The following is a 72089-nucleotide window of genomic DNA, read 5'->3' on the forward strand; positions in this document are numbered from 1 at the left end:
CTCAGCAGTTTGTCACGAGTGTTTCACCTGTGACGTGATTCTTCTTAATTTATTTAGTTATGTAGCTATGTAGTTGGCTGTGTTGGGTCTTAGTTGTGTCACATAAGATAATCCTTGAGACAAGCCAACTCTAACCATGGCATGAAGTCTCTGGAGTGTGAGAACTTCAGTATTTGCAGCGGTGCAGGTTTAGTTACTGTGTATCATACGGGATGTAAGTTACCCAATCAGGGACTGAACATTCATCCCCTACACTATAAGGTGGATGCTTAACCACTGGACCACCAGGAAAGGCCCTGTGATATGCTTTAAGACCCTATATCAAAAAGACACATTGTTTGATGGGAATATATCACCATCCAGGGTTGCAAAGGTTTAACATGCTGCAAGAACTTCTTCATCCACACTGGTCAACTACAAGCAGGTTTTTATCACAATGTAGTGCCATTCCATGTGCTTCTTCATTGGTTACTCATTGAACGCATCCAATAGATTATCATCATCTACTGTTTCATTGAAGTGACACCTCAAGTTATTCTTCACACAGCCTGTGTCAAACACATCCAATTGTATGTCTCTATCCAGTGTTTCACTGCTGTGACATGCTTTCAGTATTTCTTCACCCACCCCAGGTCAAAAATGCTAAGTAGCATATCATTATCCACACTTCAGAGAGGAGGTTCAGCCACATCTTTGTCCACCTCAGCTAAAATAGTTTCAGCAGCTTATCACTTTCAGCTTTTCACTGCTGTCACAAGTTCAAGTGCATCTTTATCAAACACACCAGGAATTTATCACTATGCAGTATTTTCAAGCTGTGACACAAACTGCTTTATCATCCAGACTGGAAACATACATCCAGTAGTTATCAAAGTCAGTTTTTCATTGCTGTGACATGATTCAAATGCCTATTCATCCACTCTCTGGATAAACTCACTCTGTAGTTTATTATCATGCAGTGCTCAGTGTCTTGACACGTGATATGCTCCAAATGCTTCTTTGTCCACCTGGTCTCAAATACTCAATAGTTTATCAACATCTATATTTCAGTACTGTGAATCGCTGCATATGCTTCTTTGTCAATCCTGACACATCAATACTTGGAGTTTACCACCCTTCAGTGTTTCAGTGCTGTGATATTCTTCATGTGCTTCATCCTCTCCTGTAAAACATACTCATTTGTGTATCATCATCCAATATTCAGGACGGTGATATGCTTCAAGTGCTTAATAGTTCATATCAGTTGAAAATTCACAGCATTTTATCATTAAACAATGTTTCATGGCCATAACTTGTGGCATATATTAGGTGTTTGTTTGACCACCAGAGGTGAAACTCAACAAGTGTTTTATCACCATTCAGTCTATCAGTGCTGTGGCATACTACAGTGCTTCCTTATCTACTCTGGGTTAATACGCACATCCATTCTTTTAGTGCTGATTAATACAGAAGTGCTTCCTCAACTATCCTGTTCCAAATAAGTTAAATAAGTGGGGTGGCAACAAGACAGACTTGACACACTCCCTTACCAATTCTGAACAAGTCCATTGTTCCTGCCTGCTTCTGTTACTTCTTGACCTGCATACAAGTTACCCTGGAGCCAGGTAAAGTGGTCTAGTATACCCATGTCTTTAAGAATTTTCCACATTTTATGTGATCCACACGGTCAAAGGCTTTAGTGTAGTGAAAGAAGCTGGAAAGTAGATCATTTTCTGGAATTCCCTGCTTTTTCTATGATCCAATGAATGTTGGCAATTTGATCTCTGGTTCCTCTGCCTTTCCTAATCCAATTTCTACATTTGAAAGTTCTCAGTTCACATTTGTTGAAACCTAGATTGAGGCATTTTGAGCATTACCTTGCCAGCATATGAAATGAGCACGACTGTGCAGAAGTTTGAGCATTCCTTCACAATGCCCCTCTTTGGGATCAGAATGAAACTGACTTTTACCTGTCCTGTGGTCATTGATGATTCTTTCCAAATTTCCTGGCACACTGACTGCAACATTTTAACAGCATCATCTTTTAAAATTTGAAATAACTGAGCTTCAATTCTATCACCTTGTTTAGCATTGTTTGTGGTAATTCTTCCTAAGATCCACTTGACTTTACACCCCAGGTTGTATTCTCTATGTGAGTGATCACACCATATTGTTATCTAGGTGATTAAGTGGAGAAGGCGATGGCACCCCACTCCATTACTCTTGCCTGGAAAATCCCACGGATGGAGGAGCCTGGTAGGGTGCAGTCTATGTGGTCGCGAAGAGCTGGACACGACTGAAGTGAGTTAGCAGCAGCAGCAGCAGGTGATTAAGAACTTTCTTTGGTACAGCTCTTCTCTTATACTCTTGCCAACACTTCATCACATTTTTCAGCTTCTGCTAGGTTCATACCACTTCTGATTGTTCCCATGTTTGCCCATGTTTTCATGACATATTCCCTTGGTATCTCAAAGTTTCTTGGCAAGATTTCTAGCCTTTCCTATTCTATTGTTCCCTCTATTTTATTGGCATTAAACACACACACAGTATTATATCCCCACCCAGTGTTTAAGTTTAGATATGCTTCAAGTGTTTTTTAATCCACTCCAGAAAAAATTAATGTGACAGCTATCATCATCCATTTTATCTGTATTGTGACATGTTTTGAGCCTCCTCCATTCCCTCCAGGTAAAACACACGCTGTAAATTATCGTCATTCCTTGATGCTGTGCTATTACAGGCTTGAAGTGTCCCTTTGTCTCATTTAGTCAAACACTCCCTGTCGTTTACCACTATCCAGTGTCCCAGTACTGTGGCATGCCTCATGTACTTCTTTATCCTATCCAAATAAAATACGGTCAGTTACTTATTACAATTACTGTTTCATTTTTGTGATTAGTTTCAAGTCCTTCTTTAGTCCATTCTAGATAAAACACATTCAGAAGTTTACCATGGTTCATGTTTTACTCTGTGCCATGCTTCCAGTTTCTCTTCATTCAACATGTTTCAAACACATCATATAGTTTATTGCCTTCCTGTATTTCAGTGCTCTTTCCTGCTTAACTGCTTCTTCATTCTCTGCAGAAAATACACAACCAATATTTTATCACAATCCAGTGTGTTAATTCTGGTATATGTTTCAAAAGATCATTTGTCCACTCAAGATTGAGCACAATCTTAGTTTATTAGCTTCCATTGATCCAGTGCTACTAATACATCTATTGATTTTTCAGCTACCACAGGTCATCATACACAATGATTTATCACGATCCAGTTTCAGAGTTGTGACATGCTCCATGTGCTTCTTTCCCTATACAAGATCAAATACAGACCATCTGAAGGGTGAACATATAGTGTTTCAGTCATGAAACACATTTCAGGTGGTTCTTCACTCACTCCACACAAATACACCATATAGGTTATCAACATTCATTGTTTCAGTGCTTTGACACATTTCAATGGATGCTTCAATAACTCTAAGTCAAATACATTCAGTGTTTTACCACTAACTTGAGTTTTAGATCTGTGACATGCTTCAAGGGCTCCAGAAACTACTCAATGTCAAATGCACTCAGTAGATTCGTTGTTGCTGGCTATTTGTTTTTTAGTCACTCAGTCATCTCCAACTCTTTATAATCCCATGGACTGCAGCATATCACACCTTATTGCCCTTTACCATCTCCTGGAGCTTGTTCAAACTCAAATCCATTGGGTCGGTGATGTCGTCCAAGCATCTTATCCTCTATCATCCCCTTCTCCTGCTCCAATCTTTTTCCAGCTCATTGTGTTTTCTTATTGAGTTGGAGTTTCACATCAGATAGCCATAATATTTGATCTTCTGCCTCAGCATTAGCCCCTCCAGTGAATTTTCAGGATTGATTTCCTTTAGAATTGACTGGATTGATTTTCTCGCAGCCCAAGGGACTCACAAGTGTCTTCTCCGAGATTGCAGTTCAAAAGTATAAGTTTCTTAATGTTCAGCCTCCTTTATGGTATAACATACATTGGCACATGACTACTGAAAAAAACACAAACATAGCTCTGACTATACGGATCGTTGTTGGCAAAGGAATGCGTCTGCTCTTTAACATGCAGTATAGGTTTGTCACAGCTTTTCTTCCAAGAAATAAGTGCCATTTAATTTCATAGCTGCAATCATCTTCTGCCATGATTTTGGAGTCCAAGTAAACAGATGTCTGTCACTGTTTCCATTGTTTTCCCATCTATTTGCAATGAAATGTTAGGAACAGATGCCATGATCTTAGTTTTTTGAATGTTGAGTCTTAAGCCAGCTTTTTCACTCTCCTCTTTCATCTGCACCAAGAGGCTCTTTAGCTATTCTTTACTTTATGCCTTATGGGTGGTGTCATCTGCATATCTGAGGTTATTAATATTTCCATTGACTATGATAAAAATTACTGTGTGGATCACAACAAACTTCGGAAAATTCTTAAAGACATGGAAATACCAGACTACCTACCTGCCTCCTGATAGATCTGTATCCAGGTCAAGAAACAACAGTTAGAACCAGATGCAGAAGAACAGATGGTTTGAAGTTGGGGGAAAAAGCTCTACTTTGTTGTCACACTGTTTATTTAACTTATATGCAGAGCATATAATTTATATGCAAAGCATTCCTTTGCATTGTCCTTCTTTGGATTTCAAATGGAAAACTGATCTTTTTCAGTCCTGCAACAACTGAGTTTTCCAAGTTTTCTGGAATACAGACTGCAGCACTTCAACAGTATCATCTTTTAGAATTTGAAATAGCTCAGCTGGTGTTCCATCACCTCCACTATCTTTGTTGGTAGCAATGCTTTCTAAGAGCCACTTGATTTCACATTCCAAGATATCTGGCTGTAGGTGAGTGATCACACCATCATGGTCAGCTGGGTCATTATGATCTTTTTGGATAGTTGTTCTATGTATTCTCCCACCGCTCTTTAATATCTTCCACTTCTATTAGGTTCATACATTTTCTGTCCTTTATTGTGTCCATATGTGCATGAAATACTCCCTTGATACCTCTTATTTTCCTGAAGAGATCTCTAGTCTTTCCCAGTCTCTCATTCCCACTCAGTAGTTTACCAACATTTATTGTTTCATGGATGTGACATGCTTCCAGTGCTTCTTCTTCCACTTGAATTCCGACACTCCCAGTAGTGTATCACAATCCCATGTTTCAGAACTGGGACCTGCTTTTTCTGCTTCTTCTCAACCCCAGATCAAACACATTCAGTAGCTTATTACCATAGAGAATTCAGTGCATTAACATGTGGCAGTTTCCATTGTTTCCTTTTCACCTGGGACTAATCACCCAGTGATATAAGTGTCATCCTCTATTTTAGTGCTGTTACACGTTTCAAGTGCTTCATTTTCTGAAGATGAAACGCACTCATCATCCAGTGTCTTAGTGTGGAGACGTGCTTGAAGAGCTGCTTCATACAGTCAAACACTCCAAGGAGTTTTTCACCATCCAGTTTTCAAGTTGTGTGACATGCTTGAAGTGGTTATTTGTGTACACTGGGTCAAAGACACCCAGTAGTTGGTCATTATCCAATGTTTCAATTATGCAACATGCTTCTGGGTTTCTTCATTCCCTCAGGTCATCACACCAAGTAGTTTATCACTATCCAGTGTTTCAGGGTTACAGCATGCTTCCAGAGCTTCTTTTTCTCCCTGGGTCAAACATACCAAGTAGCTTGTCCCCGTTCACTTTGGAGTACTGTGAAATGGATCATGTGCTTCTTGTCCACCCTAAATCAAGCATACTCAATAGTTTGTCACCATCCAGTGTTTCATGTTGTTGACAAGGTTCAGATACTTCCCCATGCACTCTGAGTTATACACACCCTGTTGTTTATCACCTGTTTCAGTTTTTTACCATGCTTCAAGTGCTTCTTGTCCATCCTGGGTCAAACAAACCAGAAGTTTAGCAATGTTATTCAATGTTTCACTACTGTAACATATTTCAAGAATTTTGTCGTACAACACCATTCAGAAGTACTCAATAGTTTATCAGCATCCCATGCCTCAGTTGCCTCAAGTGCTTTTTCACAACGTTAAAACACACCCAGTAGATTATTACCATCCATTGTTTCAGTCCTGTGGCATGTTTCATGTGCTTCTTTATCCTCTCTATGTAAAGCACATGCAGTAGCTTATGACCATTTACTGTTTCCATTTTATGGCATGCTTCCAGGACTTTTCCATCCTCACCAGGTTAGACACATTCAGCAGTTAACACCATCCAATGTTTTACTGTATGAGATTCCTCAAGTCTTCTTCATTATCCCAAATCAAATACACACATAACATTCACCACCTACTGTTTCAATGCCAAGATCCACTTCAATGGTGTATTCATTCTCCCCATTTAAAGACATTCACTAGTGCTCATTTCGGCAGCACATATACTAAAATTGGAACGATACAGAGAAGATCAGCATGGCCCCTGCGCAAGGATGACACGCAAATTCGTGAAACGTTCCATATTAAAAAAAAAAAAAAAGACACTCACTAGTTCATCGCCATACAGTGCTGAAGATCAGTGAGATGCCTCAAGTGCTTCTCCATCCATTCAGTGTCAAACTCACCTGGTATTTATTAACCATTCAAAGTTTAATACGTAATATGCTTCAAGGGCTTCTCTATTCTCCCAGGTCAAATGTGCCCAAGACTATTAAAAGAAAGAAAGAAAAAAATAACTATTTAAGGGGTGTTCAGTTCAGCTCAGTCACTCATTCATGTCCAACATTTTGTTAGCCCATGAACCGCACCAAGCCAGGCCTCCCTGTCCATCAGCCACTCCCATAGGTAACCCAAACCCATGTCCATTGAGTTGGTGATAACATCCAAACATCTCAACCTCTGACGTTCCCTTTTCCTCTTGCCCTCAATCTTTCCCAGCATCAGGATGTTTTCAAATGAGTCAGCTCCTCACATCAGGTGGCCAAATTATTGCAGTTTAAGCTTCAACGTCAGTCTTTCCAAAGAACACTAAGGAGTGATTTCTTTTAGGAGGGACTGGTTTGGTTTCACAGCAGTACAAGGGACTCTCAAGAGTCTTCTTAAACATCACAGTTCAAAAGCATCAATTCTTCAGTGCCCATCCTTTTTTATAGTCCAACACTTACATCCATATATGACCACTGGAAAAACCATAGCATTGGTTAGATGGACCTTTGTTGACAAATAAAGTATGTGTTTTTTAACATGATTATTAATAATCATATAATCAATAATAAGCAATTATCAATGATAATTAATAGTAATCAATAATTAATAATCTAGGTTGGTCATAAGTTTCCTTCCAAGGAATAAGCCTCTTTTAATTTCATGGCTGCAGTGATTTTGGAGCCCAGAAATACAAAATCATCTTCTGTTTCCCCTGTTTCCCCATCTATTTGCAATGAAGTGATGGCATCGGGAGCCATGATCTTACGTTTTTTAATGTTGAACGTTAAGCCAACTTATTCACTCTTCCAATTCATTTTCATCAAGAGGCTCTTTAGTTCCTCATTTTCTCTCATAAGGGTGGTATCATCATCATATTTCAGGTTATTGATATTTCTCCATCAATCTTGTTTCCACTTTGTGATTCCTCCAGCCCAGCGTTCCTCGTTATGTAGTCTGTGTAGAAGTTAAATAAGCAGGGTAACAATTAAACAGCCTTGAGGTACTCCTTTTCCTTTTCGGAACCAGTCTGTTGTTCTATTTCCAGTTCTAACTGTTGCTTCCTGACCTGCATACAGATTTCTCAAGAGGCAGGTCAGGTGGTCTGGTATTCCCATCTCTTCCAGAATTTCCCAACGTTTATTGTAATCCACACAGTCAAAATCATAATAAAGCAGTAGATCTTCTGGAACTCTTCAGGTTCTTCAATGACCCAGCAGATGTTGGCAATTTGATTTGGGTCCCTCTGCTTTTTCGAAAACCAAACTGAATATCTGAAAGTTCATGGTCTATGTATTGCTGAAGCATGGCTTGGAGAATTTTGAGCATTAATTCAGGAGCGTGTGAAATTAGTGCAATTGTGCAATAGTTGGAGATTTCTTTGGCATTGCCTTTCTTTGAGATTGGAGTGAAAACTGAGCTTTTCCAGTCCTGTGTCCTGTGCTGAGTTTTCCACATTTGGTGGCATATTGAGTCCAGCCCTTTCATAGCATAGTCTTTCGGAATTTGAAATAACTCAACTGGAATTCTATCACCTCCACTAGCTTTCTTTGTAGTGATGCTTCCTAAGAACCACTTGAGTTCACATTCCAGGATGTCTGGCTTTAGGTGAATGATCACACCATCGTGATTATCTTTTTTGTAGTTTTTCTGTGTTTTTTTGCCACCTCTTAATATCCTCTGCTTCTGTTAGGCCCTTACCATTTCTGTTCTTTATTGAGCCCATCTTTCCATGAAATGTTTGCTTAGTATCTCGAATTTTTTTGAAGAGATCTCTGTCTTTGCCATCCTGTTGGTTTTATCTATTTCTTTGTTTCAATGTGTGCGGCACAATTCAAATGCTTCTCTTTACACTCTGGTCAGTCATAGCCAATAATTTGTACCAACCAGTGTCCAGTGCTGTGACATATGATCGATTTCAATTCTTCATTAATGAAGTGGGTAAAAAACACCCAGGAGTTTATCAACACACAGTGTTTCATGGCTGCCACTGGATTCAAGTACTTCTTCACCCACTTCAGGTTACAATAGTCATTGAAACCATAGTCATAACCATCCATTGTTTCAGTACACAGACATGCTTCAAAATGCTCCTACATTAATCCTGGGGCAAATTTTCTAGTACTTATAAACATCCAGTGTTTTAGTTTGGGAGCATGAACCAATGGCTTCCTCATTCTCACCAAACTCCATGTTTTGTCACCATCTAGTGTATACATACTGTGACATGCTTAAAGAGCTTCATCATCCACCCTAGATCTAGACAGTCAGTATTTTATCACTATAACAGCGTTTCATTGCTGTGACATGATTTGAAATTTTGTTTGTCCACACTGAGGCATACACAGCCAGTAGTTCATTATCCTTCAGTTTTTCAGGTCTTAGATAAAATGAAATGTGTTCTTGGTCCCAGTAACATCAATATATTCACCATTTATAACCATCTTGTTTCACTGCTGTGACATAATGTCAACCGCTTCTTCATCCATTCCTGTGTCAAACAAACCCAGTAGTTTTTTTCCCCATCTAGTGCTAGTGTTCAGTACTCTGAAATGATTCTGGAGCCTCTGTGTGCATCCCAGCTCAAACATAGTATTCTCAATCAACGCTTCAGTGATGTCACATGCTTCAAGTGCTTTCTTCATTCACTCCATATCAAGTACATTCAGTAGATTATAAACATGCAACGTTTCATTTGTGTGAGATGCTTCAAATATTTCTCTAATCCATTTGAGCTGAAACATATCCAGTACTTTATGACCATTGGTGTTTCAGTGCTGTGGCATGTTTCAAATGCTTCTTCTTCTACTCCATGGTAAACACAAGCAATAGTTTATCACCATCAATTGTTTCAGTTCTGTAACAGTCTTCAAGTCTTTTTTCATATACTCTGGTTCATATACACCTGGCAGTTGTTCACCATCAAGTTTTTAGTTCTGTGATATGTTTCAATAGCTTCTGTACATACCAGTTCATACACACTCATAAATTTATCACCAACCTGTGTTTAGGTCTGTCATATGATTAAATGAGTCCCCATTCTACCCCGGGTCAAACACACCCAGTATTGATGAACATCCTGTCTTTCAGCTATGTGATATACTTCAAGTACCTTATCATCCATTCTTGGAAGATGCATCCAATAATTTATAAAGTCCTGTGCTTCAGTGCTGTGAAGTTCTTAAGTGTTTCTGCATCCAAATAGCTCTGGCATGGTTAATAGATTATAACCACCACTGGTTCAGTTTTATGAGATGACTGAAGCATATATTCATTTACTTTAGGTGGAACACACTCAATAATTACCACCATCCTGTAAACCAGAAGTAAAACATTCTTGGGATGCTTCTTTATCTACTGTGTGTCAAACACACCTAGTAGTTTTTCACCATTCAGTGTTTCAGTGCTGTGACAACTTCCACTGCTTCTTCGTGTACTACAGGTCATCACACCAAGTGTCTTGCAACTACTAGCTTGCACTCTAGAGAACATATCTCTCTTCTACTGAGACTGAGTTGTAGAACACTCATCTCACCACTACTAAGACCCCATTCTAAGTACACATGCCACTTCTGCAGTGGCTAAACTCTGGAGGAAATGTGACAACACTATTTATCCTGTATTCTAGAACACACATCTTGCCATTACTGATCCAGTGTTCTACAGCAGGCTTACCACAACTACAGAGCTTGCATCCTGGAAGTATCATCCTACCTGTACTGAGTCAACATTATATGGCATACAGGATCCAGCTTCTGAGTTTGTACTATGGAATACACATTATGCCACTACTGAGAAAGCTCTAGAGTACACATGGCAAAGTACTGATCCCCACATCAAAGGGCAATGCTGAAAATTATCCAAAGTACTGCACAATTGTGCTCATTTCACATACTAAGCTAGATAATGCTCAATATTATTTGTGCTAGGCTTCAATGTCTGTGAGCCAAGAACTTCCAAATATATATGATGGATTTAGAAAAGGGAGAGGAATGGGGGCCAGCATGAGGAACTACGCCCATGGCAAAGGTCATGGGGAAGGAGGGTTGGCATACGCAAAGGCGTGATCAAGCCTCAGGAAACCCCTGTTCCTGAGAATTTAACCCTAAAACCAGAGTCTGTTTTATGCTCTCACTTACGGCTCTGACTTTATGGGGGGGCGGGGGGGGGGGGGGGGGCTCTCCCGCATAACCGTTTCTCTCAGAGAAGGAGTAAACGTGCAGCTCCGAGGCAATAAAAATTCCTGGGCATGATAAGAGTGTTTCAGCTTATGAACTCCTCTGAAGGTTATCTAGCCCACCTGTATAGGTTCGTCCGGCCACATGTGATTGTTTACAGCCTCCCAACCTGAGAGGCATGAGATGTTTTAGATTTACTAAAGGCAAATTCTTTTGGGGAGTTAGAAATTATCAGTATAGTGGGTTGTTTAGGAATTATATTGGTGAAGGGTTTTTCATTTGTTGTGTCAATAATTGCTGCTAATTCCCGGCTCTGGATGTGACAAGGGTGTCTCAGGTCAAACCTCTCTGCTGACAGACTAGCTTGTGTGACAGGATTATCCACACTCCTACCACTACATGATTATTTACTACCTCTCAACCATAAACAGCACAGAGAGTTTTGGAGTATTTTGAGAACCTTAATTAGCATAGGGCTTTTCTCATCGTTGAGTCAATGACTGCCGCCAGGCCTCCATATCCTTAGGCACCTGGGAATATATTAATCAATTTATTTGGAACATAGTAAAGGAAATGTAGTTTTTAAGGTTAGCAATACTAGACTTTTTGAGTTAATGGGTTTCTCTTTTGTAACAGGTCACTGTGCTTTGTTATAAATCACTGTGTTCTTGTTATGTAAAAACGTAACTTTATCACTATCTTAAGACTAAATAGATCTTAAGGGGAGCATTGGTGAAAGGATTTTCATTTGTTGGGCTGATGTTTGCTGCTAAATCTCCATGTTCCCTGCCCTTATAACGAATATAACTAACATATAGAAGCAATAAGCATTAACCTTTAAGCATATAGGAGAAATAAGTATTAACCTTTAAGATTAATCATGTTAACCTTGGGTTAAATAAATTCCTTTCTTGATTGTAACTCACTACACCCTCACCCTATAGGAATGTAACTTTATTTGGAGGGTGGTGCCTGGTTTAAGAAAAAACACCCTTGGAAAAAATAAGTTTTTGATTATCAGAAAGAAAGGATCATAAAATGTCAGCAGGTCTCACTCATGGCCAGATGATGTAATATTCCTAAGACCTGTTTTTTTTTTTTTTACATTTATGTGAAGCACCTGATTTTGATAAAGGTCAGGACTGCTGACCCCTGCATGACTCTTTACTCATCCCTATGTGTAACAAAAGGTATATAAGCAAACCTAAAAATAAAGAAAATGGGATCAGTTTCCGGAAAGACTGATTCCCCCATGTCGCTTCTTTCTTGCTCTCGTTTTTCTGGCTGAATTCCCATCTGGAGCACAGATGCTATTCCAAGTAATCTAAGTTATTCAGCCTCTTTTTCTCCGCTAATCTTCCTACTACACTATCCGTTTCTAATCTCTCTCTATATCTGTAATTAAATATGTATTTCTCCAAAGATGTCGACTCCGTCTACCCACCTTCGAATCACACTGGATCCACCAGGGCTGGACCCTGGCAAGGGCTTATACTGCCCATATCCATTGCCTACTAGAGAAAGTAGGAAGTCAAGAGATACCTGGAATAACAGGCAAGTTTGACCTCGTAGTACACATGAAGTACAGCAAAGCCTAACAAAGTTTCCTAAGAGAACTCACCATTTCTAGAAAACACCCTCTTCCAACAATACAAGAGAGGACACTAGAGATGGTCAATGCTGAAATCAGACTGATTATGTACTTTGCAGCCAAAGATGGAGAAGCTCTATATAGTTGGCAAAAATAAGACTAAGCAGTGACATGGCTCAGATCAGGAGTGCCTTAAAGCAAAATTCAGACTTAAATTGAAGAAAGTATGGAAAACCACTAAACCATTTGGTTTGATGAAAATCAGTCCCTTATGGTTACACAGTGGATGTGACAAATAGATTTGAGGGATTAGATCTTATAGACAGACTGCCTGGAGAACTGTGGACCAAGGGTCATGACATTCTGCCTGAGACAGTGATCAAGATCATACCCAAGAAAAACAAATGCAAAAAGGCAAAAGAGTTGTCTGAGGAGGCCTCACAAATAGCTTAGAAGAGAAGCTAAGGCATAGGAGAAAAAGAAAGATAATCCATTTGTATGCAGTTTTCCAAAGAGCAAGGACATATAAGAAAACCTTCCTCAGCAATCAATGCAAAGAAATAGAGAAAAACATTAGAATGGCAAAGAACAGAGATTGCCTCAAGAATGTTACAGATACCAAGGGAATATTTCATGCAAAGATGGACGCAATAAAGGAGAGAAACTATATGGACCTAACAGCAGCAGATATATTAAGAAGTGGTGGGAAGTATACACAGAAGAACTGTACCGAAAAACATAAAAATAAAAAACTTAATGACCCAAATAACCGTGATGGTGTCTTTCAGTTCAGTTCAGTCGCTCAGTCGTGTGCGACTCTTTGCAATCCCATGAATCACAGCATACCAGGCCTCCCTGTCCATCACCAACCCCACTAGAACCAGACATCCTGGAATGTGAAACCCTTAGTATATCACTATGAACAAAGTTACTAGAGGTGATGGGTTTCCAGTTGTGCAGTTTCAATCCTACAAGATTATGCCATTAAAATCCTGCACTCAATATACCAGCAAATTTGGAAAGTTCGGCATTGGCCACAGAATTGGAAGAGGTTAGTTTAAACTCCAATCCCAAAGAAAGGCTATGCCAAAGAATGTTCAAACTAACATATAATTGCACGCATCTCACATGAAAGCAAAGTAATGCTCAAAGTTCCTTAAGCCAGGCTTCAACAGTACATGAACCAAGAACTTCCAGATGTTAAAGCTGGATTTAGAAAAGTCAGAGAAACCAGAGATCAAATTGCCAACATCCATTGGATCAGAGAAAAAGCAAGGGAGTTCAAGAAAAATATCTACATCTGATTTGGACTATGCCAAAGGTTTTGACTGTGTGGATGACAACAAACTATAGAAAATTCTTGAAAAAGATGCAAATACAATATCTCTTTAGCTGCCTCTTGAGAAATCTCTAGGTATGTCAAGAAGCAACAGTTTGAACTGGACATGGAAAAATGCACTAGTTTCAAATTGGGAAAGAAATACATCAAGGCTGTATAATGTCATGTGGCTCATTTAACTTATATTCAGAGCAAATCATGTGAAATGCCAGGCTGGATGAAGCCCAAACTAGAATCAAGATTCCCTGGAGAAATATCAATAACTTCAGAAATGCAGTTGAAACCACATATACAACAGAAAGTGAAGAATAGCTAAAGAGCCCATTGATGAAAAGAAAAAAGAGAGTGAAAAAGCTGGCTTAAAACTCAACAGTGAAAAAAATGAAGATCATGGCATCTGGTCCCATCACTACACATCAAATCCAAAATCACTGCAGATGGTGACTGTGGCCATGAAATTAAAAGATGCTAGATCCTTGGAATAAAAGCTGTAACCATGTAAAGAGCATATTCAAAGCAGAGGCATTACTTTACAATTAATGGTCTATTAGGTCATACCTATGGAGTTTCCATTACTCATGCATAGATGGGAGATTTGAACTATACAGGAAGCTGAGCATGAAATAATTGATGCTTTTGCACTGTGGTGTTGGAGAAGACTCTTGAGAGTCCCTTGGACTGCAAGGAGATCAAAGCAGTCAATCTTGATGGAAATGAAACTCTGATACTTTGGCTACCTGATGCAAAGAACTGACTATAGGAAAAGACCCTAAGCTGGGAATGCTTGAGGGCAGGAGGAAAAGGGCCTAGCAGAGGATGAGAAGGTCAGATGGTAAAACTAATTTGATACACATGAGCTTGAGAAAACTCTGGGAGTTAGTGATGGACTGTGAGGCCTGGTGTGCTACAGTCTGTGGTGCTGAAGAGAGTTGCTAAGACTGAGCAACTGAGAAACAACAGAATGATCCATTTCAGTAAGAAGTGAAGACCCAACATTTGAGAAGATTCTCAGAGAAAAATAGAGAAAAAAAATATCAATCCACTTCTCATACAGCCATTTTTACTATTATTGAAATGTTTTTCCATATTTAAATATGACTTTCCTGAAGTATGTGAATTCTAATTTGTTTTTTCATTTCAAGAGGTGTATTGATGAAATCATGATGCACAGAGAAATTTCAGTTCTCTCAGATTTGCTTAATAAAATCATGAAGTACCTAAGGAGTTAGAAGTATTTTTTCCATGGGAATTAAATATTTTGATGAGTAGCTTTTTAATTCTTTAGAAACCATTAATTACTATAATCAAATTTGTTTGGAATATTTGTAGTTTTTCCTTCAGTATCAGAAGATACTACAGCCTTAACAATAATGCAGGGTTTTCCAACCAAAACCCTGAAACAGAACCGCTCACCATACTCTAAAAGCACATTAGAAAAGCGTTAATTTGCTATTAAAATCAGTGAGCATTACACCCAAATTAAAGAATGGCAAAAACAGCATGAAGAACATCACTAGAGCCTGCTAAAAGAAATGCAATATGGGGTTAGTGGCATGAAAGTTTAGGGTAGATGAAACTTAAAATATAGTAATGGAAAATATATTAAAAGTTTCCTAGTGTGTGGGCAGAATGAGAAGTCTACTCATAAACTAAAACAAACATAACAAATCTTGCACATTCTTTTAGAATATCCAAATGGTTTTTGCTCCAAGTCCAAGGTGCAGAAGAGAGAGCTAACAGCTTCAGTAGATATATGTATACTAGAATTACATGAGCAACATGATGTTTCATAGGCTTTTAGGCATTCAGACCACAAATCTGAACTCTGATGGTTGGGATACCCTTACCTCTCATCCTGGTGCATATCTACTGCATAGAATATTTTTATTTTCTGATAAATTTGTTCTAATCAGTATTGTTCTATCATGTTTTGAAAATGAAGTATTTTTGTGCTTTCAACATTCAAAGTCCATTTGTTTTTTGCTACATATATGTAACTATACTTCTATGTTAAACAAACTCACTGATTTTTCTTTAAAGTCTTATTTATTTTATTATTTTTAAAATTTTATTTATTGTTTTTGGAGGGGGAAAGTAGTCATGGATGTTCAAGGGCTTTCTCTAACTGAGGCAAGTGATACAGTGCACTTTGATATGGTGCATAGCCTTCCCATTGTGATGTTTTTTTTGTTGCAGAACACTGGCTCTAGTTTTAGCACATGAGCTCATGAGTTGTGGCCCGTGAGCTTAGTTACACTTCAGCATGTGGGGTCTTCCCAGACAAGGATCATTGGCAAGCTGACTACAAATCGATGGATCATCAGGGTAGTTCTGAACAAACACAGACTATACAGGCTAGAAGTTTGATACAACACATATTGAAGTACTTCTTAAGTAAACATTGTGTTGCATTGGGGGATTCTCCTGGTAGCTCAGTGGTAAAGAATCCACCTCCCAATGTAGATGACCCAGGGTTGAGAAATCCCTGAGTTAGAAAGACAGATCTTCTGGAAGAGAGAATGGAAACCAACCTCAGTATTCTTGCCTGAGAAACCCCACGGGCAGAGGAGCCTGGTGGTCTATGGTCCATGGAGATGAAAAAGAGACAGAAATGACTTAGCAACTAATCACAACCACCACCACCATGTTTTTTTGGCAGATAAAGAAGATAGTTTGTTTAAATGATCTTTGTCTGGAATGTCTGAAAAGTAGTCAGCGCTTTTGATTTTTAAAACTATGCATAAGTAAAAGGCATTTTACCAGGGTCCAGCTGGTTGGATCCAGGGTATCCTCAGGGGGAGAGCATCAGCAACCTAGACAAATGATTTATTTAGAGATATAGAAAGATATAAAGAAGAAATATAGCAGTTAGGAAAATATAGGAGAGAAACAGGCTTATATTCCTTGGTTTACCCAGAAAATCAAAAAAATCTCGAGACAAGAGACTTGCACAATTTACATAGGCTGCAGACACCCTCCTGATTTCCAGAGGGAGTGAGGATGCAGGATGCCTTCCCATTCAGGTCTTAGAAGCCCAGGCAAATAAGTAAACACAATGGACCTCTGTGCTCCAGATGGGAATTAGCCTGAAAATGGGAGTGAGAAAGAAAAGATGACACAGGGGAACCAGACTTTCATGGAACTGGTCCTGGTCCTGGTCCATCTCTTTATTTTTTAGTGGAACTTTTATACTTTAAGTTGTACATAGAGATAAATGTAAGAAGCAGAGTGGCTTCTGGCAACATTTTTATTTTATTGTGTGTAAAAATCATTTAAAATTTTGACTGTGAATTTTTCTAATGCATTTCCAGAGAATTTAGCCAGTCATTATATACATTTATTTAGTTCTCTTGAAGCCATTTCTTACAACAGCAACTGATTTCAATTATGTTCTTGATTTGGTATCCGTCTTGAATTAGATTTTTTTTTTTTGAAAGCAATATTTCAGTAGATTTAAATAATTTATTTAATCATTTAGTATTTTCTATTACAACAACTAGCCTCTAAAAAGGGGAATGACACTCCATTTCTTCTCTGATTTTATAGGGACAAGTGAGTAGTAAAGTTCATTGCTTTATATATTTTTTCACAGTTAAAATACTATTTCTAATACTCCACATTTCCAGCTTTTCAAGCATTTTTTAAAAAATCTATTTTTGTTTATGGTCTGCTTACTCTCACAGTCATGTCTGACTATGTGTTACCCTCTGGACTACAGCCTATCACGCTCCTCTGTCCATGGGGGTTCTCCAGGTAAGAATACTGGAGTGCGTTGTCAGGCCACTCTTCTAGTGGATATCTCATAGCAGATGTATTTTTTACCATCTGAATCACCAAGAAAGCCTAAAGAATACTGGAGTGAGAGTGTCCTATTGCTTCTCCAGAGAACCCTCCCAAACCAGAAATCAAACTGGGGTCTCCTGCATTGCATCAGATTTTTAAGCAGGTGACCTATCTGGGAAGCCCTGGATTCTGCTAAAAAGTACCTTATTATGTGGACACACTGATCATATGTCATGATTAAGTAGGGGACAAATTTCAGTACAAAGTTTCATACTTGAGTGAAAAACAATTTTTTTCTTTGAAGAAAATTATACCGTATTGATGAAAATATGCAATAAATAATATATACTAAAATTAGAAAAAAAAAAATCAAACAAATCCAAGGACCATAGCCTGGGAAATGGTCTATGTACAGTTTAAAGAGGAGTGTTCTGAAGCTGTAGAGGCAGAGCCAGTACACATACAAAGTTCTTTAAAGTGGAAAATATGTGAGTGAAACATATATCATGGTAAAAGTATCCTGTTAACCACAAAATATACGTGTGGCAACAGTGATGTTAGTGTTTTCCTAGGCAAGAATCTGGAATCATTAAATTTCTTAATTACATTAACTGACTAGGAACACACAACTCCAAAGCACAGAAATGCAAAATCTCATTTTTGTATCCTGATTTTCCCAGAGGGTACACTGATGATAGACAACGGCAGTAGATTTTTACTTCCCCATTCAAGTGGATACCCAGTGACTATTCTCCACAGTTAAAGCAGTTGTACAATATTTGTTTAACAGGTCAAAAATAGAGTGTCTAGCATAAAGTTCAGGGAAAATTATATCTAGCCAGAATGTTCACTTATACTTAAATAGGTGAAAAAGGACTTCCATCACTATGAAAAACAATTCTAAGCATTTTATTAAGTATTAATAAGAGAACATGTATTAATAAGTATTAAGTATTAAGAGAAAGTATTTTTTTTTTTTGGTTTGTTTGTTTACAGTAACTTTAAACTTTATTCCTTCACTCCAACATTGAATACACAGATCATGGGCTCTACCCCTACCACCAACAGTCCCTAGCTTAGTGGACCTAAATATTTCAAAGAGAGGGATCTGTAATGAACATCAGGAGGTTCCTGTCTCCCAAACCGAAGGTAGATAGACAACCTTTCTCTTTAATTCCTCCACCACTTTTATTACACTAGATTTCTAATAGAAGCACCCTGATGGGATTTGTTTCTCCAAGAAGGAAGACAATGGATATGATTGAAGTGAAGAAATGGTCAGGCAAGAGCACTTATTAACAGGTAGCAGAAGTCTATTCAGTAGTATGAGTTAGCTCAGGTAATTTCCAACTGGAGAAATGCTCGTGGTCTCTACTGTATTGACACATCTTTCAAGCTCAATGCCGCGTTCTCCAAAAATCTATCACTCTTTACTGGAATCTGACACAGCTTGCCTCACATTGTTGAGTACCAGGAAGTCAGTTGGTTTGGGCTATGCGTGCTCCACAGGGCAGAAGAGGCTCTGCTTGGGAGATAGGATGGTAGCGTCGTGCCCGAGGAAAGTGAAGTTAACCTCTTGACACCAGCCGGGTTGCCATTTTGCTGCTGCTAAGCCTGGCTGCGTGCCTATCTCTCCAGAATTCTCAATTCGGAGACCGTAACTTTGTTCTTTGGAAGCCTTGGAGGATTACCTGGTAGTGGCAGCAGCACAGGAAGCCGCTTGGAAACAGTGAGCCTGCCGCTACAGCTATGCCCAAGAATAAATGTAATGACTCAGTTTCCCGGAACCAGCGATTACTCAGCCGCCGTCAGTGGTAGTTCCTGCTTCTTATGGTTGGCTGATGTCTTTGAGCCGGACTGCACAGTCCACATAGGAGCAAGAAGCTGCTCGTGCCTCCTCCCACTCTGTTCCCATAGCGGTATAATTTCCTCTCCCTTTTGGTCAATTTTACCCTGAGGGTAAAATACTATTAGGTTGGATTCATACCAGTTTAACTGCAGGTGCCTTAATAAATTGGCAGAAGCCTACCTTTTTTTTTTTTTTTTTCGGTCAGCCGAGGCTTCGCCCCTGCAGCCTTCATCCCTTCCCAGGACTCTTTCTTAGCTTTGTTTGTAACACACTGATTCTTTCTTTTGGGGCTGTTAAATATTTGTCCATACTTTACTTTGTGGAGAGTTCACTTCTGGTGAAAATGCTGCTTCTTTGCAAGTGAAGTGAAGTTGCTCAGTCGTGTCTGACTCTTTGCGACCCCATCGACTGTAGCTTACATGGCTCCTAGGTCCATGGGATTTTCCAAGCAAGAATACTGGTGTGGGTTGCCATTTCCTTCTCCAGGGAATCTTTCTGACCAAGGGATGGAACCTGTGTCTCTCGCACTGTAGGCAGACGCTTTACCATCTGAGCTACCAGGACAGTGTAAATCCATGTTGCATGTTTAGGTTCATGTCTGCTGGTTTACTTTCCTCTACCTGTCACAAACCTTAACCTTCTTTTAGAAGGCACACATATCCCAATATGTTCAGCCTTCTTTTCTCATAAAATAGATGCTGGCACTATGTATTTCTATTTATCTTTATTCTGAGGCAGACAGTTCACAAATAACCAGATCTGACAATAACTGCACTTGTAACTTCCAAAACGGTACTTCTAAGCTAACTGAAGGAGGGCACTGGGACAGTCATTCCTTGAATTCTCCTTTTTACAGTCCTAACTTCTGCTTGCGTCATGTTTAATGTCCTTGAAATGCCTCCTGGACCACTAACTGCAAGGAATGAGAATACCTCCTTCAGAATCGCACCACTTTTCACATTCCACAACAAATCTCTCTTCATTATTCATTCCTGGCATTTCATTTTAGCTCTCAAGGCTTACTTAACCTTTGCCATATTCAGTCACACTTCTTTGCTTTTGAGTTCAGTGCTCTCTAGATTCCCCAAACCAACTGGCACAGCCTTTCTCTAGCAAATGGTTTGCTACTAACTATTCAGGGAAACTCTAGGAATGTCTTTTTCATAATGAGTTAGGTAAATTACAAACTTCTACTTTTTTTAAAATCTATTTAATTCACTTTTAACTTACAAATAAAAGTACATTTCCATACATTCCTTGTTTCTTCCTCTGTTTCTAGGAATGAAGTTTCAGATGCCCATGTTAGATTGTGTATTCTTAAGAGAATAGTAATTATTTTACGAATGCAGAATTACTGCAACTTGCTGCTTAATAGATGTTCAACACATTTTTGTTAATATTATCTTCCTAGGCTTCATTGGGTAACTCTCCTCTTCCTTCAGTGGGACTTTTAAACCAGCTACTTCCTCTCAGGCCAAACTGAAGACATTTTAACATACGATTTTTCAGTTTTCATTGCTTTATAAATATATGGACATTTTTGGTTTATTAATTTGCAAATGAATTGTGGAACGGAATGTATAGAACCTAGTTTTAATTGGAAAGCATGAGTAATAAAAAATACTAATGGTTATTTCTGGTAATGGGTTATGTGGTTGATAATATATTTATTTGCTAAGGGATTTAGAAGAAAGTCATCAACAATTTGTAAGTGGCTAATCAGTAAGCAGATTAGGTTAAACTGTAAATCTCTTTTGAGGTCTGTTAATATTTTGCTGCTATTTAAATGATAATCTGTTTGTTTCCCTGTTTATAAAATGTTTAGCAGCTTATGTTAGCTTGTTTGATGAATTTGTCAACTATTATACAGATGATTAGACTTCCATTTTTATTCACTTTTTAATTCACTTTTGAGGTAAAGGAGGCAAGGTAAGCTAAAGGACAAGGGAAGAAGTCTTTAGCTATTTATATGCTGGGCCTTCATAACTGTGCATGGGCTTTTCTCTAGTTGTGAGGAATGGGGTCTGCTCTGTAGTTGCCATGCATGGGTTTATCATTGGGGTGCCCTCTACACTTGTGGAGCATAGGCTCTAGGGAGATCAGATTTCAGTAGTTGCAGCATATGGGCTTAACAGTTGGAGCTTGCAGGCTGTAGAACATAGGCTCAATTAGCTGTGGCATAGGGGCTCAATTGTTCTGAGGCATGTGGGTTCATCCTGGACCAGGGATCAAACTGGTTGCTGCTGTATTGGCAGGTAGATTCCCTACCACTGAGCCACCACAGAATCCCCTCATAGCTCCAACGTTTCCCCATTTGCAATGCCATACATTTCTCTAGAATTTCTGTATTAAATAATTCACTTTACACTGTTTCTCATGGAGGCTTAATGTGGCTTTTCTGTAAACAAAGTGTTCTGTTTTTACTCTATGGAAAAACATGGTATAACTGAGAGTGAATTTTAGGGTTCAGACAGAGTAGGGCTGTCTTCCAACACTGAAAATTCCCTACTATTGTAATATTTTTCAGTAGAATATGAAAAATCCATGCCAAGACCTCAGACCATCAGTACTAAAATGTCATTAGCACATGATCATATTTAATAAAGTTACCGAATAACTGACTCTTATTTAAGTAAATGCAGACTAAAATGAATAAAATAATTGACGGAAGCACCTACTTTTTTCCCTTTAATGAAAATTTAAGCCCATGGAAACGTTGAAATGTGAGTCAAATCCCATGCTTTTCACTTAGACTCACTAATCTTTACTGATTTTTTTTTTTTTTTTGTACTTTCTTTCTATATGTGAACATTTTCCTTCTAACATTTTAAATTTTGTTATAGGCAGGTCTAGTTACATAGATATGGACTTGAGCCCTAAATGTTTCATCTCCTAAGAGTGAAGCCTTGTGAATGGTCACAAGGCATTTAAGCTTACCATTCTATTGTCACTTAGTAAACCATAACCTTGACTAGACAGAACTTGCATGGAAAATAATGTCTCTGCCTTTTAATATGCTATCTAGTTTGATCATAATATTCCTTCCAAGAGTAAGCATCTTTTAATTCCATGGCCACAGTCACCATCTGCAGTGATTTTGGAGCCCCCCAAAATAAAGTATGACACTGTTTCCACTGTTTTCCCATCTATTTTCCATGTAGTGATGGGACCAAATGCCATGATCTTCATTTTCTAAATGTTGAGCTTTAAGCCAACACTTTCACTCTCCTATTTCACTTTCATCAAGAAGCTTTTTATTTCCTCTTCACGTTCTGGCATAAGAGTAGTGTCATCTGCATATCTGGGGTTATTGATATTTCTCCTGGCAATCTTAATTCCAGCTTGTGCTTCTTCCAGCACAGCATTTATCACAATATACTCTGCTTAGAAGTCAAATAAGCAGGGTGACAATATACAGCCTTGAGGTACTCCTTTTCCTATTTGGAACCAATCTGTTGTTCCATGTCTAGTTCTAACTGTTCCTTCCTGACTGCATATAAGTTTCTCAAGAGGCAGGTGAGGTGGTCTGATATAACCACCTCATGACCAACCTAGATAGCATATTAAAAAGCAGAGACATTAGTTTGCCAACAAAGTTACGCCTAGTCAAGGCTATGTTGTTGTTGTTTTCCCCCAGTGGTCATGTATGGATGTTTGCAAAAGTAGTCTCTGAACATGTGGACTAAAAATATCTGATCTCCCATGGGTGCAACTCAGTAAGGAGAAGAAGGGCTTGCCTTCACACAATGGCTAATCTTCTGGTATGAGTGCTGGTTTCCAGGGGGTGGCAGAGAGCAACAGCACCACTTAAAGAGACAAGAAACACAGACAACAGCCCTTGGTACAGACATAGAAGGATTGCCCAAAATAGTGCTATGCCAGAAATAGAAGTAGAGAAACACAGAGCAAGCTCTGTACCCTAAGGCTCTGCTGTCCCTGAACAGTGGAGATCAACTATAGCTTGGGGAGTTTTTCCCTACTCCCCTGGCATCTGGACAGCAACAGGTTCTCTGTCCCATGGAGAAAAGTATCCATCCACGTGGTGCCCCTGCTTATCCTTTGGATACTCAGGTAAAGTCCCTAGTTATCAACATTCCTGTGGGACACAGGAGTGTGCAGTTCGGACTGTGGAGCAGGAAACCGTGGTTGGAATTTCCAGAGCCCTGTCAATGATAGCGCCTAGGGTATCAGCAGACACAAAAGCCACCTACTCCCTGGAGCAGAATATGTCAGGTGGGCACGCTGGAGCCCACTAACTGTGGAAGATGCCCTCCGTTTGAGGGACGTGTCCATAAGGGTTCCGCCCACCACGCTGTCCGCCATTGAACTAGATTTGGGCCAGCAGCCTGTGAGTGGCTCACAGTCTAGGGGCCTGCCTATTTCCTATTTGGCTGATCTCCCCAGGGCCTATTCACTCTGTCCTGCACTGTCTGCTACCCGTTTCTTCAGCCTCACGCCACCCCATGCACACCAGCCCCTGCTTCCTTACCATCACCCTCTCTCCCCACCCCCAAAAAGCTAGTGGGTTCCAGAGGATTACTGCAGTCTGAACTGCATTTGGACACCACTTGTTGTGCTATTATATCCTGTCTGTTTGCATCTGCTGCAGCCTGGGGTCATGACCCCGGGCAAGAGGAGTGTGACAGGCAGTCAGAGGAATGCAGGAGCATCCTGGGACCCTGGACTTTCCTAGTTTTGAGCACTGGTGCTCCGGGTGCTGGGGCTGGTGGCCTGCCATCCTGATGCTTTGTGTGGCTGGGACCTTGCAGCCACCAGTTATCATGCCAGGCAAAGAGGCCACCCTCTTCAGGGTGGAGGTGGTGCACGACAGTTAGCCCCTGGTGGATGGAGACGTGGTGGGGTTTGGGAGGCTGTTCAAGCTGCTTGCAGAAGATGTTATGGAGGAGGTGGAGGTTGTGGCAGATGAGCAGCAATGGGGTGCTCCCAGGACCTGAGGAGAATACGGTAGATGAGCAGGGCCAGGAAGGCCCGGGAACATGACTGAGCTTCTGGGTCAAGATGCACTGCAGGTACTGGCCAACCTGCATGGGGAACTAAGCTCTGAGCATGAAAAAAACTGCAGGGCCTACTTCCAGTTCATGTGCAAGAAACATTAGAGGAGGAAGCCTGACTTGGCTCAAAGGAACGCCATCATCCTGGGCATCCCTTGCTTCTGGGCCATAGCTGTATCCTTTCTGCTGCTTGTTGGGGTCCGGTGCTCAGGAGGAGGTGCAGGAAACTTTTCCCTCCTCCCTATCCTGGCAGGTGCTGTTGCGGAGCCATCTATTGTCCCACTGCAAGGTGATATTTTCCTTTTAGGACCACCCCTACGTCTTGAATATGGTGATCGCTAAGTAGAATTACCTTGACATCGCTTGTAAAACGTGTTTCCTGGGTGATGAGTGTGGGTGTGCAAGGGTGTGGAATGTCCACCTTTGGGATCCACATTTGTCTCCCCTGTCTCTCTGCAGGGTGTAGGGCACGTCATTCCACTCCTGTCCACTGGTTCTGGGACTTCAAACAGGGAGCATCCAGCCACAGGTTGGACATGAGGAGCCTTAAATTTCTCAGCTGTCTGTTAGGTCACAACTTTCCAGAATCAAATAGGATTGCTAAGGTGTGGTGGCTTTTGACCTGCACACAGTTAGCAATTGATTTTGGAATTCTTGGCTGATGGCTCACCTTGCACGTATTGTCAGCAGTTTGTCAGTGAAGATGTGTGGGATGATCCCCTGAGGTAGTACCCTGGGGAGGAAGGGTATTCCATGGATATAACTGACAGAAAGATATGTGGAGAGAGGGTCTGGAGGTGGGCCCTGAAGCGACAGTCGTGTAGTATCCGGGACACTGTCTTTTCCCAAATGGGGATGCTCAGACTCGTGTAAGCTGGCTGTGAAGCCTGAATTTGGGTCATGCATGTAGCAGGTGACCTCCTGAGACTGTGTATTTGGGGACTTGGTGTGTCCTTGAGTGAAGCAAGTCTCCCTCAAATCAGCTGTGGTTGCAGCACCTGAGTCCAGGTGATACTACTAGAGACAGTGTGAATTAAGTATCTTTGGCAGAATCATCCTTTGTGGGTCCTGAAATAACTTGGCCTCCTGCTGCTCACTGAGTTTGAGATTGCTTGGGCACTTCACACCTGCCCCTTACCCTGGGAAGGCCTATCATTGAAAGGGTGTCCTCTCCAGGGTCCCAGGGCACCTGTGTGCTGACTTTGGGATATTCTGTGAATTTCCACATTCACCATTCAGCATATCACAACCACCAAACATGCTACGCTGGAAGAAGCTTCAGGCTTCCTCGAGAAAATATGGAAGAGTTCATGGAGAAGGTGGACAGGGAGCCCGAAGGGTAGGACATGGTGCCTACTGTCACCATCTCTGACATCGCTGGGCTCGGTGGTCTTCACCTCTTGAAACACCCATGTTACCTGTTTGTGTCTGTGTACCCATGCTGAGCATGTATGTGTATACACATGTGTGCTTGTGTCAGCTGTGTTTATGTGTGTGTGTGTGTGTCCAGTCCAGGGCAGATGCATAGATGAAGGTGACAAGAGAGGAGGTGCTGAGCAACCAAAGAGGAGGCATGAGGCGACCCCAGCCTGAAGATGGTTTGTCACTGTATCTCTGCATTGACCCTGTCCAGAATGGGGACTAGGAAAGGATGGCCAGTGATAACTCTGGACCATGGCTCCAGATATCTGCAATTAGACCAAATACAAAACACACTCACCATTTCTACCATGTTCTTGTGTCTTTGGACTGGGAAGAGGGGGTTCATGGCCTAAGGATTCACAAAGAGCAACTCAGATAGGGTAGGGCTTTGAAACCACTGCCTGTGGAGCCCAGTCTTGCGGGCTATGGGCCCACCTGTGGAAATGGTGGCCGTAGCTATGGCAAGACCCAGGATAATGTGGAGGCTAAGGTCCTGGAGAGATGGGGAGAGACCCGAAGGAGAAAGAGGCACAGATTGCCGGCTTCACTGGAGACTTGTTCCACACACGTGAGAAGGAGAACTGGGAAGGTCCTGGGCCAGTGCTACCCAGGATCAGCCCATCGGCCAGCACACTCACTGCCTGAGGGTGGCGTACACTGGCATGATGTGACACAAAATGTGAGACATACTAAAGTAAGCTGTGCCTGCATAACCACAGATATCCTAGGAGAGAAAGGGTATGAGTGTGGCATGCCTCCATGCACTTCCAGCCTGCCTCCGTGGCAGTGAAGAAAGGCAAGGAAAGCACAGGTGTGGTATACATGTGTGACCCTCTGCCTGGATATGCCTGTGAGGGTGGGAACAGAGAACAAGCAAGTACGTGGGTTAATTGCATGTCCGAAGGGACCTCAGGAGAGTGGGAGACAGGGAAGCCACTGTGGGTAGTTTGGGGCCTGCTGGTTTTCAGGGTCCAGACAATAGTGGTCTTGCCAAAGATATCCCTTGGTCTGTGCTGAAAATCCTGACATTCCTTCTTTTCACTGGGGTCTTTCTCCTGGCTTTGGGGGCCTGAGCAGCAAAGGTGTGGGTCTGCACCTGAGGGAGGATTCTGGCAGCCTCACTGGGGCAAAATCTCTGATTTTGTCTTAGGGGATCTGCACCAGGTGACACTCAGAGGGATGCTGCATTCCAGGTGACAGTCTTGGATGTCCCTGTGCCCAACTGAGCACTGGCTTCCTTGGCACATGGGCTGGGTAGGAAAACAGGGATGCATGACTGTGGGGAGTCCTACCTGGGCCTAATGAGAGTAACTGAAAGGGAGCCTTGACATTTAGCAAATCACTGAGGCATGGGTGGTTCAAGCCCTCTTGGTGCATTTGAGATAGAAAAGCTGCTCTCTGCCCAAGGGAGGCATTAGCTGTGGGCCCAGAAAGTGCAAGTTTCCCAGGGCATCATCTGTTCAGGGACTCCATGTGCATGGGTAGTGTTAAACAGAAGGCACGACATATAGGGATGCCACCTTACTTTTATGGCCTCAGATTCCATTCTTTGTATAGGAAGAGACCCTGTATCCATGTTCATCTTCTTCACAACAATGGATGAAACCCAGGCCTATCACAGTCTCTGGGGGCTTTTGGAGCCTCAGGCATCTCTTCGACCTTTTTATGCTTCATTGAGATAGCACTTGGGGGCACAGGCAGACAAGTGCACATAGAAAGCTACACAGACAGGAAGAGCAGGGGTCCTCACCTAGAATGTTGTGGGCTGTAAGGGTTGGTAGGCTAGCAAGAGGGGCACAACATTGACAAGGAATGACCTAGATAGGTGCACATTGAGAAAGTGGTTTTCCAATTCAGCTGAGCTCAAAGGTCCTTGTTTTCTGGTCCTCTGAAGGAATGCACAGGCAATGGATCAGGGCAAAGTGACTGGTACTGTGAAGCTGTCCAAGGTGATGGGAGAATGCAGAAGGCAGATGCGTGTTATACAGCTGTTCATGCCAAGTGCTTCCAACCCTGCCCGCGGCTCTGCAGGTCAGTCCCTGTCAACAGCAAATGCCAAGATTTTGTAACATTTGAGGATAAGTCACAGAGTTAGAAGTGCAATGTGACATGATCAATGAGCAAGTGAAAGAAAACAACCAGTACAAAGAAATTTGAGTGCTTACCAAAATTAATGTTCCTGGAAAAGAAAGCTTATACTTCTGCATATATGCAAGTTTCCTCTCAGGGATGTTACTGTGTACACACACGTTAGTGCACATGTGTGCAAAGAAGTCCCTGCCAGTATGCTTGTGAGTATGATCTGTATGATAATTTAAAAATTGGTCATGAAAACAAACTTCTAATGTAAAAAAATAATATGAAGGTCAAGGACTGGATTAACTTTAGCCACACATCTGAAAACTTTTTAAAAATTTCTTCATATGTCTTTTAAAAAATGATTTATTTTAATTGGAGTAGAATTTCTACGTATTACTGTGATTTTTTTGACATATACATTAACATGAATCAGCCACATGGATACATGTGTCCCCGTATCCTGAACACAATCCAAACCTCCCTTGTTACCCCATGTTTCTGGGTTTTTCCACAGCACAAGAGTTGCGTGTGTATTTCATGCATTGAACTTGCACTGTCATCTTTTTTATATATGGTAATGTACCTGTTTCAATGCTATTTTTCTCAAATCATCCTATCCTTGAACTCTTCCATTGAGTCTAAGAGCCTGTTCTTTATATGTGGATCTTCTTTACTAGTCTTCATGTAGGATCATTGTTACTGTCTTCCTAAATCCCATTTATATGCATTAATAAAAAATTGTTGCCTCTTTCTCTTTTTTTTTTTTCCCACTCTGAATAATCGGATGCGGATTGAACTGCCTCATTAAAAGTGACACAAATATATGTCTTTCTGTAGCTGAATAATATTCCATTTGGATATATACCATAACTTCTTTATATATTCATCTGCTGATGTGCATCTAGATTACTTCCATGTCATAGATTGTAAAGAGAATTACAATAAATATTGGGGCACGTATGTCTCTTTCATTTCTAATTTCCTCTGGGTATATGCCAAGAAGTGAGGTTGCTGGGTCATATGACAGTTCTAGTCCAGGTTTCTCAAGGAATCTCCAAACTGTTTTGCATACATGTTGTACCAGTTAGTGTTACCACCAACAGTGTATTAGGGTTAACTTTTCCCCACACCCTCTCCAGGATTTCATGCTTGTAGAATTTCTGATGATGGCCACTGTGAACAGTGTGAGATGAATACTGATTAAAATTTTAATTTTCATTTCTCTAATAATGAATGATGTTAAGCATATTTCATGTGTTTGTTAGCCATCTGTAAGTCTTCTTTAAGAAAATGTCTGTTTGGGGCTTTTGTCCTCTTTTAAGCATGCTGTGAAACTGCTGCACTCAATATGCCAGAAAATTTGGAAAACTCAGCAGTGGCCAAAGAACTGGAAAAGGTCAGTTTTCATTCCAATCGCAAAGAAAGGCAATGCCAATGAATGTTTATACCATGGCATAATTGCAATCTTCTCACATGCTAGTAAAGTAATGCTCAAATTTCTCCAAGCCAGGCTTCAGTAATACATGTACCGTGAACTTCCAGATGTTCAAGCTGGTTTTAGAAAAGGCACAGGAACTAGAGATCAAATTGCCAACATCTGCTGGATCATTGAAAAAGCAATAGAGTTCCGGAAAAACATCTATTTCTGCTTTAATGACTACATCAAAGCCTTTGAGTGTGTGGATCACAACAAACTCTGGAAAATTATGAAAGAGATAGGAACACCAGGCCACCTGACATGACTGCTGAGAAACCTATATGCAGATCAGGAAGCAACAGTTAGAACTGTACATTGAACAACAGACTGGTCCCAAATAGGAAAAGAAGTACATCAAACCTGTGTATTGTCACCCTGCTTGTTTAACTTCTATGCAGAGTACATAATGAGAAACGCTGGAGTGGAAGAAACACAAGCTGGAATCAAAATTGCTGGGAGAAATATCAATAACCTCAGATATGCAGAAGACACCATTGTTATGGCAGAAAGTGAAGAGGAAATAAAAAGCCGCTGGGTGAAAGAGGAGAGTGAAAAAGTTGGCTTAAAGCTCAACATTCAGAAAATGAAGATCACAGCATCTGGTCCCGTCACTTCATGGGAAATAGATGGGGAAATAATGTCAGGTTTTATTCTTTTTGGGCTACAACATAACTGTGGATGGTGACTGCAGCCATGAAATTAAAAGATGCTTTCTCCTTGGAATAAAATTTATGTCCAAACTAAATATTATATTGAAAAACAGAGACATTACTTTAAACAAAAAGGTCCTTCTAGTCAAGGCTCTGAATTTCCAGTAGTCATGTATGAATGTGGAGTTGGACTGTGAGGAAGACTGAGAGAAGAATTGATGCTTTTGAACTGTAGTGTTGGAAAAGACTCTTGAGCATCCCTTGGACTGCAGGTAGATCCAACCAGTCCATTCTAAAGACGATCAGTCCTGGATGTTCTTTGGTAGGAATGATGCTACAACTGAAACTCCAGTACTTTGGCAACCTCATGGGACGAGCTGACTCATTGGAAAAGACTCTGATCCTGGGAAGGATTGGGGGCATCTAGAGAAGGGGATGGCAGAAGATGAGATCGCTGGATGGGATCACTGATGCGATGGATGTGAGCTTGAGTGAAATCCAGAAGTTGGTATTGGACAGGGAGATGTGGCGTGCTAAACTTTATGGGGTCGCAAAGAGTCACACATGACTAAGCAACTGAACTAAACTGAGCTGAAGCAACTGACAAAGAATTAATCTCAAAAATATACAAGCTACTCCTGAAGCTCAATTCAAGGAAAATAAACAACCCAATGAAAAAATGGTCCAAATGACTAATCAGATATTTCTCCAAAGAAGACATACATATAGCTAACAAACACATGAAAAGATGGTCAACATTATTCATTATCAGAGAAATGCAAATCAAAACCACAATGAGGTATCATTTCATGCCAGTCAGAATGGCTGCTATTCAAAACCCTACAAGCAACAAATGCTGGAGAGGGTGTGTAGAAAAGGGAACTCTCTTACTCTGTTGGTGGGAATGCAAATAAGTACAGCCACTATGGAGAACACTGTGGAGATTCCTTAAAAAAAAAGAAAGAAAAAAAAAAAGAAAACTTGGAAATATAACTGCCATAAGACCCAGCAATCCCACTGCTGGCCATACACACAGAAGAAACCAGAATTGAAAGAGACACGTGTACCCCAATGTTCATAACAGCACTGTTTCTAATAGCCAGAACATGGAATCAACCTAGATGTTCATCAGCAGATTAATTGATAAGGAAGCTCTGGTACATATACACCATGGGGTATTATTCAGCCATTAAAAAATAATACATTTCAGCCAGTTCTAATGAGGTGGATGAAACTGAAGCCTGTGATACAGAGTGAAGTTAGCCAGAAAGAAATATACCAATAGAGTAAACACATATGTATGGAATTTAGAAAGATGGTAATGATAACCCTATATGCGAGACAGCAGAAGAGACACAGATGTATAGAACAGTCTTTTGGACCCTGTGGGAGAGGGCAAGTGTGGATAATTTGGGATAATGACATTGAAACATGTATAATATCATTTGTCAAACGAATCGCCAGTCCAGGTTCAATGCATGATAAGGATGCTCGGGGCTGGTGCACTGGGATAACCAGGAGGGATGGTATGAAAAGGCAGGGGTTTTAGGATGGGGAACACCTGCACACCTTTGGCAGATCCATGTTAATGTATGGCAAAACCAATACAATATTGTAAAGCAATTAGACTTCTATTAAAATAAATAAATTTACATCGGAAATAAATAAAATAAAAGTGTCCAACGTGAGGAAAGCAACAGCCTTCTTTGAACAATATCTCTAAGTAAATGAGAGTTGCAATTTTATGGGTTCAAGGTACTAATAAGTATGAGCCCTACCTCTTATTATAGAAAGAATAGTGGAAGATGAGCTCAATTAAAGGAGAGCTTTTCAGCAACAGGATCTGAATGATTCAGCCAGAAAGTTATTAAGTAATGTAGGGTTTCCCGAACAGTTCATTTAAAGATCGTGGGAGCTAGCAAGGAGTTTGGTCACCTAAATAAAGTTGCCTAAAATTATATTTTGACATATATACAACTGTGTGTGCATGAATGTATGTAAACAAACAAACAAACAAAACAAAACAAAAAAAAACAAACAAACACGGACAAAGGCTTTTAATTCCTGTTAGGTATAATAGAAATGGAAATAATTAAAACCGAAATGTAGAATAATTCAAAAGTCTACTCATTTGTTGAATATATGTAAGTGGAAATATTTCAAAATGTGTTTTCTTGACTGCATGTAAAATATGAGGACTCTTTTAAATCACTCACCTCTCTCCTTTTAATAAATCTACCAAATTTCAAATTTGTCCCTTTTAGTGACAAAAATAGACATATATATATACATATATATACAAATATCATATATAAAATAGAGAAATATGTTTGCACAACAGAAAAAAACTGGTACCAAGCTTAGATTTCAGAATTATTTCTAACTCCATATTCCATCTCAACAGGAAATAGACAAATATGTTGCTGACTCAAACACTCCAAGAGCTGGGAAACATCAAAATGAAGTTGAACCTTCAACTGAGATTTTTCTGTCACATATATGATCGAGCTCTAAGTCCAACACTTTATTACCTTTCTTGTAGTAAGCAGTCTTTTTTAAAATTGAAAAGTATGAAAACTGAGACAGAGAGGTAGGATATAGCAGACCTCCTCGTGTTCAAAAGTAATTTTAATCAGAGAAGCTAGAAAAGACAGAAACTAAGGAAAATAATCAAGTAATGGAGAATAAAAATGATTTAGCCATTAAACAAATTCCAGGGTCTTTAGTTCCTCCTCAAGGGCTATCAATAACATTCTGAGCAATATCCTGTGAACAATTTTAGAGATTCTAAAACCCAAACCAAGCTGAAATTTTAGTACATAGTTGGAACTGGATGGTCGATGATGTGGACTCCCAATATCCTCAGTAACAGGCTATTAGTAGAGCGTTCCAATATTGATCTCAGACCCAATGTTCCTCCCTCATTCTGTCATTAAAATGCTTCCCTTGAAAGTACTGGGGGATTTGGGACCTTGAAACACCAGTTACTAAGACACCTCTCTCTGCCCTATAATAAACACTTGTTTTCCCTGAAACCCACAGTCGTTTCATAGATTTTATTGCACAGAAGCCAGTAGATCAAGTTTGCTAGGGTAATAGTACTGAGTATTAAGTGTGGGTATAGAAGGGTGATAAATACCTTTTCTTTCAGATATAAAGTAGATTTATTGATGTGATTTTTCAGTGTAAAAATTCTTTAGGAATGAGATTTTGCATGCTTCATGATTTTGGTTACTATTTCTTTAAGCAGTCTACATTTTAAGTTGATGCTGAAGTAAATACTTGTTGAACATTATCCTTCAATTGTTGGGAGACCAGTGAGTTTGTGATGTCACAGCTAATCTTTGATTGCTAAGGAGATCAGTGGTTTTTGATGTCACAGTTTTCTGACTTTGAAGTCCTCTGTGATGATCTAGAGATTTTATGTCTGTAGGACAGACAAGCAGCATTTGAAGTTGCAGTGTATAAAATTAGACAAATAAGAAAATATTTGAATAAAGATTTTTCTGAGATGGCACATATTTCTCCAGAAATTCAAGATGGGCCGTCTAAAAATGAATCCACTTGTTCAGAAACCTCCATTACATCTTCTTTGTATGATTATACACTTACTGGGGACTAGGTTTTGAGACCTATGATTGAAGAATATGCTTTTCAGGTTTTGTCTTAGGATCTTGTGATCAAAAGTCCACGCTGCACATACTCTGTCTCTGAAACAGATGAGGTGAATGATTTTCTTTCACTCACATTTCCACAAAAACTTTGGAATATAGTTGAAAGTGATCAATTTGAATCTATTTGGCTGGATGAAAGAGGCACATGTGTAGTGATCAATGAAGAACTTGTTAAGAAAGAAGCTTTGGAAAGAAATCACTTTTCAGAATACTTGAAACCAAGAGTACGAAATGTTTAATTCGACAGCCTAACCTTTATGGATTTATTAAAAAGTGACAAACTTTTCAAAAATCTGCTTCACTACCTGTCTATCTGAAAGAAGAAAAAAATACATTTCTCTTTTGAGTAAGGTATTTCAATATTTTCACTTATTGGCAATATGTAAGATTAAATCATGTGACCTAGAAAGCATGTTCCCATATGTAGCTAAAACAGAATTTAATCTTGTGATAACAAATTGTTGAAAAAGTTTTATTTTTTAAAGTTGAGAACAACTGGAGTTTAGAATATTGGATGTTTAACAAACTTTCCTAGTAACTAGAAACCAGATACAAGCCCTGAAGCTACTTAAAGTGGTATTTAGTCTATGTATGCAACATATTTTTAGTTGAGGAGCATTCTTGTTTCTAACATGTTACCTGTTAAAACTACAAATGGAGGTGTTTTATTTGATGTTATTTAATGGTTTCTTTAAAGGAATACACTTTCATAATTTAACTGTCAATTTTACCTTGGTTTATAAAGAAACTAAATTATTTGATACTTTGATTTTAATTACAGACTTACTATAATCCAAATTTCAAAAGAGGCCGTCCCCAACTTTTAGTAAGAATGGAAAGAAGAGTTGGGATTAATAGTGTGTCTCCAATATCTTCATTAATTCAAGATAACAGTACAGCAGAGTTCAGTTGCTCAGTCATGTCCGACTCTTTGCGACCCCATGAATTGCAGCACGCCAGGCCTCTCTGTCCATCATCAACTCCTGGAGTTCACTCAGACTCACATCCATTGAGACAGCGATGCCATCCAGCCATCTCATCCTCTGTCGTACCCTTCTCCTCTTGCTCCTAATCCCTCCCACCATCAGAGTACTTTCCAATGAGTCTACTCTTCACATGAGCTGGCAAAGTACTGGAGTTTCAGCTTCAGCTTCATTCCCTCCAAAGAAATCCCAGAGCTGACTTCCTTCAGAATAGATTGGTTGGATCTCCTTGCAGTCCAAGGGACTCTCAAGAGTCTTTTCCAACACCACAGTTCAAAAGCATCAACTTTTCAGTGCTCAGCTTTCTTTACAGTCAAACTACCCATACATGACCACTGAAAAAACCATAACTTCGACTAGTCAGACCTTTGTTGGCAAAGTAATGTCTCTGCTTTTGAATATGCTATCTGGGTTGACCACTGAAAAAACCATAGCCTTGACTAGTCAGACCTTTGTTGGCAAAGTAATGTCTCTGCTTTTGAATATGACATCTAGGTTGGTCATAACTTTTCTTCCAAGGAGTAAGCGTCTTTAAATTTCATGGCTGCAGTAACCATCTGCAGGGATTTTGGAGTGCCGCAAAATAAAGCATGTTAAAGCGAATGTTAACCAAGACGATCTTAACTCAGAAACTCGTGGAGAGAGCACATTTTCAGCCTCCACAAGTTTAAGTGTGCCTTTCATACAAAAGCCTCATACTAGTCAGATAGTCACTAATACTAGTGTCCTATATCCGTGTGACTGACCTACCCCATCAGCAATATCAGTTAGACAAACAAACCAGATTGTGGTAGATCAACCTGCTGTTTTAAAAAAGTTAAGCATTTATAATCGGCACTCACATAACAGCTACACTCAAGTAAACGGTCACGTTGAGTACTTTGTTACTACAACTACATCTCATCTATTTCTCAGAACTGCATCATATTTCCAGTACAGAACAGTTATTCTGGACCGATGTTGGAACCTTCTAAATTTTTAGTCAGGCAGAGTGATATGTCAGCTCATGACAGTCCTTTTCCTAACCTGCAAGAGAGAGACAACTCCTGGTTCTCAGTGCCAACAGTCGCTTATACATCTGCCTCTTCTCTTTCAAGTAAACTCATCAATAATCACCATTATATGCAAACCATGCTAATTGAAAATGACCTATCAAATACATGTCAGATCATGGAGCCTAAAGAAGATTGAAATTTATGTTCAGAGATTTCAATAAATACCTATAACTCCTGTATTTGAACAATAAATTTTCATGTTCACCTTCAAAGTTTTATTTTCTATTTTCAAAGAAACGAGTAAAATGAGACTTTAGTTCAATGTTTGGCTATTTTACTGCATGGATTTATAAACTCTTCAGTTCAAGAAAACATTCGTTATGCATCCTAGGTAAATGACACCTGATATAATATTTGTGAGAAAAAAAAAACGAGAACAAAGGGAAACGAGGTAACGGATGTAAAGTGATTCCTGAAATCATCTCTGCTGAAATGAAGAGGTGCCTAAATTAGGATAGTATGGGTGAAGAAGGAAGAGATGCAAATAAAATTAGAAAAATGAAAACACACAATATGAACATTAGTGCATTCACATTATATTCTATTTGTGACTGGCAGAGTCCTAAAAGGTTAGAGCCAGATTGTTTTCATTATAGAAATTCATTTCTTCATTGAAAATATAGATATTGTTGCATGTTGTAAATCTTGATCACAATTATACAATCACTGCAATAACAAAGATACCATGACATAATTAGTGACTGGCCCATGATCAGCACAAGATATGTTCTTTACAAGTGGTATTCTATAGGGTCACTTTTTTTCTCTGCTGTCCTTAAGGCATGTCTTTATTTCCTGACACCAAGATCCCACCCTATAATTCCGAATGCATGCTTAGATGATGTTTATCTGAACCCAGAAAAAAAATAAAATCCTGCTGGTGACTGCAGCACATCAGCATGGTTAAAAAGTTCTTGGAATACATGATATCTGTTTTCCTTAGTAATTTCATTATCTTTCTCTTATACTGTGCTTCTATAGTTACAATCAAACAAATTATTTTCAGTCATGCTAAGCCCTTCTCACAACTTTGTCTCAACTCTTTCTGGGGATAGGAAGGAACTTCTGTTTGCCCTCCTATGAAGGAGAGGAGAGATATCAGGTCTTCAATGTGTTTTGGGGCTCCCTGCTTTACTTTATATATCTTTCACATCAGCTGAAACATAGAGCCTGCCAATGACACATTTTAAATGCTTACTGAATTATCAAAAAGAAATGTGATAACCAATCAAATGCTCTACACATTACTCAACAACATTCTATAACCTGCACTACTATCATAATTCACCTTTCCTATTTACTGAGAAATTTTTGCAAGTGGATAAATATTTATCATATTTACATGGATGCAAGATTTCTCAAGAGGCATGTATTCCCATGTTTTGAAGACTATTTCACGTTTTGATGTGATTGTTCCCTTGTGCCATTTTTTTATGTGTCAATCGAAGTCTTTGGCATGGTTAAATAGGAGTAGATGCCTTCCTGGAGTTCTCTTGCTTTTTGGAGGACCCAACAGGTGTTGACAATTTTATCTTGGGTTCCTCTGCCCTTTGTAAATCCAGCTCGATCATTGGAAACCTTATGGTTCACATTCTGTTGAAGCCTGGCTTGGGGAATTTTGAGCAGTTCTTTACGAATGTGTGAGATGTGTGCAATTAAGCACTAGTTTTCACATTCTTTGGATTGCCTTTCTTTGCGGTTGAAATGAAAACTTACCATTTCCAGTCCTGTGGCCACAGCTGAGTCTCCCAAATTTACTGGCATATGGAGGACAGCACCATCACAGCATCATCTTTTAGAATTTAAAATATATCAACTGAATTCCATCACCTCCATGAGCTTTGTTTGTAGGTATAAGACCCACTAGACTTTGCATTCCAGGACACCCAGCGCTAGGTGAATGATCACACCACTGTGCTTAACTGGGTCAAGAAGATATTTCGGGTATAGTTCATCTGTGTATTCTTCCCACTTCATAATAACTTCTGCTTCCCTTAGGTCCATACCATTTCTGTCCTTTACTGTGCACATCTTTGCATGAAATTTTCCCTTGGTATCTCTGATTTTCTTGAAGAGATCAGTAAGCTTTCCAATTATATTTATGTCCTTTATTTAAGGGCATTGATACCTGGGGAAGGTTTTATCTCAGCTTGCTATTCTTTGGGCCTCTGCATCCAAATTTGTATAGGTTTCCTTTTCACCTTTCCATTTAGCTCCGCTCCTCTTCTCAGCTCTTTGTGAGGCCTTGTAAAATTGTCATTTTGCATTTCTTTTCCATGCAGATGGTCTTGATCACTGCTTCCTCTACAATTTCACAAACCTCCATCCATAGGTCTTCAGGTACTCATGTATCAGATAGAATCCTCATGTATCTATTTATCATTGCCACTGTGTAACCATGAGTTTTGATTTTAACTGTGTTCAGTTCAGTTCAGTTCAGTTCAGTCTCTCAGTCATGTCTGACTCTTTGTGACCCCATGAATCACAGCACCCCAGGCCTCCCTATCCATTACCAACTCCCAGGGTTCACTCAGACTCAGGTCCATGGAGTCAGTGATGCCATCCAGCCATCTCGTTCTCTGTCGTCCACTTCTCCCCCTGCCCCGAATCCCTCCCAGCATCAGAGTCTTTTCTAATGAGTCAACTCTTCGCATGAGGTGGCCAAAGTACTGGAATTTCAGCTTAGCATCATTCCTTCCAAAGAGTAAATATATTAATTCCCTATTTCATGTAGAGAAATATTCACCCAGATTTTCATCAAAAAAGTACAGAAAACTCTATGTGATATTCGGGAAATACATGAAATATAGCTGTTTGATGTTTGCCATTTAGCTCAGACCTTAATTTCTGAAACATGGAAAATTCTCTTTCATATGTATGAATCTGGAAATTGTTTCACAGGTGAATAACTGCAAATTCACAATTCATATGAGAACATTTCCCCCCGATTGTCAAATGTTGAATACACAGAATTCCAAATCTCCTATCTGAAGACTTTATTTCCAATTTTCTTTATGGAAATATAGAGAATTTCAGAGTTCAAGGATGAAAATTTGTGGGAAAATTCTATATTTCTTGTAGGAAAATTAATACTTTTTTCAAATGTCAAAGAGTATTCAGTATTTCATGAAGGAAAACTTCAAAATATTTTCAAATTACAAATATGAAAAAATTTCCTCTTTCATGTGACCATGTTTGGATATGTGACATAGACATTTTTGTTTTTTTCCTGTCAAGTAGGCATCCAGATTTTCATAACTCTAATGTAAAAAATTCCACATTATCTACAGAATATTTTCTGTCCATACATTCACTTATGGTGTACAGAGAATCCTGTATTTTAAGCTGGAAAATAAACTTATTTCAGATTTGTAAATGTGAATAATAGAGAATTTTATGTTTTACATCCTGAAATCTGCAACTAGAGTTTCATATGTGAAACTGAGAATTTCATCTTTTATGTAAACACTCTGATTTAAGATGTCTATACTTGAAACAGATAATACTTTCATCAAGTGGTGCCTTACTTACTATTTTTCTTACATCATTTTGGTGTTGTCATTGGGATAACTAATGTTATTCCTATCTCCCTCATAAATTTTTTTCTAACTTGAGCTTCATCTAGATTTTTATTTTTTCATGGTGTTCTCTGCACAGAAGTTAAATAAACAGGGCAACAGCATAGAGCTTTGACTTGTTCCTTTGCCGATTTTTTGAATCAGTTCATTGTCCCGTGTCCAATTCTAACTGCTCCACCTTTACTGGTGTACACGTTTCCCCGGAGACATATAAGGTATTCTCCTATTCTTATCTCTAAGAATTATAGCAAACAAACAAACAAACAAAAAACACTTGTATTTTATTTTATTTTTTTGGTTTGTTTGTGATTTGCATTGTCTAAGTCATTAGCAGAAACAGTTAAGCAGATATAGATGATTGTATGCTATCTCCTTGCTTATTCTATGATATAAACATTAATTCATATCTACCTCTTATGATTAAATAACTAATGCACATTCCTGTGATTTTTTTTTTTTTTTTTTAATTTTAGTTTTTGGCCATTGTTGCTGCTGCCATTTTCTTTTTCAAGTAGTCAAGTACCAACTGGTACTTTCCTATGAACTTGCCATCTTATTCTACATGAATTTAATTATGTCCATGGCAGTCTCTGACCTGTGATAGACACTGAACGGAGTTACGTTTGAGATCTGAAATCAGACATGTATACTCGGGGAAAATGTAAGGAACGTAAAAAAAAAAAAAAAAAAAAAGCTAGATATATTCAAGTGCTGACTCTTTGAGCCCAATTCAGCAATACATGAACAGTGAATTTCCTGATGTTCAGGCAGGTTATAGAAAAAGCAGAGGAACCAGAGATCAAATTGCGAACATCTGCTGGATCTTGGAAAAAGGAAGAGAGTTCCAGAAAAAAGCATATTTTTTGCTTTATTGACTATGCCAAAGCCTTTGACTGTGTGGATCACAATACACTGTGGAAAATTCTGAGAGATGGGAATACCAGACCAGCTGACCTCCCTTTTGAGATATCTGTATGCCAGTTAGGAAGCAACAGTTAGAACTGGACATGGAACAACAGACTGGTTCCAAATAGGAAAAGTAGTACATTAAGGCTGTATATTGTCACCCTACTTATTTAAGTTATATGCAGAGTACCTCATGAGAAATGCTGGGCTGCAAGAAGCACAAGCTGGAATCAAGATAGCTGGATGAAATATCAATAACCTCAGATATGCAGATGACACCACCCTTATGGCAGAAAGTGATGAGGAACTAAAAATTCACTTGATGAAAGTGAAAGAGGAGAGTGAAAAAGTTGGCTGAAAGCTCAATTTGCAGAAAATGAAGATCATGGCATCCGGCCCCATCACTTCATGGGAAATAGATGGGGAAACAGTGGAAACAGTGTCAAGAGACTTTATTTTGGGGGGCTCCAAAATCACTGCAGATGGTAATAGCAGCCATGAAATTACAAGATGCTTACTCTTTGGAAGACAGGTTATGAGCAACCTAGGTAGCATATTCAAAAGCAGAGACATTACTTTGCCGACTAAGGTCCGTCTAGTCAAGGCTATGGTTTTTCCCGTGGTCATGTATGGATGTGAGAGTTGGACTGTGAAGAAGGCTGAGCGCTGAATAATTGATTCTTTTGAACTGTGGTGTTGGAGAAGATTCTTGGGAGTCCCTTGGACTGCAAGTAGATCCAACCTGTCCATTTTGAAGGAGATCAGCCCTGGGATTTCTTTGGAGGGAATGATGCTAAAGCTGAAACTCTGCCGGGGGCCAGCGTGAGGAATTCCACCTGTGACAAGGTCATGAGGAAGGAAGTTGGCATATGCAATGTCATGATCAGACTTCAGGATTTCCCCCTGGCATTTCCTGAGAAACCACTCTCCCCACCCCCCCCCCACCCCCCAAAAAAATATATATATATAAATCTGCCTGCTTTTTCACTCTTCTCATATTCTCTGGAAAAAAGTCAGCTCAGGGCTTTAGCCTTCTGCATTTGAAAGGGATGTTTCAGTTAAACCCACTCTGATTTCTCTCTAGCTTGCCTAACAGGTTCCCCAGACCTCTTAGAGCTTGTGAATTGCTTACAACCCCCCAACTATGAGAGGCACAAAGTTTAAAAGCATCTTAAAGATACAGAGCCTTTTCTAAAGAGTTAAAAATTATATTGGTGATGGGTTAATGATTGCCACCAGGCCTCCATATTCTTTATCTTTTAGGCACCTGGGAGGATGTTAATCAATGTAAACAGGATATGGAAAAAGATATATAGTAGTTTTGATGTTAGCAACACTAGAGTTTTGAGTTAGTTACTTTTCTCTTTGTTATATATCACTGCACTCCTCTTCTGTCCTTGCTATGTAAGAATGTAACTTTATTTAGTGCTTTCTGAGAATGGCACCAGACTTTGGGAAGATCAACACAAATAAGTCTTCTGGTTGACAAACCCTTATCAGAAAAAAGGCTGTAAAATGTTAATTGGCCCTTTCGGCTGGAAGATGATGTAAATTACTTAAGACTTGTGTGTAAAATTAGGTATGCAGAGAGAAAAGCCTCGTCCTCGTTTTGATAAGAGTCTGGACTGCTACTGCTACATAATTTTGTATTACCCATTGATCTCCATGTTTTATAAAAAGTGTAAAAGGCCTTCAGAACAACAGAGGCTGGAGCCAGTCCCTGGACTGGTTTCCCCCCGTGTCCTCTCTCTCTCCTCTTTCTTTTCCTCTTTACTTTATTTCTCCCCCGCCCCCCCCCCCCCCCTTTACTTTAATTTTAGGCTGAATTCCCATCTGGGCCAAGGAGGCTCGCCAAGTCTACTTATTTGCCCTGCCTGCTAAGACCCGCGAGAAAGGGAGCCTAAGGCGAGGTACCCTTAGATATTTAAGCGAGTGCCGGTGGCCCAGTGTAGATGGTGCAAGTTCCTTGTCTGGAATTTTATTGGTCTTCCACATAATCCAAGTTATTCAGCCTCCTTTCTCCACTTAATTTTCCTACTACACTATGGTTTCTTAATCTAATCTTATATTATTAAACAAATAAGTCTTTCCTCACCAACGCTGTCCATGCTTCGAATTCCCTGGATCCACCGGGGCTGAAGCCCTGCAAAACTCTAGTACTTTGGCCACCTCATGAGAAGAGTTGCCTCGTTGGAAAGTACTCTGATGCTGGGAGGGATTAGGGGCAGGTGGAGAAGGGGACAACAGAAGATGAGATGACTGAATGGGATCACTGACTCAATGGACATGAGTCTGAGTGCAGTCTGGGAGTTGGTGATGGACAGGGAGGCCTGGCGTACTGCGATACATGAGGTCGCAGAGTCGGACATGACTGAGTGACTGAACTGAATTCAACTGAGGCTATTATATTTTATGTGGAAAATTCTGCATTTCTTTATGCTGATGACAATTCCTCATTAAGAGAAATTTCTATTTTGGAAAGAAAACCAACAACAGCACCTTATGCTTGATGGAGGTCAAAATAGTACCACTTACATATGTACTTAAGCAACGTCCCATGCAACAGATTAATTCATAGGAACTAGTGTTCCCTGTTTTACTGTCAAGGAAAAAAAAAAGAAAAATTAGAGCATGCCAGGAAAAACTGAGAAGTTCCAAGAAGGCAGAATTGTAGGCAGATTTGAAATGCAACTCTCTCAATGAATGGATCACAAATAACACTTCTACAAGGACAATAGTCCTCCAACAGCATCAGATAAATACTAGCATAAGACCCTGATCATCAGAGCGTTCTATGTGGGTTCCAGACATACCTGGGTAGAAAGGAATTAAGAAGGGAGAAAGAGAATAAGAGAAAGCAAGACAAAACCTGTGCCTCATGTGGGAGATGGAGAAGCAGGGAAGAGAGTTCCAGAATGAGGCAAGCCCCTTCACTAAAGGGTAAATTACTTTGGGTTGAAAGGAAACAGGATAATACAGCTGATGAAATATAATTTGGATAGAGCGAGAGTCACACAGACAATGTGTGTTGTGACCGTATATGGTCCAAACTGCAATGCAGCTCAGCTAGTGTGCATGGGGTCTGAAAGCTGGAACAGTGATTTAGAGGGATCCTGGCAGAGGACTGCTCTTGACTATATGGAAATGACCTCACAAAGCAGGTACAAGTAGTTGTGTAGCAGGGAATGTCTTTTGAGAATTCCCAAACTGCCAAAGAGGAGGTATTATGTCACACTCAGGAGGTAGAGATACCTTGGTAGACCCTCACCTTCCTACCTGTTAACACCTACTACAAGGCAATAGAGAAAGACCAGCAGAAGTACCACTTATGCTCCTGCAAACACAGGCTAGAAAAGGATCCCATTAAGGCCAAATCTCTTCTGGCTATGGCTGCTGGGTCCTATTCATAATTGGCACCTCCATGGTTCCAGCATTCCAAGCAGCTGTACCACCTCCTATGCTCATCACGGCAGACCCCAGTGTGCCACAAGTGTCTCAGGAAAGACTCCTTTGGTGACTACGTGTGAGGAAGGATGAAAATTACACCTGAGACTCAAGGACAGAGCCATTAAGGAAGAGGACTGGGAATTTTCCAACCAGTTGATCATGCTGCAGATTAAATATACAGGATTAACACAGACCCTGAATCTATGGAAGACATCTAAAGATGAGAAGAGGTCAAAAGAAAAAAGGAATGCCCAGCTTCAGGAAGCTGTAAGAACACACAGTTTTGAGTCTGAGGAGTCCTTAGAGAGATCCAGAGTCCAGTTCTCTCCATTTTTGGAGAACTTCTGAAAGAGGTGTAGTTATCCTCTGGCTCATGTTGAGGACTAGAACACTAACAGATGAGACACTAGGGAATATGTATCATTCTTTTGATGCATTGAATTGCTGTGTTGTTTCTGCACTATTTTTCTCAGTTGTAGGCTTCTTTGTTACTGCAACTTGATTTGGTCTTTGGAGATTATTTCAACCATATTTTTATTTGTTGTAAAGCTATTTCTACCTTTACTTTGGTTTCCTATTTTCTGTGTCTTTTGTTGCTGATGTATCATTTCAGTTTTTTAACTCAGCTATGCATTTTATATTAAATGTGGTTTTCTGTTATTCTGTGGGGGGTTTTCTGATTTTGTCATTTCTTTATTATTCAGTTGGCACTTTGCTTTGGTATTGTTGTTTGCCTTGAGATTTACTTGATTGGTTCTGTTTATGAATCTGTTGTCTTCTCTGTAGTGTTTATTACTTGTAGTGCCTTTTATTTATTTATTTGCCATTTATCTATGTTACCTTTTTAATCTCCTCAATCTATTACTATTGTATTGTAGTTGTCTGGGCATAAGCTCGGTCTGATTTTTTCGGGTGTCAGCAACTGAGAGGGTAAGCGGCAGGAACGCCAGGGGTCTCCAAACAGATGAAATAACCTGCAAGTGTCAGACATTTTTATCTCCCTTAAGTGGCAGGAGGAAACAAACCAACCATATATATATATATATATATATATATATATATATATATATATATATATATATATATATATATTTCCTTTTCAATACAAATATAAAAGGAGATTTCTCTTAAAATATTCTGCTGCCATAATGACACCTGGTTTCATCTGAAGTTAACTATTCTCAAACCTTGAGATACCCAATGCATTTTCCTTATGGAAATGTCTGTCTTTAGGTATGCTATTTTACTATCTGTTACTCCCAACTCTGTCCTCAATTCAGTTTCGCCTAATGCCTCAGACCTACTTGACAAACCAGTATGTTATGCTCATATATTATTTCCCTAATCTATGTAAATGAAACTATTTGTATGGTAATCTGTCCTTCTACAAGATTCAGGTTAATCAAACTGTGGCCCAGGATGAATCATCTGATGCCAAGATTATTCCAATATGCATCTTATGGGTGAGGAGACCTGGTACCACACTGATTTTAAAACATTCCTTTCCTTCATTAACAGACTGCTCAGTTTACATCAGTTCAGTTCAGTGGCTCAGTCATGTCCAAATATTTGCGACTCCGCAAATCGTAGTACGCAAGGCCTACCTGTCCTTCACCAGCTCCTGGAGTTCACTCAGACTCACGTCCATCGAGTCAGTGATGCCATCGAGCCATCTCAAACTCTGTCGTCCCCATTTCCTCTTGCCTCCAATCCCTTCCAGAATCACAGTCTTTTCCAAAGAGTCAACTCTTCGCATGAGGTGGCCAAAGTACTGGAGTTTCAGCTTCAGCACCATTCCCTCCAAAGATATCCCAGGGATGTCCTCCTTCAGAAAAGACTGGTTGGATCTCCTTGCAGTCCAACGGACTCTCAAGTGTCTTCTCCAACACCACAATTCAAGCATCAATTCTTCGATGCTCAGCCTTCTACAGAGTCCAACTCTCACATCCATACATGACCACAGGAAAAACCATAGCCTTGACTAGACAGACCTTAGTCAGGAAAGTAATGCCTCTGCTTTTGAATATGCTATCTAGGTTGGTCATTACTTTTCTTCCAAGGAGTAAGCATGTTTTAATTTATTGGCTGTAATCAACATCTGATGTGATATTGAAGCCCAAAAATTTAAAAAAAAAAAAATGAATAATAAATAATGGCTGATACTGTTTCCCCATCTATTTCCCATGAAGTGATGGGACTGGATGTCATGATCTTCGTTTGCTGAATGGCTTTAAGCCAAATTATTCACTCTCTACTTTCACTTTCACCAACATGATTTTAAGTTCCTCTTCAATTTCTGCCATAAGGGAAGTTCCTCTTCACTTTCTGTCATCTGCATATCTGAGGTTATTGATATTTCTCCCAGCAGTACTGATTCCAGCTTGTGTTTTTTTCCAGTCCAGCATTTCTCATAATGTACTCTGTGTATAAGTTAATCAAGCAGCGTGACAATATACAGCCTTGATGAAATCCTTTTCCTATTTTGAAACAGTCTGTTTTTCCATGTCCTCTTCTAACTGTTGCTTCCTGACCTGCAAACAGATTTCTTAAGACACAGGTCAGGTGGTCTGGTATTTCCATCTCTTTCAGAATGTTCCAGTTTATTGTGATCCACACAGTCAAAGGCTTTGGCATCGTCAATAAAGCAGTAATATATGTTTTTTCTGGAACTCTGATTCTTTTTCCATGATCCATCGGATGTTGGTAATTTGATCTCTGGTTTCTCTGCCTTTTATAAAACCACCTTGAACGTCAGGAAGTTCATGATTCATGTATTGCTGAAGCCTGGCTTGAAGAATTTTGAACATTACTTTACTAGCATGTGAGATGAGTGCAGTTGTGAGGTAGTTTGAGCATTCTTTAGCACTGCCTTCTTTGGGATTGGAATGAAAACTGAGTTTTTCCAGTCCTGTGGCCACTGCTGAACTTTCCAAATTTGCTGGCATATTGAGTGCAGCACTTTCACAGAATCATCTTGCAGGATTTGAAATATCTCAACTGGAATTCCATCACCTCCTCTAGCTTTGTTCATAGTGATGCTTTCTAAGGCCCACTTGACTTCACATTCTAGGATGTCTGGCTCTGGATGAGTGATTACACCATCGTGATTATCTGGGGCATGAAGATCTTTTTTGGACAGTTCTTCTGTGTATTCTTGCCACCTCTTCTTAATATCTTCTGCTTCGGTTAGGTCCATATCATTTCTGTCCTTTATCGAGCCCATCTTTGCACAAAATACCCCCTTGGTACCTCTAATTTTCTTGAAAATATCTCTAGTCTTTCCCATTCTGTTCTTTCCCTCTTTTTCTTTGCATTGATAACTGAAAAAGGCTTTCTTATATCTTCTTGCTATTCGCTGGAACTCTGCATTCAGATGCTTATATCTTTCCCTTCCTCCTTTGCTTTTCACCTCTCTTCTTATAACAGCTATTTGTAAGCCCTCCCCAGACAGCCATTTTGCTTTTTTGTATTTCTTTTCCATGGGGATGGTCTTGATCCCTGTCTCCTGTACAATGTCACTAACCTCATTCCATAGTTCATCAGGCACTCTGTCTATCAGATCTAGGCCCTTAAATATATTTCTCACTTCCACTGTATAATCATAAGGAATTTGATTTAGGTGATACTGGAATGGTCTAGCGGTTTTCCCTACTTTCTTCAATTTATGTGTGAATTTGGTAATAATGAGTTCATGATTTCAGCCACAATCAGCTCCTGGTCTTGTTTTTGTTGACTCTATAGAGCTTCCCCATCTTTGGCTGCAAAGAATATGATCAATCTGATTTTGATGTTGACCATCTGGTGATGTCCATGTGTAGAGTCTTCTCTTGTGTTGTTGGAAGAGGGTATTTGCTATGACCAGTGAATTTCCTTTGCAAAACTCTATTAGTCCTTGCCCTACTTCATTCTGCATTAAAGGCCAAATTTGCCTGTTACTCCAGGTGTTTTTTGATGTCCTACTTTTGCATTCCAGTCCCCTATAATGAAAATGACCTTTTTATGGGTATTAGTTCTAAAAGGTCTTGTAGGTCTTCATAGATCCGTTCATCTTCAGGTTCTTCAGCATCTGGTTGGGCATAGACTTGGATAACTTTGATATGGAATGGTTTGCCTTGGAGACAAACAGAGATTATTCTGTCGTTTTTGAATTTGCATCAAAGTACTGCATTTCAGATTCTTTTGTTGACCATGATGGCTACTCCATTTCTTCTAATGGATCCTGCCCACAGTAGTAGATATAATGATCATCTGAGTTAAATTCACCCATTCCAATCCATTTTAGTTCACTGATTCCTAGAGTGTCGATGTTCACCCTTGCCATCTCTTGTTTGACCAGTTCCAATTTGCCTTGATTCATGGACCTGACATTTCCAGTTCCTGTGCAATATTTCTTTACAGCATTGCACCTTGCTTCTATCACTAGTCACATCCACAGCTGGTTATTGTTTTTGCTTGGCTCCATCCCTTCATTCTTTCTGGAGTTATTAGTCCACTGATCTCCAGCAGCACATTGGGCACCTACTTATCTGGGGAGTTCCTCTTTCAATATCCTATCATTTCGCCTTTCATACTGTTCATGGGGTTCTAAAGGCAAGAATACTGAAGTGGTTTTCCATTCCCTTCTCCAGTGGACCACATTCTGTCTGTCCTCTCCACCATGACCCACCCATCTTGGGCTGCCCTGTGGGCATGGCTTCCTTTCATTGAGTTAGACAAGGGTGTGGTTCTAATGTGATTAGAATGACTAGTTTTCTGTGAGTATGGTTTCAGTGTGTCTGCCCTCTGATGCCCTCTTGCAACATTTGCCATCTTACTTGGGTTTATCTTACCTTGAGCTTGGGGTATCTCTTCACGGCTGCTTTAGCAAAGCACAGCCACTGCTCCAGATGAGGGGTATCTCCTCTATCTCCTGACCTTCTATGTGGGATAAATCCTCTAGGCCCTCCTGCACCCGTGCAGCCATCGCTCCTGCTAGTTACTATATTACATCCAGCTGAAGGCTAGTTGGGGGGGGGGGGGGGTACTCTTACTGCCCCATTCTGAGGCCTATGTCACATCTTTTCTGTATCTCCTTTATACTTTAATTAAACCTTATTATACAAAGCTCTGAGAGATCCAGCCTTGTCTCTTTCACCAGATTGAATTCCTCTCCTCAAGAGGTCAAGAATCCCAGTGTCTTTTCATTCTGCTACAACCTTTCACACTGAGACCAGGATCATGGGACACAAGAGAATTCCTGTCTTCAGTGAATATTAACTAGTGGCAATCTCCATGAAGGCCTCTTTCTTAATCTCAGATGCACTGCACCCAACTGCCTGCACAACCTAGGGCTGATGCCTCACAGCACACAACAAGCAAGACAGAAAAACACAGCCACTCATCAGCAGATAGACTACCTAATGTCAGACTAATCCCATAGACACCTACAAATGACACGAACAGATATGGTCTCACCGTTAGAGAGGGAAGACTTATCTGCAGACTCAAGAACATAGTTGTCAGTCCCTTTAACACCAAAGCCCACACTAGCCACTCAATCAACTGTATTGACTTGGAGTGAAGACAAGGAGCAATAATTATAACACAGCAGTTTGTGAAGAAATAACCAATAACAAAGTAAGTAGGGGAATGTGAAGACAGAGAAATATGTTGTGGGTGAAGGAATGTGGTAAAAATTCAAAACATAATGAAAGAAAAACTGGGCAGGCTCCCTGAAAATGACTTGGATGTTGTGGTAGTAAAGGTGATAAAACACTCTAGAAATAGAATGAAAAAAAGACGAGAAATATTTCTGAAGGGCCTGGAAAAATGAATAAGTAACAGTAAACAATTAAGAACACAAAAAATTACTTCGGTCTCCTATATGCTAATACACACTGTTGTACAGCAGAAGCCAACATTACATTGGAAAGAAATTATTCTCCAATTTAAAAATGAAGTTTAAAATGAAACACAAGTGTTCAAATGCACAAGAAACCTGACAAAGTTAATTGATACTTATAGGACATTTCACTGAAACACAGCAAAATATATTTTTTTCTAAAATGAAAATAAAATATCTTCAGGATATATCACAAGTTTAGTTCAGTTTAGTTGAGTCCAGTTTAGTCACTGAGCCGTGTCCGACTCTTTGTGACCCCATGAATTGCAGCATACCAGGCCTCCCTGTCCATCATCAACACCCGGAGTTCACTCAGACTCACGTCCATCGAGTCAGTGATGCCATCCAGCCATCTCATCCTCTGTTGTCCTCTTTTCCTCCTGTCCCCGATCCCTCCCAGCATCAGAGTACTTTCCAATGAGTCAACCCTTCGCATGAGGTTGCCAAAGTATTGGAGTTTCAGTTTCAGCATCATTCCCTCCAAAGAAACCCCAGGGCTGATCTCTTTCAAAATGGACCACTTGGATCTCCTTGCAGTCCAAGGGAATCTCAAGAGTCTTCTCCAACACTACAGTTAAAAAGCATCAATTCTTCGGTGCTCAGCTTTCTTCACAGTCCGACTGTCATACATGACCACTGGAAAAACCATAGCCTTGACTAGACAGACCTTTTATGTCTCTGCTTTTCAATATGCTATCTTGGTTGGTCATAAATTTTCTTCCAAGGAGTAAGTGTCCTATAATTTCATGGCTGTAGTCACCATCTGCAGTGATTTTGCATCCCACAAAAAATAATGTCTAACACTGTTTCCACTGTTTCCCTATCTATTTCACACAAAGTGTTGGGATGAAGTGCCATGATCTTTGTTTTCTGAATGTTGAGTTTTAAGCCAACATTTCCACTCCCCACTTTCACTTTCATCAAGAGGCTTTTCAATTCCTCTTCACTTTCTCCCATAAGCGTGGTGCCATCTGCGTTTCTGAGGTTATTCACATTTCTCCCAGACATCTTGATTTCAGCCTGTGCTTCTTCCAGTCTAGTGTTTCTCATGATGTACTCTGCATATCAGTTAAATAAGCAGGGTGACAATATCACAAAGTTGATCACAAATCAAGCCTTAGTAAATTGAAGATAGTAGTAATTGTATCATTTTTTTTTTTAACCACAATGCTATGATTTACATACCAGATTTTGCAGGCAAGGATTTGAAAAACATGAATCCATGTAGACTAATAAATACAACTCTACATGGCCATGAGATCACTCATGAAATCTGAGAGAAAATGAAAGAAAAATCTTAGAATCAAATAATGTTTAAAACATGATTATCTAAAAGTTATGGAGAATCCTAAAGCAGTAAAAGAGTGATGTTGATAAATACTAGACATCTCAAGAAATCAACATAACCTTAAATCTAGAACACTTATAGAAGGAAGAAAAAGCAGACAAAATACCCCCAAGTGAATAGAAGGGGAAAAAATATAAAAAGTCAGAGCAGAAATTAAAGAAAGGAAATGATTAAAAAAAAAAAAAAAGCCAAAATCACTATCACAAAAAGGGGTCTATTGGAGAGGAGAAACAAAATAAATAAATCATGGTCCAGAATAATCAAGGAAAAAAGGACAAACAAATCAATCAAATCTGACAAAGGATGTCATTATAACTGATACCACAGAAATAAAGAATCATAAGCGACTACAGCAAACAACTATAAGTCAATATAAATTAGAATCTTATCCATGTAAAAATGCTCAGAAATTCAACTAAGACGAAAGAGAAAATTCGAAAATAGCAATTATATGCAATAATATTGAAATAGTGATGAAAACTTTCCAGTTAACAAACTTAAAGCCAGATGCTTTCACATGTAAATTTTATGAACCAATCAGAGAACTGTTAGCACATGCACTTCTGAAACACTTCCAAAATTCTAGATTGGAAGGAAAACCCAATACTCATCCTACAAGGTCACCATCAGCCTGATACCAACACAGAGATAACACAGAAAAAGAAAATTAGAGACCAATATCACATAGATGAACAGAGGCACACATCCTTAGCAAAATACGAGCAAAAAAATCCACCAATACAGTAAAATAATTGTATACCATTATTAAGTGTGTGGTTTATTCCGGATATGGAACCATTCTTCAGTAGCTGCATATCTATGTATAGTGAAGGATTCAAACCATATGATCTCCTCGTTGTTGGTGAAAAAATTTTGATATAGTTCAACAAGTATTTGTGATAGAAACTCTCTAAAAACTGAAGATAGCAATAACTGCCTCAACTTATCAAAGGCACACACATAAAAACTAAACATATCACCTCTTACCATTCCAAATGGCCATTATTAAAATAAAATAAAATAAAAATATACAACAGGGGACTGCCCTGTTAGTCCAGTGGCTAAGACACCATGATCCCTATGCAGGAGTCCCGGGTTTGATCCATGGTCATGAAATAATATTCCACACAGAGCGATTGAGGTTTGTGGCAATAAAATAAAGAAGTAAATATATGTGTATGCATATTAATACATTTAATTGGAATCCAGAAAACCGATGCTGGATAATCCATTTGTAGTGTAGGGAATGATGCAGTCAGAAAATAGATTTATGAACGCAATGCAGGAAGGACAAGTGTAACATACCAAGTATGGAGTAGATAGCTATTGCTATGGAGTGCTCTAGTGGACATGGTTCTGGAGTAGGAGAGGAGGCCCAAGTGGGAGGTGGGAGGACTGCTCAAAAGGGAGATTCAGCTATATTTACTAACTAGTGATTTGTTTTGCTGGGCAGCAGACACAACACTGTAAAGAAAGAAAATCAGTCCTTGGCTAACTTGTGCTAGTGACAAGTAAAGCATCACAGTGTGTGTCAATTAAAATATGTACCCAGGATGGCTTTAGTACGTATAGACAAAGCAAAAGCAAAAGCAAAAAAAGAAAGGAAAAAAGAAAAACTTAAATGCAGAGCTGTTAGCCAGAATAAATTCACTCTCTACACTTGTGTCCCTCCACCTCACAAGTTGTCATTGTTTCTAAAAGTAAAGAATGACTTTCAAGAATTAAAGTAAACATATATGGATATGTTTTCATAAACTGATGTCACCGATTTATGAAACCATGAATCCCTTCAAATTTTAATAAGTAACTGCTGACCTTTGAATTTGAGAACTATGCTAAGTAGGAATTACTAAACTTTGGTTAACACTAAGGTGCTGCACAAGAATCCCTTATATTGCAATCTAGAATATGTGCTGCTGACTGGAAAAAATGCATAGTCCCAAAGTGGAGAATTATGTGTTCTTCATGAGGCTTTTCATTCTAAGAAGGATTTAATCATGAGAAGCAACTTCTCAAGTATTGTGAAACGACTGCTCTGAAGAAGGATAGGAGGATCTAGGTTTTACAGACGCTTTGGTGCAACGATCGGGTATGGAGAATGTCCAAATATGCTTAAAGAAAGAAAAACTCGACATCTCAAATGAATGTATTTAGACATTTTCTACCTATTGGAAGCTGCAAGAATCTGGGGTCCTTGAAATAATTCCTTTAATAAGCACCTTAACTAGGGCTAGTATCTATTCTTTCTGTCTCAAGTCAGTTCTTCAGGCAACACAGGTTGTGGTTCAGTAACTAAGAACTTGATAGTGGACAACCTGATTTCATCAAGAATTTCCCCCAGGTTTCACATTTATGCAATGCTTATGACTTGATGACTGCAGCATCCTTTGTTTACTGATATCACTGGCAAATTTCTTGGTTCACAGTGTAGTCTATTCTCTACAACTTCAGAAAAAGTTACTATCTCTAGAAAGATCGTTACACTCTCAAAGAAGTGGACTTTGGTCTTCTACCTCAACAGGACATCAGTTCAGTTCAGTTCAGTTCAGTCAGTCAGTCGTGTCCCACTCTTTGTGACCCCATGAATCATAGCACACTAGACCTACCCATCTATCACCAAGACCCAGAGTTCACTCAGACTCAGGTCCATTGACTCAGTGATGCCATTCAGCCATCTCATCCTCTGTCGTCTCTTTCTCTTCCTTCCCCCAATCCCTCTGAGCATCAGAATCAGAGGACCAAAAGTAATGTGAAAATACCTAACATAGGTTTAGTACAAATCTCAAAGAGACAGGACACCAAAAGCAAACTATAAATCTGAAGAACATGACCCAAAATAATTCATGATCAAGGAAGGATAAAATATATGTTATATAAGTATATTTACAGTTGCGTACCTAACTGATACGTTCAAATAGGCATATATTCATATACTGTGTATATATTTATCTCTACTCATATATATATAGATATATAAGTTTGTGTATATATATATATATATATATATATATATATATATATATATATATATATATATGTACATACACAAACACATATATTTCCAATTTTACCTGAACTTTCTCTGGAATATTCTCAAAAATATGCTTTCTCTGGAATATTCTCAAAAATATGCTTTATATTAAGGCATAACAAAAGTCTTAGTATTTTAAAACATACCAAGAATGTTCTCTGGAAACAAAGATGTGAAGCTAAAATTTTAAAATGGGATATGTGTTTGCAAATTTGTCAATGTGTGAAAAATTAAACAAAACATTCGTAAAGAAGCAATATTTCATAGGTAAGTCACAAAGGAAATTATATAATTCTCGGAGGCAAATGTAAATGAAAACACTTTTAGCAAATCACCAGATCCTGCAAAAGTGCATACCTGCAGTTATATATCTCCTGCAAAATATATACAGCTATCTCTAGATAGCAAAATTTTATACCTAACCATTTGACATATACATACACATATTCCCTGGTGGCTCCTCGTGTCTCAGAGGTTAAAGCATCTGCCTGAAATGCGGGAGACCTGGGTTCGATCCCTGGGTTGGAAAGATCCCCTGGAGAAGGAAATGGCAATCCACTCCAGTATTCTTGCCTGGAGAATCCCATGGATGGAGGAGCCTGGTGGGCTACAGTCCACGGGGTCAGAAAGAGTCGGACACGACTGAGTGACTTCACTTATGCATGTATATGTGTAGCTATATATAAACTAATGGTGGCCCAGGTAGTACTAGTACTAAGGAACCTGCCTTCTAACATAGAGATCATAGACATGCAGTTTTGATCCATGGGTTGGGAAGATCTTCTGGAACTAAGAATGGCAACCCATCCCTAATAATTCACCTTGAGAATCCCATGGATTGAGAATACAAGATGGTGACAGTCTGTGTGACACAGAGTGTCAGACAGGAGTGTAGTGACTTAACACATGATATATCAGTTGAACGAGTTATAATATAGTACAAGAACATATATAGTACACTTTACCTTTCATATATTATCAATGACATGCTCAGCAAAAACAAAACAAACAAACAACAAAAAAAAAACCCCACTGTACTTACTCATTTTACTTCAGTCTCAGAGTCATGTCTGGTTCTTCGCAGCCCTATGAATCATGCCACGTCAGGCCTTCCTGCCCATCACCAACTCCAGGAGTTCAGTCAAACATATATTCATCGAGACGATGATGCCATCCAGCCATCTCATCTTCTGCCTTTCTCTTCTCCTCCTGATCCAAATCCTTCCCATCATCAGAGTTTTTTATTAGTCAACTCTTCGCATGAGGTGGCCAAAATACTGGAGTTTCAGCTCTATCATCATTTCTTCCAAAGAACATCCAGGACTGATTTCCTTTAGAATGGAAGGATTGGATTTCCTTGCAGGCTATGAGACTCTCAAGAGTCTTCTACAACCCCACAGTTCAAAAGCATCAATTATTTGGTGCTCAACTTTCCTCACAGTCCAACTCTCACATCCATACATAACCCCTGGAAAAACCATAACTTTGACTATACGGACTTTAGTTTGCAAAGTAATGTCTCTGATTTTTAATATGCTATCTAAGTTGGGCACAACTTGCCTTCTAAGAAGTAAACATTTTTTTTTTTTTAATTTCATGGCTTCAGTCACCATCTGCAGTGGTTTTGGAGCGCCAAAATTAAAGTCTGACACTGTTTTCACTGTTTCCCCATCTATTTCCCATGGAGTGATGGGACAAGAACCCATGATCTTCGTTGCAGAATGTTGAGCTTTAAACCAAGCTTTTGATTTCCTGTTTCAATTTCATCAAGAGGCTTTACAGTTCTTCTTCATTTTCTGCCATAGGGTGCTGTCATCTGTATATATGAGGTTATTGATACTTCTCTTGCAATCTGGACTCCAAAGTGTGTTTTTTCCATCCCAGATTTTCTCATTATGTACTCTGAATACAAGTGAAATAAACAGGGTGGCAATAGACAGCCATGACATCCTTATCTTACTATTTGGAAACAGTCTGTTTTTCCATGTCCAGTTCTAATTGTTGCTTTCTGACCTGCATAGAAGTTTCTTCAGAGCAAGATCAATTGGTGTGGTATTTTCATCTCTTTCAGAATCTTCCACAGTTTATAGTGACCCACATAGTCAAAGGATTTGCCATAGTCAATAAAGCAGAAATAGGTGTTGTTTTTTGTTTGTTTGTTTTTGTTTTGTTTTGTTTTCTGGAAACCTCTTACTTTTTCAAGGATCCAAGTTTTTTGTCATTTGGATCTCTGGTTCCTCTGCCTTTTCTAAAACCACTTAGAACATCTGGAAGTTCACGGTTCTCATATTGGTGAGGCCTGCCTTGGAGAACTTTGAGCAGTAACTTATTAGAATGGGAGATGAGTGTAATTGTGTGGTAGTTTGAGCATTCTTTGCCATTGTGATTCTTCGGGATTAGTATGAAAGCTGAACTTTTCCAGTCCCATGGCCACTGCTATATTTTCCAATTTGCTGATATATTGAGTGTAGCACTTCCACAGCATCATCTTTCAGAATTTGAAATAGCTCAAAAGAATACCATAACCTCCCCTAGCTTTGTTCATAGTGATTCCTTCTAAGGCCCACTTGACTTCACATTCCAGAATGTCTGGCTCTGGGTGAGCAATCACTCCATCATGAATATCTGGGTCGTGAAGATCTTTTTTGTATAGTTCTACTGTGTATTCTTGTCATCTCTTTTTAATATCTTCTGAGTCTCTTAGGTCTGTACCATTTCTGTCCTTTATTGAGCCTATGTTTACATGAAATGTTCTCTCAGTATCTCTAATTTTCTTGAGGGGATTTCTACTATATCCCATTCTTTTGCTTTCCTCTATTTATTTGAACTGATCACTGAGGAAGGCTTTCTTATCTCTCCTTGCTAATGTTTGGAACACTGCATTCAGATGCTTATATCATTACTTTTCTCCTTTCCTTTTCACTTCTCTTCTTTTCACAGCTATTTCTAAGGCCTCCCTGGACAACTATTTTGCTCTTTTGCATTTATTTCCATGAGGATGGTCTTGATCCCTATCTCCTGTACAATGTCACCAACCTCTGTCCATAGTTCATCATGCACCCTATTTATCAGGTCTAGTCCCTTAAATCTGTTTCTTACTTCCGCTGTGTAATCATAAAGGATTGAATTTAGATCATACCTATAAAAGTTGGCTTAAAGTGCAACATTCAGAAAACCTAGATCATGGCATCTGTTCCCATCACTTCATGGGAAAAAGATGGGAAAACAGTGGAAACAGTGTCAGATTTTTTTTTTTTTTTCGGGGGGGGGGGGGGGGCTCAAAAATCACTGCAGATGGTGATTGCAGCCATGAAATTAAAATATTTTTACTCCTTGGAAGAAAGGTTATGACCAACCTACATAACATATTCAAAAGCAGAGATATTACTTGGCCAACAAAGGACAGTCTAGTCAAGGCTATATTTTTTCCAGTAGTCATGTATGGATGTAACATTTGGAATGTGAAGAAAGGTGAATTCCGAAGAATTGATGCCTTTCAAATGTGGTGTTGTAGAAGGCTCTTGAGAGTCCCATAGACTGCAAGGAACTCTAAACAGTCCTTTCTAGAGGAGATCAGTCCTGGGCGTTCTTTGGAAGGAATCATGCTAAAGCTGAAACTCCAGTACTTCGGCCACCTCATGCGAAGAGTTGACTCAATGGAAAAGACTCTAATTCTGGGAGAGACTAGGGGCAGGAGGAAAAGGAGACTACAGAGGAGGAGATGGCTGGATGGCATCACTGACTCAATGGATGTGAGTTTGAGTGAATTCTGGGAATCGGTGATGGACAGGGAGGACTGGCATGGTGCAATTCATGGGGTCACAAAGAATGGGACATGACTGAGCGACTAAACTGAACAGAATATGTGGAAATTAAACAGCACGTTCTGTAGTGCTCAGTGAGGCAAAGAATAACTCACAGAGAAATGAAAACATATTCTGAGGTGATCCAGAATGAAACACAGTGTAGAAAGTCATCAGACAGAGCAGAAGAAGAACCCATATATATTTAAGGTTACACCAAAATAAAGCTATCTAGTTCTGGGAAGAAGCTAATGCCTTCTTCAAAAGCTGAAAAATGAATCTTATTTCACAAAAGAAAGAGGAAATGAACAGATATTAGTATAAGTTAATATAAATATAAAAATAATACATAAAGTTGAACACAAAACAAAAATAGTAAAAAGAATATTAGGTAAACTAAACAAAAAAAAAAGAGCAGATTTAGTTACTGAAATGAGAATGAATAAGAGCCCATTGTTAATAAACATACTAAAAAAGGAGGGATTTTTGTATCTATGACAGGTATATCTGTCAACAAATGTCTCAAACTATTCGATGCAGTCAAATTTTTAGAATAACAGAGTGACAAAAAAATTAAATATTGGAAAAAAATGAACAGATTCTTTAAAAAGAAATTGAGTTGGTTATTCCATTATTTGTAAATAAGCCCTTAGAACCAGATTTTTTAATGCTGTACTATTCAGGTTGGTCGATGTCCAATATGCTACTGGGGATCACTGGAGAAATAATTCCAGAAAGAATGAAGACATGGAGCCAACACCAAAACAATACACAGTTTTGAGTGTGACTGTTGACAGAAGTAAGATCTGATGCTTCAAAGAGCAATATTGCATAGGAACCTGGAATGTCATGTCCATGAATCAAGGCAAATTGGAAGTGGTCAAACAAGAGATGACAAGAGTGAACATCAACATTCTAGAAATCAGATAATTAAAATGGACTAGAATGGATGCATTTCTCTCAGATGATTGTTATATCTACTAGTGTGGGCAGGAATCCCTTAGAAGAAATGGTGTAGTCATCATAGTCAACAAAAAAGTCTTAAATGCAGTACTTGTATGAAACCTCAAAAATGACAGAATGATTTATGTTCCAGGCAAACCATTCAACATCACAATAATCCAAGCCTATGCACCAGCTGGAAATGCTGCAGGAGCTGAATTTGAATGGTTCTGTGAAGAACCACAAGACCATTTAATTCTAAACCAAAAATTTATCCTTTTTATTATAGAGGGCTGGGATGCAAAAGTAGGAAGTCAAGAAACACCTGGGACAACAAGCAAATCTGGACTTTAATGCAGAATGAAGCAGGGCAAAGGTTAATAGAGTGGCCAAGAGAATGCACTTGTCATAGCAAAGACCTTCTTTCAACAACACAAGAGAAGATTCTACACATGGACATTACCAGATGGTCAACACCGAAATCAGATTGATTGTATTATTTCCAGTCAAAGATGGAGAAGCTCTATACAGTCAGTAAAAACAAGATGAGGAGCTGACTGTGGCTCAGATCATGAACTCCTTATTGCCAAATTCAGACTTAAATTCAGGAAAGTAGGGGAAACCGCTAGACCATTCAGTTCAGTTCAGTTCAGTTCAGTTCAGTTCAGTTCATTCGCTCAGTCATGTCTGACTCTGCGACCCCCATGAATTGCAGCACTCTAGGCCTCCCTATCCATCATATTTATTAAGATTAATATTTTAAGACATAGTTCTAGATATTTTGATTGCTTTTGTTCATTCATTGAGTCATTTCCAACCCTTTGTGACTCCCTGGACTGCAGCACACCAAGCCTCCCTCTCTTTCACCGTTTCCCATAGTTTGCTCAAACACATTTCCATTGAATTGGTGATGCCATCCAACCATCTCATTCTCTATCAGCACCTTCTCCTCATGTCCTCAGTTTTTCCTAGTGTCATGGTATCTTCCAAAGTTGGTTCTTTGAATCATTTTGGCAAAATCCTCGAGTTTCAGCTTCAGCATTAGTGCTTCAGAAGTGTATTCAGGGTTGGTTACCTTGAGGACTGATTGGCTGGATCCCTTTGCAGTTCAAGGGACCCCTAAGAGTTTTCCCCAGCATCACAGTTTGAAGGCATCAGTTCTTCAGCTCTCAGCCTTCTTTAGATTCCATTTCTCACATCTTTACATGACTAATGGATAAACGATAAGATTTTGTGACTAAGGAGACCTTTGCTAATAAGCTCATTTTTCCTCTTTGTAATACAAGGTCAAGGTTTTTCAATAGCTTTTCCTCCAAGAAGCAAATGTCTCTTCATTTCATGCCTGCAGTCACCATTCACAGTGATTTTGGAGCCCAAGAAAGCTAAGTCTGTCACTTATTTCATGTTTCCCCCTTCTATTTGCCACATAGTGATAGGACCAGACACCTTGTGTTGTGCATTTGACTACTGAGTTCTCAGCAAGGTTTCTACTCTCTTCATTCATACTCATTAAGACTCTCTTCAGTTCCTCTTCACTTTCTCCTTTTACAGTGTTTTCATCTGCATGTCTAAGGTTATTGAAGTTTATCCCAGAAACCTTGATTCCAGTTTATTATTCATCCAGCCTGGCATTTTGAATAGTTTCGTCCGTGTATATTTCATAGAAGCCAAATGATAGCATGCAGTGTTGTCACTCGCCTTTCCCAGTTTAAACTTATCAATTGTTCCATGTCTTGTTCCAACTGTTGTATCTTGAACTGCATACACATGTCTCAGGTGACAGGTTAGAAGGTCTGTGACTCTTTCAAACTGTTCACAGTTAATTGTGACACACACAGGAGATGTCTTTAGTGGAGTCACTGAAGCAGAGGTTAATGCTTTTCTGAAATTCCCTAGTTCCCTCTAAGATCCAGTGAATGTTTCCAAACGGTTCTCGGTTTGTCTATTGTTTCCAAGTCTAGCTTCCACCTCTGGGAGTTCTTAGTTTAGGTACTGCTGAAGAAGTTTGAGTTTTACCCAGCGGCATGTGAAAAGAGCAACAGTGCACACTTGTTTGAACATTCTTTGGCATTATCCTTCTTTGGTGTTATTGAAAACTGACCTTTTCCAATCTCATGGCCACTGATGAGTTTTCCAAATCTGATGACATATGAAATCAGTATCCCAGTTTAACAGCATAATTATGACTTTTGAAAATTCATGTTAATTACTGCTCAAATCATTTGATTTATCCTTCATATCTGAATAAGATCCTCACTGGTGTTAATTTGGGCTCATTCATAATATTGAGAATATTCTACCATGCTTTACTGGCCTGAAGAGTTTCTATTGAAAGATCAGCTGCTATCTCTATGGGGATCTGACTGTATGATATTTATGTCTTTACTCTTGCTGCTCTTAATGTTTTGTTGTTTTTTTTTTTTTTTTTTCATTTAAAATTTCAGTGTTTGATAAAAATATTGTGGGATGTTTCACTTTGGGTTCATCCTGTTTGGAACATTCTGCTGTATTGGGACTCAGGGAGCTATTTCCTTCCCCATTTAATGGAGGTGTTTAACTTTTATTTCTTGAATAATTTTCTCAAGCCCCACATCCGCCCTTTTTGCTTTTTAACCTTTTCTTTCTTTTCTTTTTACTTTTGATCTTTTCCAAGAGGATATCCTCACAGTAGGGCATTTAATATTGTCCAAGTATTCTCAGAGCTTTTCATGTTTTCCTTCTTTTTTAAAAAAATGTTTTTACACATACCACTGTGTTTCGTTTATCCCATCCTTTCTCAGTTCAGTTTGGTTCAGTTTAGTCGCTCAGTTGTGTCTGACTCTTGGCGACCCCATGAATCGCAGCACGCCAGTCCTCCCTGTCCATCACAATATCCTGGAGTTCACTGAAACTCATGTCCATCGAGTCAGTGATGCCATCCTGCCATGTCGTCCTATGCACTCACCTTCTCCTTCTGCCTCCAATCCCTCCCAGCAACAGAGACTTTTCCAATGAGTTCACTCTTCATATGAAGTGGCCAAAGTATTGGACTTTCAGCTTTAGCATCAGTCCTTCCAATGAACACCCTAGACTGATCTCCTTTAGAATGGATGGGTTGGATCTCATTGCAGTCCAATGGAGTCTCAAGAGTTATCTCGAACACCACAGTTCAAAAGCATTAATTCTTCATCACTCAGCTTTCTTCACAGTCCAACTCTCACTTCCATACTTGACCACTTTAAAAACCATAGCCTTGACTAGTCGGACCTTCATTGGCAAAGTAATATCTCTGCTTTTGAATATGCTGTCTAGATGGGGCATAACTTTCCTTCCAAGGAGTAAGTGCCTTTTAATTTCATGGCTGAAATCATCATCTGCATTGATGTTGCAGGCCACCATAAATAAAGTCTGACACTGTTTACTCTGTTTCACAATCTATTTCCAATGAAGTGATGGGACCAGATGCCATGATCTTCATTCTCTGAATGTTGAGCTCTGAGACAACTGTTTCACTCTCCTCTGTCTCTTACATCAGTGGTTTTTGGTTCCTCTTGACTTTCAGCCATAAGGGTGGTGTCACTTGCATATCTGAGGTTATTGATATTTCTCCCGGCAAACTTGATTCCAGCTTGTGCTTCTTCCAAGCCAGCTTTCTTCATGATATACTCTACATATAAGTTAGTTCTTTCTCTGTCTGAGATATTTTACCATTGCTTCCTTCCTGGGCTTTGCTAATCTGTTACTGAATTGACTATTACTGCTTGATTCTTCTTTATTTTTTTAGCTGCATCGTAAACATGCTTCTTTCTTCTCAGTCTGGGCCTCCAGTGTATTTGCTGACAACTCCCCTTAGCTTTCAAGATTTGGGTCATCTTTACTCTCATTATTCTGAAATCTTTTTCAGGAAAACTTCCTATCTCTTCTTCTTCTTCTTTTTTTTTTTTTAATCATGTACATTCATCAGCTACATATTTCTGTCCCTTTTCATTGTGTTTAGATAGCTGTGGTTTGGGTCTCCTTTTTGCAGGCTGCAGTATTTGGATCCAATTTGCGATGGAACCTGTTCTTTGTGGGTGGGATTGGGCCTTTAAGTTTTCAAGGTTTAATGTTTGGGATATTTTGTACTTGTGGTCTCTCAGCTGGAGCTGGATCACTTCTCTATGAAGTGCAATGAATTATCCTGTAATGTGCATTGAGATGTCTGTTGGTTTGGTATGGCTTCAGGTAGCACATTTTATAATATTGTTTTTTTGTGTATATGTGTTGCAGCTTTGCTGGAGAACAGGTGTGTGCTGTCTTGCACTGAAATTGCTGGCTTCAGCTTGGGGCTTCATTTCCATGTAGGCATGGAACCTTTTAATGTGCTTCTTTTTTAATGTCCGTTGGTGTCAGGAGTTCAAAAACAATTTAAAGATCCGGAATTAACTTCGTGACCTCTGGGTTTTGGACCCTGAATTACAGTAGCATTAAGAATTCTTCATCCTCAGAACAGAAGATAAAGCCTAAGATTGATGGTGCAGCAATTTTCCATAACCAATAACAGGTAGACAGATTCAAAGAGTTACATGAATCAGAGGAAAGTGAGGAGGGAGATAGAGGTTTCTAGAAGGGGAAAAGGGAGAGTAAAAAGGTGAGAGTGCAATCAACTCAGGAATGAAATTTGTGAGTGAAAAATAGATTCTAAATATAGAATTCCTAAACTATAAATATTAATTAAAAAAAGCTTCAAAAAGCAAATATTAAGAACCTAGAATAGAATATAAACTGTTATAATTACTGGAGAAAATTAAGAAGTCAAAATAATTATCAAATTTATATTGTAGTATATAGAAATGAAACTAAAGGGAATGATAAGGAACAAAGAAAATTTTAATTAAAAAAAAAACACATGAATGCAATAAAGAATAGTCTAAGAATTTCTCTAGAGTTGCTGTAAGTTTAGTGGTGTCAGATCAGTGTCAGATAATCTTTCTTTTCCTGCTTCTACTTGTTTTCAAAGGCTACTTCTGTTCTTGCATTGCACAGTTCCTGCATTACCTTCAGTATTTCAGTTTGTATCACCTGTCACTGCTGGACTAGTTCACCCTTCTTTGCTTATTTTCACTTCCTCGTTCTGCAATTCTCTTCCATGACAAGTTTACACATGACTGGCTTGCACCATAACACGAGGGGACAGCAGGCCCTTATTTGACCTCAGTGGTTCAGTGGTGAGGAGGATCACACTGAAAACAAATACCTGTGGGATATGTGGGTGGGGTTGCTTAAGGTGTATGGAGCACAGGGAGCTTGCCACTGCCATAGGTAACGTGTACTTTCTAGGTCCACCCTGCTCAGGTACCTGGGTGATCTGCAAATGCACTGACCAAAGTGGGCCCTGTGTTTCATAGACTTCCCAAGTCTAAGCCACTCAGGCTATTAGGTGCTCTGTAAGGGCACTGAAAACAACCAGCTATGAGCTTTGTTTCCTTCCCAGGTCCAAACTTCTCAGGCAACTGGGTGGTAGGCAAGGCACCACCAAGGTAGGTCATGCATCTTATGTACCTGTCAGGTCCCAGCTACTTGGTTTGTTTGTAGGATAAGGGAGTTAGAGAAGGCAAGGTTCAGAAAAAGGAAGAGACTGGTACTTTATAGGAACAAATCATCTTTAATGAGGCAAGAAAATGCAGCAGTCAGATTAGTGAGCTGCTGCACTACCACAAGACAAGAGTAAGCATATACATATATATACATATATTTGGAAAGCCATTGTCTTAAGCGGGCCTGTTCTTCTCTGAGGTTGTTTAGAGTAGTTATCTCATAAATGGCTGGGGCAAGGAATTTTGGAGATCAGCCAGAGGGTGATATAGGATGATATGAGAGAAGGAACACTATAAATCAAATTTAGAGAAAGCAAATGAACAGTATACACTTTAGTGCTTTCTCTGTTTTATTATTTTATGTACGTTATTGCAAAAAAAGCTGAGGTTAAATAGCAGATTTTATTCATTACAAATATATATATAATTTTCACACTTGACAGTGTAGATGTAGCCTACTCCATAATCATGATCACTGTCATAACATGACTGACATAGTCAAAGATTGCACCACAGTCAACAAAAGATAGGCATTTTGCAAGTAGAATTATAGAAGGTCATTCTGGCTCACTATCCTTATGTCATGACTTTATTTCTTCCCACCAAGACACCACCCAATATTTCCTTAAGGGTATTTTGATGTTACTTTTGTACTGCTGCAAAGACAGACTTAAATCCTTGTGATGAATGCAGCATCTCAGCATGGTAATCAGTTCTTGGAAAATATATGTCATGTTTCCTTCATAGCTTCATTATCTATCTTTTTTAAATTAATTTATAGAGCTCCTATTAAGCAAAATATTTTCAGTCATATAAAGCCACTTTTCACAACTTTTCCTAAGCATTTTTTTGGGATTGGAAAGAACCTGTCTTCCTTCCTACCAAGTTAATCACAGATTTCCAATTCTAAGTGTTTCATGTCTATCCAAGTTTTCTTCTATATCTTGCACATCAGCTAAGACATAGTGCCTGCCAAATGAGGTATTTTAAGTACTTACTGAAGTAATAAAAAGATGATAGATAAATTAGCAGTCAAAAGTCATATAAATTACTCAAAAACATCCAATGGTCTCCACTCTTATTAAAATTGACCTTTCTTATTTACTGAGAATTTAGTAAGGTGGTGTGTCTTCTTCATAATGAAATGTCTAGGTGTCTCATAGCTTTTACGTCCAAAAGCAAGTGACATTTAGTTTGATAACTGCAGTCACCATTTCCAGTAATTTTGAAGCCAAAGAAAATTAAGCTTGTCACTGTTTCCACATGATTACCCCTTCTATTTGCCAAGTATGATGGGACAAGATGCCCTTATCTTTGCGTTTACAAATGTTGTCTTTTCAGCTCGGTTTTTCACTCTTCTTATTCACCCTCATGAAAAGGCTGTTTGTATCCTCTTCACTTTCTATTTGTTTCCGTGTTACCATCTATATATCTGAGGGTTTTTTCTTTTTTTTTTTTTTTTTTTTTTATGTTTCTCCCAGCAACCTTGATGCCAGCTTGTGATTCACTCAGCTGGTATTTTAATAGAATACTCTACATATGATTCACATAGGCAATGTCAATAAAGAGCTTTATTACGTTTCTTTCAGTTTTTAACTGGTCAATTGGTCCATGTCTGATCAAATTTTTGTGTCTTGATTCATTTAAAGGTGGTTTCAACTTTTACTTCCTCAAGAATTTTGATGTACCCCACCCCATTTTGTTTCAGTGTTCTCCTTCTAGACACCTATGTTTCTCATCATGGGGCATTTTTCATTGCCACATCAAACCTTTTCCTGGTTTCCTTTTTTTTTTTTTTTTTTTTTTCACACTACCCTCTGTTTCATTTATTTCCTCCTTTCTCAGTTCAGTTCAGTTCAGTTGGTCAGTCATCACCGACTCTTTGCAACCCCATGAATCACTGCACGTGAGGCCTCCTTGTCTAAAGCCAACACCCAGGGTCCACTCAAACTCATGTCTAATGAGTAGGTGATGCCATCCAGCCTTCTCATCCTCCATCATCCCCTTCTTGTCCTGACCAAAATCCCTCTCAGCATCAGGGTCTTTCTCAATGAGTCAACACTTCACATGAGTGGGCAAAGCATTGTAGTTTCAGCTTTAGCATCAGTCCTTCCAATGAACACCCAAGACCGATCTCCTTTAGGACGGACAGGTTGGACCTCCTTGCAGTCCAAGGAACTCTCAAGAGTCTTCTCCATCACCACAGTTCAAAAGCATCAATTCTTTGTCACTCAGCTTTCTTCATAGTTTAACTCTCACATTCATGCATGACCACTGCAAAAACCACAGTCTTCACTAGAAAGACTTTATTGACAATGTAATGTCACTAGTTTTTAATATGCTACCTACTGCTACTGCTATGTCACTTCAGTTCAGTTCAGTCACTCAGTCGTGTCTGACTCTTTGTGACCTCATGAATTGCAGCACACCAGGCCTCCCTGTCCATCACCAACTCCTGGAGTTCACTTAGACTTGTGTCCATTGTGTCAGTGATGCCATCCAGCCATCTGATCCTCTGCCGTCCCCTTCTCCTCCTGCCCCCAATCCCTCCCAGCATCAAACTATTTTCCAATAAGTCAACTCTTTGCATGAGTTGGCCAAAGTACTGGAGTTTCAGCTTTAGCATCATTCCTTCCAAAGAAATCCCAGGCCTGATCTCCTTCAGAATGGACTGGTTGGATCCCCTTGCAGTCCAAGGGACTCTCAAGAGTCTTCTCCAACACCACAGTTCAAAAGCATCAATTCTTTGGTGCTCAGCTTTCTTCACAGTCCAACTCTCACATCCATACATGACTACTGGAAAAACCATAGCTTTTACTAGATGGACCTTAGTCGACAAAGTAATGTCTCTGCTTTTGAATATGCTTTCTAGGTTGGTCATTACTTTTCCTCCAAGCATCTTTTAATTTGATGTGTGCAATCAACACAGCAGTGATTTTGAAGCACCACCAACACCTCCCCAACCAAAAAAAAAAAAAAAGGTCTGAAACTATTACCACTGTTTCCCCATCTATTTCCCATGAAAGGATGGACCGAGTGCCATGATCTTCGTTTTCTGAATGTTAAGCTTTAAGCCAACTTTTTCACTCTCCTCTTTCACTTTCATCGAGAGGCTTTTTAGTTCCTCTTCACTTTCTGGCCTAAGGGTGGTGTCATCTGCATATCTGAGGTTATTGATATTTCTCCCGGCAATCTTGATCCCAGCTTGTGTTTCTTTCAGTCCAGGGTTTCTCATGATGCACTCTGCATACAGGTTAAATAAGCAGGGTGACTATATACAGCCTTGCTGTACTCCTTTTCCTTTTTGGAACCAGTCTGTTCCATGTTGCTTCCTGACCTGCATACAGATTTCTCAAGAGGGAGGTCAGGTGGTCTGATATTCCCATCTCTTTCAGAATTTTCCACAGGTTATTGCGATCCACACAGTCAGAGGTTCTGGCATAGTCAATAAAGCAGAAATAGATGTTTTTCTGGAACTCTCTTGCTTTTTCCATGATCCAGCAGTTGTTTGCAATGTGATCTCTGGTCCCTCTTACTTTTCTAAAACCAGCTTGATAGTCAGGAAGTTCACAGTTCACATATTGCTGAAGCCTGGCTTGAATAATTTTGAATGTTACTTTACTAGCATGTAAGATCAGTGCAATTATGCAGTAGTTTGAGCATTCTTTGGCATTACCTTCTTTTGGGATTGGAAGAAAAATTCATATTTTCCAGTTCTGTGGCCACTGTTGAATTTTCCAAATTTGCTGGCATTTTGAGTGGAGCACTTTCACAGCATCATCTTTCAAGATTTGAAATATCTCAACTTGAATTCCATCACCCCCACTAGCTTTGTTCATAGTGATGCTTTCTAGGGCTCACTTGACTTCACACCATTGTGATTATCTGGGTCGTGAAGATCTTTTTTGTACAGTTCTTCTGTGATTCTTGCCACATCTTCTGCTTCTATAAGGTCTATAACATTTCTGTCCTTTATCGAGCCCATCTTTGCAGGAAATATTCCCTTGGTATGTCTAATTTTCTTGACGAAATTTCCAGTCTTTCTTTCTGTTCTTTCCCTCTCTTTCTTTGCATTGGTTGTTGAAGAAGGCTTTCTTATCTCTTCTTGTGATTCTTTGGAACTCTGTGTTCAGATGCTTTTATCTTTCCTTTTCTCCTTTGTTTTTCATCTCTCTTCTTTTCACAGCTATTTGTAAGGCCTCCCCATACAGCCATTTTGCTTTTTTAGCATTTGTTTTCCATGGGGGTGGTCTTGATCCCTTTCTCCTGTACATTGTCACTAACCTCATTCCATAGTTCATCAGGCACTCTATCTATCAGATCTATGCCCGTAAATCTATTTTTCACTGCCACTGTATAATCATAAGGGATTTGATTTAGGTCATACCTGAATGGTTAGTGGCTTTCCCTACTTTCTTTAATTTTAGTCTAAATTTGTTAAAAATGATTAATATTACCAGAGGATGCGATTTAATTGTTCTTGCCATGGAGCGTAAACCTACAAGATGCTTGTGGTGAGAAGGCCCTTTAAAATGGCTCCGTCTACAAGTGACCCAAAGAAAACACAGTTTTATTTTGTCCCAGCTTGGTGGCACAATTAATTATAAAAGATAGAAAATGAAGTGTGGAACTTCTTGGAAAGGAAGTAGAAAATATAGTGATTCCATCCAATAAGGATCAATTTCAATTTCTTTTACAAAATAGTGATGATTGGCAAGTTGCTCTGATAGATTTCCGTAGTCAAATTTTGTTTCATTTGCCCTGAAGCTGCTTTTTGCATTTTTGAAAACTCATCCAGTGATTTTTCAAAAGAAATGTTCTGTTCAACCTTTGGAAGGGGCAATTTTAGTTTTCACAGATGGTTCTTCTAAGGGTGAAGCAGTCACAATTATTGATAAAATATCCCATGTTTAGGTAACTGAAGAGACAGTGGGCTGAGTTATGCGCAGTCATTTGGGCTTTTCATCATTTAAGAGACCACACCTTCAATCATTTGACTGACTTCTGGTATATTGTAGGGTTGTCTCCTCATACAGAGACTGCTAATATTCAGAAAATAAAACTACTATCTATTCCTTGTTATCTGATTTACAGAAAGAGATTAAACACAGAGATAAGAAATATTTTGTGGGACATATTAGAGCCCATTCTGGCTTTCCCAGCTTTTTACATGAAGAAAATGCTTTGGCAGTTGTATTAACTAAAGTAATTAAACTTACATGAAAAAAATGACAAGGCCAAAAATTCTCACAGAATTCACCATCAAAATGCAGCTGGTTTAAGGTATGAATTTCATATCCCTAGGGAAACAGCTAGAGAAATAGTTAAGTTATGTCCAAATTGCCCAATATTTAATCCATCTCCACCATTAGGAGTTAATCCCCGAGGCCTTAGGCCTAATGCTCTCTGGCAAATGGACATAACTTATATCTCGGTATTTGGAAAACTGTCCTTTGTGCCTGTTACCATGGACACCTTTTCTCATGTTATTAGAGCTTCAGCTAGGTCTGCTGTAGCAGCAAGAGATGAAATTCAGCACTTGTTCCAATGTTTTTCCCAAATAAGACTCTTGGAACAGATAAAACCAGATAATACCCCAGCTTATACTTCTGCTGCTTGTAAGAGTTTTTGTCAACAATTTTCCATAGTACATTCAACAGGAATGCCTTATAATCCCCAAGGCCAAGCCACAGTGGAAAGAGTGCACAAAACTTTAAAAAATCAGATAGCTAAATTAAAACAGGGAGAATCTGAGTAGTCTTCTCCACATCATGTTTTACACCATGCTTTGTTTGTAATTAATCATTTAAATGTAGACACACAGGGGCAGACTACAATGATGAGACATTGGATTCCTGAAGGGTCTATAACTTGGCCCCTGGCAAAGTAAAAAGACCTCCTTATCAGAGAGTGAAAAGGGCAAGATGTGTTGCTAACTTGTGGAAGAGGGTATGCTTGTGTGTTTCTACAGGATTCCACTTCCCCTGTCCGGATTCCTGACAGACTGATTCGACATGTCCAGCCACATGAGACTTCCAAAGACCCCCAAGGTCACTGACATCCCTGGGGTCCTGGAGTCCAGGACTGACAAAAGATGATGAGACAAAAAGCTCATTGAGTCCAGGCCTGAAGGAGCCAGGGAAAAGCCAAAGGCCGAGTGACTCTTCACCTGAGGCTTCTCTGCTAGTACATCACTTCAGGCACCTGGCACTTTAGGAGAGACATGCTGATCGACTTCAACCATATTCTGCTCCACATCGTCACTGTCATCATGTTCAAACAACTACCTCCAACACGATACCAACTTGGGGCCAGCTAAAACATCTCTCTCAGTAGTAATGTTTGTGGCTATGCTTGCTGTTTTAGTTTGTCAATCGAGGCCTTCCAGCACAGAAAAGGTTCAGTGGGCCTATTTGCCTAATCCACCTTCTTTTCAGCCTGTTGATTGGATGAATGGGCCCATTCTTGCTTTTGTTAATGACAATCTTCTTTTGGGCGGGGCTTCCATCTATCTTAATAATGTTAAAACAGTGGTCAGCACTTCCTTCAATGTTTCAGGCATGTCTGTTTATCCACCTATTTGCTTTGCCATACCTTTTTCTTTAAAAGAAACAGCGCCAGTTTTGAATGCATGTGTTAGCACTTCCTTGAAAGGCATGCTTAGTGATTCTCTGAGAAGAGATGGTAAGAGAGACTCTTGGTCTTTACAGATGGTGATGCTGGGGGTACAAGAAAGACTATTTGATGCCTTAAAAAAGGCTGCCCCTCATTTAAAGGACTATCCAAGTTGTGCACTCCCTACTCTGGACTCTGATGAACAAGGACTGCAGATCTGGGAAAACATAAGCAGAACTTCTGGCTTTCCTTGTTGGAAAAAATGCTTGTATGCCCTAAGGTCAAATATTCCCACTGTTGCCATTTTCTGATCTAATGGGGGTACCCCTATCTTTCACATCAACGATGGGGCTTGATTTATGTAGAACCTTACAGGTCCACAAGGAATATTTAATTTATCCCTATGCATTTAGTAATCACTAGGTGGCATGCTGATGAATGGGTTCCTCCTTTAGTGAGCTTTGATGGAACGGGTCCCATGCAGTCTGAGTTATGGAAAACATTGGCTGCTATGGCACCTGTGATTTTACATAGACCTTTAAAAGAACAAAGATACATTGTTCGGGCCTGTGTACATTCTCCCTATGCCTTTCTGTTTTCCAGAAATCAGAGTAATTTGGAAGTTTCTGAAGGAGAAACTGTTTACAATGTTATATGTGTGAATTGTTTTATATCAAATTGTGTTGATGGGAATGATGATAATAATGATAAGGCTTTGATAATCGTATAGCAACCACCATATTTGATGGTTCCAGTATAATTAGAGGGACAATGGTTGGATGATTATGCATTGAAAGTTTTATATTGACTTGATGGCTTATTTTCTGGACCCAAGAGATTCATTGCAGCTCTTGTTGTGGGATTAATTGCCTTGAATGACATAATTGCATCAGTCATGGTTTCTGCTGTTGCCCTGTCAAAAGAATTGCATACAGCCTCGTTTGTTTATCAACTGTCCAAAAATGTGTCCATAGCTCTTACTAAGCAGGAAATTATAGATTAAAAGAAAAAAATAGAAAATAGGGTCAATGCTTTAAAAGAAGCAGTTCTGCTTATGGGTCCAAAAATTACAAACTTAAAAATTAAATTATCTTTAAGGTGCCAAGCTGAATTTAAAATGGATGTGTCTTATCCGTCTATAAGTAAATGGGTCTATGCATTCTTGGGAATGCATTAAAAATTATAAATTAGGCATTTGGAATAATTCAGATTTTAGTATTTATATCTCTAAATTACA

General features: G+C 39.3%; 1 non-coding gene and 1 pseudogene across 1 annotated transcript; both read left to right on the top strand.

Annotated features, from left to right (window-relative positions):
* Positions 1 to 6371: 6371 nt before the first annotated feature.
* Positions 6372 to 6478, top strand: LOC128071089 (U6 spliceosomal RNA). Its single transcript, XR_008201707.1, has one exon. It is a non-coding gene; the product is annotated as a U6 spliceosomal RNA (small nuclear RNA).
* A 27067-nt stretch (positions 6479 to 33545) lies between these two features.
* LOC128071067 (heat shock transcription factor, Y-linked-like) lies at positions 33546 to 35882 on the top strand (annotated as a pseudogene).
* Positions 35883 to 72089: the final 36207 nt, after the last annotated feature.

The sequence above is a fragment of the Budorcas taxicolor genome, chromosome Y, assembly GCF_023091745.1.
Source record: "Budorcas taxicolor isolate Tak-1 chromosome Y, Takin1.1, whole genome shotgun sequence".
Lineage (NCBI taxonomy): Eukaryota > Metazoa > Chordata > Mammalia > Artiodactyla > Bovidae > Budorcas > Budorcas taxicolor.